This window comes from Camellia sinensis, chromosome 5 (genome assembly GCF_055761805.1).
Source record: "Camellia sinensis isolate YWXY chromosome 5, ASM5576180v1, whole genome shotgun sequence".
Lineage (NCBI taxonomy): Eukaryota > Viridiplantae > Streptophyta > Magnoliopsida > Ericales > Theaceae > Camellia > Camellia sinensis.
Genome location: NC_138965.1, coordinates 90,637,482 through 90,709,570, shown reverse-complemented (window position 1 = coordinate 90,709,570; position 72,089 = coordinate 90,637,482). Strand labels below are relative to the sequence as shown.

The 72,089-nt window shown below is 38.6% G+C and overlaps 1 long non-coding RNA gene across 1 annotated transcript; it reads left to right on the top strand.

Annotated features, from left to right (window-relative positions):
• The first annotated feature begins 16,959 nt into the window (after positions 1–16,959).
• Positions 16,960–71,031, top strand: LOC145790147 (uncharacterized). Its single transcript, XR_014328790.1, has 2 exons — positions 16,960–17,287; positions 69,962–71,031. It is a non-coding gene; the product is annotated as an uncharacterized LOC145790147 (long non-coding RNA).
• The last annotated feature ends 1,058 nt before the right edge of the window (positions 71,032–72,089 follow it).

Genomic DNA, 72,089 nt, shown 5'->3' with positions numbered 1-72,089 from the left:
GCAGAAAACAACCCTGTTTGGATATAATAAATTGTAGAAAATTATTTTGATAAGCAAATCAAGTGAAACCAATTGGGTTTGAAACTTAGGATATATTAGATCATATCTGGAGGTTATTGGAATTTTTCGAATAGCGTGGAGTGGGTTTTGTAATTTTCAAAGTTAGCGAATAGATTGGGAAAATTTGTTTAAAACTCTGTTTTATCTCAAAGTCACATTTAATTAAGTTTCAACCGGAACCATGTCTTGGGGGATTTTAAACCTTGAAGGACATGAACTTAGTAATATTTAAGAGTAACGGTGAGTTGGGTTGAGCCGTGTTAGTGCGCTTTAGTTTGAGGTTACTTAGTTCCTATTTTTTTTAGTATTTTTAAATTAGTTGTGACCTGTAGTTTTTATACTTGGTTCAGGGCACTAGTTGGACCTTTACACTCTATACGAGGATTATATTATTTCGTTTTCAGGTGAGTAGTTTCATGCTACGTATTTTTATAAATGTTCCCCTACCCTGAACTGTTGGAAAATTAAATTGTTGTTTCAAGACTAAACTGTTTTGATAAATTATTATATTATCAATTGAATCAAATTATTTCTGAAACATGTGTGAACTTGGCATACTGTAAACTATTTGTTTTGGTCTCATGTTTATAATGATGAACCACCATGTTTTGCGAAAACTGATGTGTATTGATTATTGGGACCATGTGTGTATTTAGTCCAGGGAAATTATTCCACTGTGTGTGGTGACTCTGGCCACTAGGGAACAGATCCGGGTTGGGCCGTGATGACTCTAGTGCTCAACGATTGTAAGGAAAAGACCTTTAAAAACAACTATGTGACCTTCAATCAGATCGTCTTTGAGAAAAGGCCCAGGTGCCACCCTGAGGATGACTCTTAGTTCGATATTGGATCCAACGGGGCTTATAGCCTTGAGAACTGTGTGGCAGATTATTTGTTTTTCTTGGTACCCAGAAAATTATTGGTGTTCATGTTATAATCTGTTTTAAGTGGAAAATGTCGTTTATCAGGTTCTTGCGAGACATGAGTATTTTAAGTGTTGAATTGTGGAACCTTCTTTTTGAAACAGATTGCATTTACCAAACTGTATGCCAATCTAGTTTCTGTGATATATATCTTATTTTGGAATTGAACCCTGTTTTCAAAACTGTATTTACTATCCATGCTGCTACTCACTGAGCTATCAGCTGACTTAGTTTTAATCACTTCCAGGTGTTAGAAGGACTTAGAGTGGACTCATGGCATAGCGGGGACTCGATTGCATAGACCTCTAGGACATTCATTTATTTTGTTTTAGATTGTTATGTCAAATTTGTGCATATTTCTTTTTATTTTTATTGAGATTCATTTAGGATTATTTTGATATGTGGGTTGTTTATATCCCATAAGTTTGGATGGTTTTGATTACGGTTGGTTTTTCCGTTTATACTTGTGGCATGTCACTGGATTGAGTTTGGTTATTTATTATTGGACTTTTGTATAGTTGCTCAATGTGATTATGGATTAGTGGTTAGGCTTACGTGTGCCTTGCCTGAGTCCCTGTGGGCCACGGCCGGTCATACCCGGATTTGGGGTGTGACAGGTTGAGCAATCAATTATAGCGCAATACTTCGCTAGCTAATCCATTCCCAATATAGCATCAAAACATGCAATGTCTAAAGGTGATAAATCCACATGCAAATTCATGTCTCCAATGATAATTTCACATGCAGGATACACAGATGTACAGATTATAGTTGCCCCTGCCGGAGAGGTGACAACTAAGACGTAATTCATTGGTTTCAAAGGCCTAGATAAATTTGGAGCAAAAGCATAGGACACGAAAGAATGTGTAGATCCCGAATCAATTAAGACATGAGCATTCTGAGAATAGATTGGAAGAATACCTGACACAACAGTCTCTATAGTCTGCACATCACCCGGCACCAATGCAAAAACCCGTCCTTGCTTTAAAGTTTCTTTGCATGTAGCTGCTTTCGAATTTACCCTTGGTGCTGACACTGATGCAGTTAAGTTAGCCCTAGACTAGCTTGGGCTTTGAGACACTAAAGGACAATCCTTAATCATATGGCTTGTTTTTCCACATCGGAAGCATGCTCCAGAAATCCTGCGACAAACTCCCTTATGTCTTTTCCCACACTCCGGGCAAATAGGTGTGTCATTCCCCTAACTTGAGCTAGTGAATGATCCTGTATTCTGTCTCTAGTTCGGTGGAGCAATGAAGTTGCTACAACCCTTCTTGAAATTAGATACCGGCCTCTTCCCTTTCCATTCAACCACTGGTGCCTTTGCTTGTCTTAGTACGGCTACATTCGCCTCGGCAATGATGGATCTATCTAAAACATCAACATATTTTTCTAATTTGAGTACATTAACTCAATCTAGAAGTTTAACATCCAAACTACCTTCAAACTTTCTAGCTTTCTTATACTCAGTGTCTACCATATGTGGCGCGTAGCGCGCAAGTTCAGTGAACTTAGCTTCATATTCCGCTACTACCATAGTACCTTGCTTCAGTTGCTCAAATTTTGTCACCTTGCGATCTCTCACACACTGTGGAAAATATTTTTCATAAAAAACTTCTTTAAACTCTACCCAGGCCATGGCAGTCTGCTAATTTCGAACAAGCATCCACCATCTTCTCACTTCTTCTTGTAGAGTGAAGGTTGCTAGAAAAACTTTTTGTTCTTCCGTACATGGGAATACCTCAAATAACTTCTCAATCTCCAAAATCCAAGCTTCAGCTTTTAGCGGTTCAAGGCCTCCCGAAAAGGTAGGCAGTTTCAGCTTATTGAACTTCTGTGTCAGGGTAATGATGTCATCGTTATTAGGTGGCTCCACTAAAGTTGGTGGCGAAGGTGGAGGTGGGAAGGGCTGTCTTTGTTGTTGTCTTAGTGCTTTTGTCAACAACTCCACCATTCGCTCTAATCGATCCATTCTTGCATTGGAAGACTCGGATGTCTCTACAAGTCTTGTGTTTTCCATCAGATATCCACATAAACAATGTGATAATAAACATAGGACATGGAAAGTTTATACATACATGATTACCACATAGACATAGCAGATACACCACACACACACGCATGCAGAAAATATGCCCTAATCTCTTTTCTAGGACATCCTATAGCTCATATGGATGCGTGTGTGCAGTACAACCCGTGCTCTGATACCACTCTGCCACAACCCAAACCTGCCCCTATAGGTTTAGTGTCGTAACCGGCCAGAAATCTACGATTACCGAAGGCTTGACTGAGCTAAGCAAACAAACGGGGCTAGGGGAAGCTAATATGCAAGAAAACAAAATGTCCCATGAGCTGTGAGTTTACATGAGATAAAAGACATTGCTATATATATATATATACATGTATACACGCAGAAGTACAGCACGCTATAACAAGTCTGTCTAAAAAAAAAGATCAAAAGGGAAAAGTTACTCCCATTGACAACAATTATAATGCCAGTTACAACCGACCAAAACGCATGAGTGAATTTCAAAAGGATAAATACTTGCCACATCAAAACTGAGGTAGATGGGAACCTCGCGGTGAGGCACGGTGGTTAGCTTGACAAAACCAGAGCAAGGCCGACGCCACTACGCCCTTTCCTGAGTTGGATCACCTACATGGTATACCAAAATGTGAGCTAGGGCCCAGTGAATAACAACTGAATAAAGAGATTTTGAATGATAATTATAGCATAAAATAGAACACAAACTAAACAGGTTTTTGAGAAGCATAACAATTTGCGTAGTACACTCATAAGCAGGAAAAACATACGGTCTAGAAGACCGAACAAACGATCATGGAGACCGGATAGGCGGCCAGGAAGACCGAACAGGCGGTCATAAAGACCGAAGATCAGACATGATAGCTATTACCATATTAAACAGGAGTTCCATGAAACGGAACTGACGGAACTGTACTCATATGAAGAGGTGCCAGAGTTGCCATAGTAAATAATGGAAACTGGGATAGAATTATCATTCATCCACATGAGAAATAAATCGGAATAACGCATAAGTTGAAGCAGAGAAAAGATAATTTAAATCAAATATATATTTACAGCAGTGTTACTCACAGTGGGTCTCGTGATGCAGGTGACTGGAAAGTTTGACCTACATAGACAAATACGAGCGTAGAACACTTAATTTTCCATACAACTAGCTAATTAGTTTCATCTCTTAAACGTTGGTTGGTCTGGAAGTCGTTCACCCCTGTTAAATGCTTTTGCAATACAAATGGACACCAATTACAGATGTAAATTATGTTGACGGAGGCTTAGGAGTGGCGTAATTAACATAGAAAATTGAAGCCGGGGTTGCGAAACTGCCGCACGTGCGAAGGTCCTTGGTCGCACGTGCTAAGTCTTTTTATTTCAGAATGCACCTTCCTCCCCCCTATTTTTTGCATGTGCGGGCCTACCCACCGCACGTGCACCGGTGCTCTCCCGCACGTGTGGGCTCCCTAGCCGCACGTACGGTTCTGGGTGTTCCAGAACCGAGTTTCTGCTCTGTTTTTGGGGTTCCAAATTCCTCAAACTCAAACCCAAAGTCAACCAAACTAAAGGCCAGTCAATTTGATGTATGGACAAAAACAACCAAGTTCAAAATAAGAATAGAACTCTAAAATCCAAACCAAATCCTACAATTTTATGAATTAGTTAAGGTTGGAGAGGAAATAAAGCTCATGCATATGGAAATTCTATGTTCAATAAAACCTCAACTTGGGCTCATGCAAAATCAAGCAGGTTAGCTTTAGTCAAGCCAAGATTTGTTAAATTCTTCTATTTAGGGTTTGGAATAAAACTTACATGACCCAAAACCTTCACTCTTCCCCTCAATTTCATGAGATCAAGATAAATCTAATTTTTATTCAAGAGATTATCAAGAAGTCTTACCTCAATAAGTCAATTTGGTGAAATAACCTCAATTTCCCCATTCTCTTTTCTTTCTCTTCTTTCCCTTGACCTTTAGAATTCTCTCTCACAGACTATATGTCTCTCTCCCTCTTTAATTGAGTTCAACCCATATATATATAATAAGAAATACATGTAGCTATATCTATTTTACTTCATTAATTCAATTAAATTAGAGATGCACCCATCAAATGTGAACTGAACCCTTCCTTTCTAACTATGGTTGTCACGCCCCAATTTTAGTTACTCGGAAACGTTACCAAAGCCTTAAAATTAGGTCCATATTTTTTTTTACATATACAAATATTTATTACACTTGAGTAATAGGAATACAATGATACATGTTCTCTCTCTCTCTCTCTCTCTCTCTCTCTCTCTCTCTCTCTCTCAATGAAAATTACAATGTCAACAATGCATACCAATCTCCTACTATGAAGCTACAAATGAATAATATACAAATACAGGATCCATCACATCTATAGTGAAATTACATATAAAAGACATATGGACTTCTTAACTCTTCAATCAAGAATCCAAACTTTCTTCCTGCAAAAAGGTAAAACAACAACGGGGTGAGCACTAATGCCCAGTAGGAATCTCATAGTTCTCAATCAATAACTAGCACACAGATAGAAATGATCATGCATGCAGGGTGATACCATATAGTAGAGTGACATTTTATAACTTCAAAATATCATAAGTAGAGTACCTTTTCTCAAAAACTATTTGAACACTTTTAAGAAAAACCTTCAGCCATTAAAATTCATTCCTTAACTTTAGAAAATCATAGATCCTCGTGAAACCAACATGTTTAAGAAACAACACCATTTAAAAATTATTAACCAATTCCCAAAATATTCCCCATTTTATTTCCATTTTTTTCCCTTATATTATTTCCAATCACTATAAATCTATAATGTCAAGATCCAATTTCCTTTATGTTCAAAAAGACAATCCTCATACACTCAATTCCAACTTGCCCAACAATTACCTCACATTAACGTTTGTATTACCAAATAGAATACAAGCATGACACAAGAATAACAATCCCCTTTTAATTCAATTCTTCTATTATCTACAAAACAAAACTCATAATCTTCCATTTTAATCACAAGCAATCTATTCAGTGTATCAACACCAATCCCTAATCCAATTACCATTTCATTTTCCGTTCTTTCAATTAATCTCATATCAAATACTGGATTTAATCACAAGTCATCTCCATGACTCACACGTTTTACCGGTCACAAGCCGGAAGGAATGCAGAACCTCACGCTTTACCGGTCACAAGCAGGAAGGAACACGGAACCTCACGCTTTACCGGTCACCAGCCGGAAGGAACGTGGAACCTCAACATACCACACGCATTACCGGGCGCTACTCCGGAAGGAAGGCAGAACCTATCTCAAGCGCCACGCTTTGCCGACTCAAATACGGCAGGAAAATGGACCCCAAGATAACATCACAATCCATCATTACAATTAGTGGACAATGCCAACACATCTTCCATTATTTCCGTAACACATTAATTCAATATACATCCACCATATACTAAAATTACATTCACATAACAAGTACAAATATGTTCCACGACCTTCTTCACTATCCATTAAATCATTCATTGTTTTGTCACACAAAAATATAACAACATCTCCATAGAGGCAAAGATTCATCTTTAACGTATTCACAATTCTTGGGTTCAAACTATTTCTTAACTTTTCCATATTATCATCAAGTCTTCAAATTCAATTCTTTTTAAAATACATTGGTTATCAATTACTACCCACAGTTATAAATTAAATCTCCAACATTTAATTTTCTTTGATATAACTCCTTCATATAACATCATCATATTTCACAATCTCCCATTTATCATTATTCGCACTCATTTTGACCCAACATAACTTAATTTCATAAATTTAATGTTGATGGAAGTATCCTCATTTTCCAAAATAATACTTTATAACTAGAGTTAAATATAAAGTTGGACTTTTAGTTTTGAGGTATAAAATCACTTTCTAATTATATAATAAAATTCTTAAATCTTCAGTTCATCATCTTATCACAAATTCCGTATCATCTTTCAACTCTCCCCCCCCCCCCCCGAGTACCAACACGACACCACCCAATACAACTCATCTCAAACTCAACATGACCCAACACAACACAACTCAAACTCAACACACCCAACACAACTCAACTCAACACAACACAATTCAACATGATGCAAACACAATTCATCATAGTCCAACACAATTCGACTCAACATTATTCAACACAACATAATTCGAGGTGAACTCTTAAACCATTATTTCATCATTTCACCCCAAGGCTCATGTCATCCATATCATTAACAAATCATTTCCCCAATCTTCATTTCACATTGTAGCATAATTTACAATATCCATAACAAAGGTTCAATCGCTAAATTTTAACATAATTTCCAAACACCTCCAAAATCTAATTAAACTTGTATATATATAATTCAGCCTACCAATTTCATGATTCTACTTTCAATTTGGGCAAAATCATTGTTTATCATCATGAATCAACTTAGGGTTTTCAAGAAAATCAATAATTTCAAGAAAAATTCAAACTTCTTAAACCACTACTCTTTATTCCAATCCTCCCATTGATTAAACACCTAAGGTTCATAATCCACCTTATTAACCCAACAATTGAACCCCAACACTTCAAACCCTAAACCCCCAAAATCATGATGTACACTATATGCTCAAAAAATGTGGGTTTTATATGTATATACTCAAAATACCACAAATCTATCTATTTATGGAAGTATTGAAGGAGAACTAGGACCCCTACCTCAAGAATCAAGCAAGGAGCAAAGCTTTGATGAGATTCCTTCACAAATCCGAATTCCCATCGGTAGAAAATGTTGAGCTTCAAGCCTTCTTCACTTTATGGCAAAAGATCTCGACCAATCTTAAGGGAAATGGAAGGTATTTGAGGTCAAAACCCTAGGGTTTTCGGACCTAGGGTGAGAGGGATGAAGAAAGAAAAGAAAAATGCAAAGAATGAGCTAAAAATCACGTTTTTAAGCTGCTAAATTTGCGCAGCCCTGCATGTGCGCCACTTTTTCCGCTCGTGCGGACCTGCTTCTAGCACAGATTCCAAAACTTCAAACGGGCATAACTCTCTCATCCGGATTCCATTCTAGGTCGTTCTTGTGTCCAAATCGAAACCCCGGAAATAAGCTTTCCAATGGTCCTAGCGTCACATTCAAATTCAAAGTGTGGAAAAAGAAAAAGGCAAAAGGGGTGACGGTTGTTCGAAAACTCAAACTCAAATTTGGAGCTTTTGATCTAATCTTATCTAAAGGCCTTGTTAAGGCTTCAATCAAGGTTTCAAACATCACCTAAGGGTCCTCAATTATAATATTTAAAGTTCACTTTCCAACCCATCAATATCAAGAGTCCGACAACCATACAAGTTTTAAGGTGACGGGCACCACTATACATCAATCCAATGTGAATTAAAATCTGAGTCATCACAATGGTGAATTGGGCTCTAATCACCTAGTCCACTAGTTAATTCATAACCTTATGATTTAACGAATCAGACAGGTCTTTTTCATAAAGAAGCGTATCTGTTAGCAAACATGATGCACACAAATAGATATATAGAGCGCAAATAAAGACATAATCAAGATTAATCATAAAAGTAACAAGTAGGTAAGAGGCAGTGTTAAAGTTAGTGACCCTTCGCTGAGTTCTAGTGACTCTCTAGTCAGTTACCCCCATATACGACCACTCTCTATCACCCTATCACCTTTAGTAATTCATCAAATATGTTTGCCTTTTTTTTTTCTTTTTGGTTTTCATTTTCAAAATATTGTGTACGAAATAATTTTAATTTTTTTTAGCTGAAAAATAAAGAGAAAATTAGTCTAAGGACCCTATCCCATTTTCAGTAATGGAAAAGGTCCATAATATTATTTTGTGATGTCTAAGGTCCCTCACCCTTGACGCCCATATATCACAGAGAAAATTTGATTCTCTCAAATCAAACCGGCCTCTCCCTCTCTTCCTCTCTCTCTACTCTTCTCTCCCCAACAAACCCCACATCTATCATTGCTATTGACAACTCTTTCCTACCACCGTATCTTCTCCGCCATCTTCTCCCGTATCTCCTCTTGCGGTTGTATCTACTCCATCATCTCCTATTTCTCTCTGTCATTGTCTTTGTCTTTCTCTCTCTCTCTCTCTATATATATATATATATATATACACATTGATAGATTTACAAACCTATTCTTTGTTTTATGCTTATGGTGTGAATATGTGATTATTGAACACAAGTCCAAGAAATCTTTCATGGTAGGTCTGATTAGGGTTTGTTTCATCTAGAATCTTTGATCATTTTCTGTGTATATACGTGTATATATATAAAATAAACAAATACATACAAACCATACACATGTAATACGAGTTTATTGAAGATTAAGGTTTTGTTTTCTGATATATATTCTATCTCTGTCTCTGTCTCTCTCTCTCTCTCTCTCTCTCTCTCTATTTTCCCCTTGTTTTGTTTTCTTCATTTTCTATCATATAGTTGATGCAAATATGTATCACTATATACTTCCTGTTACAATGGAACTATATTTGAGTTTTTGATTATCTTGATTGAGAACCTTCTTAGTTGATATTTGAGTCTTGGTTGAGGTGTTATCATAATGGTGAGATTGAATCAGAAACTCCAAATTCAAATAATTATTATTGAGTAGTTTTCACTCTTTCATCAATTTCCCTCTCCACACTTTGAATCTTGATGCGAGGCTTGTATTACTGGAAAACTTGCTTCCGGGGCTTGAATTTGGGCACAAGAACGGCCTAAACAAAGTCTGAACGAGAAAGTTATGCCTGTTTGAAGTTTGCGAATCTGTGTTGTGTGCATAGTTCACTTGAGGGTAACTTTCTTCGCTCGAGCGAGCCATAGACTCTTCCAGCTTTGTTTTTCAAAATTTTCTGAGATACTGGAAGCCTTGATTATTCGCTTGAGCACAACTTTCATCGCTCGAGTGAACTGTTCAGAATTATATTTTTAAAAGTCACTTTTTTGGTCAAATCTCTTCAGTTTTCACTCCATTTTCTCTCTTCTTTTGCCATTTTTGAGTTTTCAAACTTTTTAACCTCGATTTCATCTATTTCTACACATCTTTGACCCCTAGTTCCATATACCAAAATGTAAAGCTCAACAAGGGCTTGGATGTCGTCTGAGCGGATCATGTTTTCGTTGAAGTTGGATTTTTGAGCTTCTTCTCTACCTTGCTTGAGGTAGGGATTTCTTTACTCATTTTCAATACCTCATCTATAGACAGATATGTGGTAGATTTTATTACATAAAAATCATATCCATTATGGATTTCTTTGAAAGCCGTGAAAGGGGATCTAGGGTTTGTTATTTGTGAATGAGATTGTTAAATTGATTGTTGTTTGGGTTAATTGGAGAGTTGTCGAACATGTTTATGTTGAAAGGGAGAAAAAGCCCTAATTTAATATTTTGACTTGGTGAATTAAAAAGGGGTAAAGTTAAATAATGTTTGTAAATTGTTATTATGGTTTGTGTAAATGTGTTAATAGCTAAAAGGGAGAATTAACTATGACATTGGAATTATTTCAGATTGATCGTATTAAGTTTAGTTGGGTTGTGGCTTTTACATTTGTCACGACTCAAACCCGTCTTTATAGATTTAGCGTCGTAATCGGCCAGTAATCCTAAGATTACCTATGGCCTCTGAAACAGATTAACAAAATAAGGGGCTAGTGGAAGCAAATAAATAAATATAATCATCCAATGAGCTGTGTAGACTTATATGAAACAAAAAATTTTAAGCATTTACGTACATATATCATAACATCATCATTATGCCAACCAAATGCAGATACAACAAAAAGGGACTTAGCCCTGTATAGAAAATAAACAAAAGATATTAAGAGCTTAAAACTTGGTCACAAAACATCTTGGTCACATTGACTTTTAGGAACCTCCACGTGAGGCACGGTGGTTGGCTTGACAAAATAGAAGTTAGACAAAAGCCCTCAGGCCTGGTCCTGCACACACTCACCTATATATATATATATATATACAAATAGTAAGCTAAAGCACAATGAATAACATTAAGGTAAAGAGGTTAGTGAACGAATTCCGAACATTTCATAATCATGAAACAGATCATAACATAATCATTCTCGTATCTGAACATAATAATGGTACATCCAATAGAACATATCACATCGTCTTCTGACTAGAGTAATCAGTTCCTAATACCAATTAAACACATCACCACTTTGACAAGTGGCTAACGAGATCTCGTAATCACATACATGTCATGGACCTGCATTAACATGCCATCCCCCATGACTTGCGACTATCTATGGATGCCATAATACATAGTACATTCGTTCACGTAAACAAATATCATTTCAGAAATCATAACTTATCAAATCACATTTGGGACACAATTCATATAAACATATCTTTACAATAACGTTACTCACAGTGGGCTACCAAAAACGGTCAATCAATCTTCGAACATTGACCTACAAACACAAAAGTACATAACACATACGTATCTTATCATTACACATGCACTTGGCCATCACGGCTTCGCGACATTGGTTTCTTATTCAGTCCAATTCTCATATCGTAAACACGTGAATCACTTTCTCGAGTCTTGGATTGGTCTCATATTTTCTAATTCAATTACTCATGCTATTTCTTAACTTAATACTCTTTAATCACTCATAATTCATGCCTACATATGAGTAGAAAAGGATGGGGACAAAAATATTAACACAAAATGTCTTCGAAAAATATGTTGAATTTGGCCTGGCCGCTCGAGCGCACATTTGGTCGCTCGAGCGGACTGCTCTGCTTGCAAAAGTACTGGATGGTCTCAATCTACGCTTGAGCCACAACTTCTGCGCTCGAGCAATTCAACAAAATACAAAGGGTTCACTCGAGCCACTAAGTGGTCAGTTGAGCGGCCTATGATAGACTGCAAAACTACTGGATGCTCGAAATGTCTGGTCGAGCGGCAAATCCTTCGCTTGAGTGACTTGCAAAAATTCTGGATTTCCAAAATAGAGTCGTAGGCTCCAAACATGCAACTTCAAAGGTAAACTCATGCATGGTGTGTTCAAAAACTTAGAAAACTTATCCACACACATGAATACATGATCCTTTACAAACATTTAACTCAAAACTCATGGATTTAACCAAAATTGGGTTCAAAACTTCAATGCATGTAAGTTTCATAAACTCTTTTCAAAATATGATTTAAGAGGTAATATGTGATGATTCAAACATTCATGTGCCAATTATTCATAATTTCCACATGAATGATCAAAATCAAACTTGACATAGCAAAACCCAACATGTTTAGGCTTGCAAGTAGAATTCTCTTCTTAATTCTTTCCTAAGACTCCTCAAACATGGAATTTACTTACAAAACTTGATATAATATTCATGCATGTTAATTTCATGGTCTCAATTCAACATAATGATAAAGCTTATGATCAAAATGATGATGTAACACTCATACTTCAATGCATGTAAGAATTATCAGCAAATTCTTCATCTTCTTGACAAACTCATGTGAAATACATGCAAATGATTATGAAAACTCCATGAATGCATCTCTACAACCCACAATCTTCATGAATTATGGATTAGATGCTCACCAAAAGTTTTCAAATGCACAAGATTCTTGCCAAACTTGAGCTACTCTAGCAAAATCCTCAACTTCTAGCTTGAATCTACACTTTCCCTCTCTAAAATGTTGATTTAGATTTGGGAGCTCAAAGTGTTGAATAAATAAGCTCAAGTGAGCTTAATGTGTTATATATATATATTGCTATAATGCAGTAATACATTAATTAGAACATAAGACTTGCCAAATGCAACTTAATTAATCATAATGAATCAATTTTTAATAAAATTTGCCATAACATTCTAAAAATTCTAAATAACATATTGATGTAACCAATTTTAGTTTTGGATATCAATAAGGCTTCCAATTTTCAGATCAAAACAGAATTCTTGACAGATATTACTACGAGTAATAGATAGAAAGCCAAATAACATACAAAATACATAATAATGCATAATTTATTTTAATCTCTTCATTTGCATCCTTAATTACGGATTAGTACTTGATTACGGATCGGAGTGGTTACAATATCCATGGATTTGGTTTTGTGAAATGAAAAGAATAGATTGTGGATAAAGATTGGAGTATGTTAACTTGGAAAATAAGAGAATTGTTTTTTTGAAAAAAATAAGAAAATCATAACACTTTGTGAATTTTAGAAATGAACTTGAGGTTGGATTATAAATATTTTATTTTTCTATTGTTGTTGTTGGATTTAAAATCTCATGAGAGTTGGATTATTATAATACGTGTGTTAAGTACATATATTTAGAGGTTTTGTCTTTGGTCATCAATAGAGGATGACATTGTTGTGTTGAATAGTTTATGTGTATGCATTACACTTGTGTTAGTTGTACTTTTGACATATTGTGATGATTGGTAACATATGCTACCTTGAGAATGAGAGGAACCATTACCTTCTAGCTAGCGCCCACAGAATTGGTTGCGCTTAGATTGAGAGGTACCAGTACCTTCCAGCTAGTGCTTGGAGAACTTGGTAGAAATATCATTACCTTCCAGTCGGTATCTGGTAAATTAGCATTTCGTTATGGAAAGGTGTATCATTGGCTTACCATGCTTAAGGTAGGTAGAGCATAGCTTATTTATTATTATTGTCTCAGTGTTCCTGTGTATATCATGCGCTATGATGGTTATGGTTTAGAAAGGCTGAGTTGTCTCATATATTGAGTAAATAGTTGTTGGGTGCTTATTGTTTTTGTGTTAGATGTATATATGTATCTTTGAACGTGTTGGAAAAAGGACGTAGACCATGTATTGAGTTTGTAAATAACGTGAAGGAAATCAGAGATTTATGAACATGTTTCAAAGTCCTAAACAAATTAGTTCTGATGAGAAATTTTTGAAATGGGAAATGAAAAGAAAATGTTAACTGTTTGTATTGTTGAAGGAATTGAATAATTTTTGGAAAAGTACTTATGTAAACATTCTTTGGTTATAAACCGTAACATTATTTATATAGTATGAGACTAGCATTCACGATCATGGCTATCTGTAAGTTGTTGTTGTTTAGGATCATGTTGGGATCCTTATTGGACTTTATGTTCATCCCACGTTGCTAACCTTTTTTCAGGTGAACGTCGAAAAGTGTTTCAAGATTGAGGATCTTCTTTACCTGTTGGCCACGGGATTTTTTATTTGTTGGCGGAATGCCATTATTGTAAAAGGGTTGGACCCTTTCTTTTATATGTAATGATGTAAGCCTATGGGCAACTTATTCAATTGTATCTGATGTTGCATTCAATATATATTTGAATGAGAGAACCTTTACCTAATTGTCCTTATTAATGCATTGAAGTTTCGAACATTATCCCTAAAATTGTAATATAACAAAGGATTTGGTAATGCTATCTGTGAATTTAAAAGTGGGGCGTTACAAAATATGTGTTTCTTGAATATCCTTATGTTAATGTATGTACTTGAAACTCTATCTCATGAACAATGTGATTACAGTTTGTTTGACAATTTTGTATGGTATTGATGGGTCTTAAAGGATTTAGGGATGTTGAGTTCTTGAATTTCAGATTTAAAATTTTAGGGTTTGAGGAGTTGTATATGTATCATGTATATGGACAAATGCAAATCACAGTGAAGCTAGATGCTTTGTTCTTTGAACTCTTCATTACTGTTTTCTCGAAATTCAAAAAAAATCTCTAGACTGGAATCTAGAGAATTTCTTTGGCCTTCCCCTGAACAAATGCAAATCATAGTGAAGCCAGATGCTTTGTTTCTTGAACTTTTCATTATTGTTTCTTGAAATCTAGAGAAAATCCAAAGAAAATCTCTAGACTGGAATCGAGAGAATTTCTCTAGCCTTCTTATGGACAAATGCAAATCATAGTAAAGTCAGATGCTCTATTCCTTGAACTCTTCATTATTATTTCTTGAAATCCAGAGAAATTTTCTAGAAATCTAGAGAAAATCTCTAGATTGGAATCCAGAGAATGAAATTCTTAGAAAGTGCAGAGAAATTCTCTAGATATATGTATATTGGTTGTTGTTGTTGCTTATTTGGGTGATTGATTTGTGTATTGCACATCGTGATTAGGAAGACAAAGAAATTTTTTGGTTTGAACCCAAAGAAATTCTTGCAAAAACTAGAGAAATTTTCTGAAAATCCAGAGAAAATCTTTAGATTGGAATCCAGAGAATTTCTTTGGCCTTCCCAGAATTTCTTTGTCTAGAAAGGTTAGAGAAATTCTCTAGATCGATGTTGAGGGACCTCATACATTATGAAAATATTAAATGTCATTTATGCTATAAAATTATAATATTAGGGACCCTAGAAAAAAAATCTCCGAGATAGAAGAAGAAATTGTAAAATTAAAATCACATAACTTTGAAAAAGAGAAAAAAAAGAAAAAGAAAAAGAAAAAGAAAAAGAAAAAAGATTTTGATGTGGTTGAAGCAAAGAATCACTCAAATTAAAGTAAAACCATTGTTCACGCCAAACAAAGTGAAACAAAGCTTGAGATGCTTAATTTTTGAAGTCCTTGTATCTTAAGTAAAATTATTTATTGTAATTCTTAACATATTAATTCTTTTTAAATTAATTATATTTTAGAGCAATTCTTATTTATTATTTATTTTATATTTTTATTTAATTATATTAAATCAATCCTTAATTATATTTTAATTAACATATTAATTTAAATTTATGTTTGACGAAAATGTGGGTAAAATTATCTTTTTTTCATGTGAATTTCACTTAAAAAAAAATAATCTAACACACTCTAAAAAATTGTGTGTGATACCTCTTGCGTTAGTTTGAATGAAAAAACTACCGGAAACTTTTTAATCCAAAAACATATGGAGGCTTGCTAATTATAGATATCATTTAATTTTTTTAAGGGATTTTTAGTTTAAAATCCCCGATATTAGGATTTTGTAAAATAAAGAATATACAATATTTTCATAGTAGTTTGGTGTTCTTCAATATTTTTATAGAGAAATTTCTTTTTTCATAGAGAAATTTCAGTTCTTCAGAAATAAATATTTTTCTGTGATAAGTTAAAATTTATCTAATAATATTATTGAGGGACCTTAATTAACAATAAAAAGCATATGGATCTCTCATACTATCCAAAGTTAGAGATGACTGTTTAACTAATTTTTTTTAATATAATAAAATTAAAACTCAAATATTACACTAAATATTAAATTTCACTCTTTTCTTTCTCATCTTACATCTCTTAATTTTTATTAATTATAAATTATTATTCATAATATGTACTCTATTATTTATAAATTTTATTAATATTTTTATTTTTTAAATTATAATATCAACCGGCCCTTGTTCGCTCCCAATCCATCACGTGGCCATCCCTACTTGTAAGACATAGGTTGTGAAAAATCAAAGGTCTCGTTTAGGAAGATAACTATTTTAGTAAACTATTTTAATTTACTAAAATATTTGTGTTTGAGAAGAGGGTTGAATTTTTTTGTAATTGGATGTGATATTTGTAAGAGAAAAAATAAAAAGATTATAAATTTGATGTGATATTTTGTTTTATTGACTATTTTAATATATTTTATCTTTTGTAAATTTTAACAAAAAAAAAGCCTAAAATTGGCTTCCCAAACACCCCTAAAATGTACGACAGGAATTCCAAATCTGCATAAATAGGGATCTACTATCCCTTCTTTTGCCGTGAAAAAATTTACATCAAACCCAACCCAAACCCAACCCATATAAGCCAATAAATTAAAAAATATAATTTTTTAAAACATCTCAAACCAACCCTCAATTTTTCTGGCTGTTATTTATTTTTTTTTTTAATGATGAAACAACAGCTTACATAGGCCTACTCAAAAGGCTTCCATTCCATATGGTAGTAGTAGAGTTTATGGTTTGTGGAAGGAAGATCAGCTGCAAGGTGAAGAACTGAATATCCTTAACAAAGTTAACTCTACATGGCCACAATTCCAATTTTTGACGGTACCAACTACGAGTTTTGGAGTGTGAAGATGAAAACTCTGTTTTTATCTAAGGGTTTGCGGGTTACGCTACAGGATGGGTACAACCATGAGGCCAACGAACAGCAGGATGCTGAAGCTCTTTCTCACATCCAGCAAGGCGTCTCAGACCGGATCTTTCCAAGTATCAAGGATGCTACAAACGCCAAACAAGCTTGGGACATTCTCTCCCAATTGAATACTGAGGTCAGAACCAACGGGTTAAACTTCATTTACAATCATTTTTATTTTTTATTTTTGGGTTAAATTCATTTTACCTCATCAGAATTTCAGGCTCAACTTCTTTACCCCTTATGGCTCAAAAATAATCAGAGAGCGCATGTGATTTTGGACCACATATAAAATTATTACAATACCATGAAATTCTATATTTTTTTTTATTCTCTCTATCTCCTCTCTCATACACATAATTTATCAGGTTTAACATTAATTTAATTAGATCACAAATAATTATAAATTCTTAATTATTTATTTTAATTCTTAACATTTTTTTTTCTAATTTTAATTTAATTATATTTTATATCACAATTAATCCTAAATATTTAATTATTTATTCTAATTACTAAATTTTTAATCTAATTTTAATTTAATATTTTAAATCACAATTAATCTTAAATGCTTAATTATCTATTATAATTCCTAGCATGTTAATCTAATTTTAATTTAATTGTATTTTAGTTCAATTTTGAATTATTATTTATTTTATATTTTTATTTAATTATATTTTAAATCATTTCTTAATTTTATTTTATATTTTAGATCAACTTTTAATTATATTTTAATTTGATTTATTTTATTTTAATTAACATATTCATCTAATTTTACGCTTAGAAAAAGTATATAATTGTTTTTTTGTTATATTAATTTCACTTTAATTGTTCAAAAAATCAAATCCACTCTCAAAAGTAGTTTGTGAAATACACATTCTATTAATTTGGGTGGAAAAATTAACGGTAGCACTTTAATCTAAAATCATATGAGGATTTTCTAGCTATATTTGAACCATAGGGAGGTAAAGTGCTCTAACTCCCAACCACAAGGGGATAAAATAAATTTAACCCTTTATTTTTTTATTTTCTTAAAAAAATATAAGATTTTAATAGGTTAGTAAGTTACATCACAACGAATGGACAATAGTCGCTCCATCGACTCAAATCCTGAACATTTGACTTTCTCATTATTTTAAATTTTCAAGGGACAACTACATGGTCCACGATATAAATAAATTTTATGGTATTATGCATATAACAACCTTCATAATCCAAAATCTATAACTATCATGATTTTCATGTAAATAATTGTACTTACTTGAATCTATTGCTGCGGTGCTTACCTAAATCCATTGCTATGGAAAACTTTAGAGATTCAGTAGATGATTGAAAAAAACGCTAAGTTTTAGGTTTATGAATAAATCATTTATCTTTCTTAACCTTCTTTAAAATACATGAATTCAGAATTTTTTGATAGATACTCTGAATGTTATTGTTGGAAATAATGGTTTATAGGCTTATTTTGAGTTAACTTTGAGCTCAATTTTGAGTGGGTCCTAAACGTCTTTTGGGGTGGGTCTGAAAAGGTGATGCGCTCTTTGCCACATGGCAAGTCACACAGTAAAGACGGTTTATCAAAACTATTTATGAGTGAATGGGAAGTTGATGTCGTTTTTGGGTTCGTGGAATTGGACATTTAAGTTTTAAATGTGGGTTTCCTTGTGAGGCTTGTCTCACATTGAAACTTGAAAAGAACTTATGTGTGTATATAAGTTCTAGGTGTACAACCTTGGGTTGGGCCCTAAGGGGAACCCCAAGTTTGTAGAAGGGAGGAGTTATGGACAAAATGAACCTTAGCCCAAACCACCACACGCGCGCGCTGTCCGTCCGTCTGGTCGAGCCGTGCCGAGTGTGGGTTGTGGGTCGGTTCTTGTATTAATTTTTTAAAAAATTACTTACGAAAAAATTTAATTAAATTCAAATTTGAATTTAATTTTTGTCATAATTTCTTTCCTCATTCGGTCCATGTCTAACAGGTTCAAAAAGACCATAACAGATTCGATTTTGGGCAATTTCTGAACAAATAAATAACTGCAGCAGTTAATCTGTTGAAACAGTTTGTAGATCTGTTTGAATTCAAACATCATCTGTTCAAATTCAAAACTACACCTGTTCACTTCTTGTATGTACCTGTTCGGGATAGAATTTTTGCTAATAAATTCAGATCTGTTCTAGCAATCTTAGGATCCAAAAAAAAAAAAGTCAGAAAAATTCATTTTTTGCTGTCCATATTTCTTCTTTTGCATTTTATTCTTCATTCTAGTGTTAGAGAAAATTAAAGAGAGTATTAGAACACAAGGTTCTAGTTTGCCGGACAAATTTGTTTGGAGTGCTACTGTAGACGTCCCCGAACGCCCCGGGAGGGTGAGTCCCGTTCTGTTCATTTGTGGGTCACTACAGCTCGAACTCTCAAATTGTCACGGTTCTTAATCTGAACCAAAGAGTCCAAATCCGGCAAATCGTTTTGAGAAACAGATTTTTGAAAAGAAGTGCCAAACATGGACTGCTTTGCCAGATACAGAGTCGCCACCTAAATATTTTTTTATGGGGGAATTTAGGAAACCCTGACTCGGTGCCAAAGGCCACATGTCCGTCATCACCGGAGTTTCTCGGCTCGGGAGCTAGGGTACGATTGAGGAAGGTCAGCTATGAGCACCCCCTCTCGCCCGATCCGAAGATCGGCCTCTACTAACCGTGATATCCGTTTTTGAAAACATTATGTGTTCTTATTCCAATTGTTAACCTAGAATTACTATGTTATCCGCACAGCAAACAGGTATAGACTAGATTGCCTAATTTGGAAAGAAACATTGCATATCCGTTTGTCTTTAAAAAAAGTACTTTGGAATTTGCTACTCGCAAGTAGGCTAAAATACGGATTTCAATGAATTTTTCTAACCCAAACAATCCAACCTTCACCCACAGGCATTCAAACAATTTATAACACATAAGCATCTAGCCACATGGTAAGCATGCTATCAGGTTAACATTCACATGCATGCGAGATGCTAAAGCATAAATACTTACATCGTACTTCGTGCCAAAATAATAAACTAGTTAGCAAACATGCGTGATCCCAGTTCATGTCAAGTTGACTAATGCAGCACATGCAAGATGCAATTAGAGTAGGCTCGGCTAACCTAAACATGGCATGTGAAATGCAACCAATTAATGCACGTATTCAATTTGGGATTGAAATACAAATGCAGTTAGAATGATGTACCGAGCCCGGTGCATGCAAAACAAATGTATGGATGCACGCATGCATAGCATAAGGTATGCTAATTTAAACATGCCCTAATCTACCATCATAAGCAGGTAAATAAAAGGGAAGAAAGAAGTGGGGGTTGGAAGACTTTCACATACTCACCCACACTTATTACAGAATTGCCCTCACTCGGAGGGTCCAAATAAATATTACAGTCCGAATAAATAATACTAAATGAATTATTACAAAATTTCTAATCTAATTAACAAATTAAATGCAAAGAGAGGATGGCCGCAGCCCCCGCCTCGGGATGCGTGAATGATGCATGCTCGGATTTATCTTCCCCCGAAAGCCCGGAAACCCATACCATGCCACTGCTGCCTCTGTTAATGCTGCCCTGCTCCTTTGAAAATTGCCAAAGTCTCAGGGTATCTTCAATGCGAACTGCATAACACCACCGGCTAAGTGAAATGACCACCGGCCATAGGAAATTTCCATCGGCTGCTTTCAAGTCCATCGGCCTCATATCCTTTGCCAGTCGGCATTCTTCAGTGCCGGTCGGCAGAAACTTCCTGCAAAAGCTGGTTTTTGACAGCAACAAGGATAGACAATGCATGGCATAGAATTTCAAGCACATGTATGCGCGGGCACACTCCCTATCATGCAAGGGACTCAAGGGAGCATGACCCTCGACCCTCGGGCTATCAATTACGCATGATGGCCTAAGAGGCCAAGTTTTGCAACTTTGATATCAAATGAAATGCAAGCACAAAACACATCAAAGGGCCCCAACCCCTATCATGATTGATCAAGAGGCAAGGGATGCATGCTCAATGAAATGCAACCTAGGCATGGAGGCTAAGTATGCAACATGAATATGCAAATGAGCAATGTATACTAGGCGCGCAACCTAAACATGTAAGTAAACATGGCATGCAACAACATGTGATGATGGACCAAAACTAACATGGATAGCTCGCAAGCATGCCAAAATCGGTGGCCATTAGATGAAAATGAGACTCTCGAAACGCGTGCACGCATGCACGCAAACCGAGGACCGACCCTCAGGCACCGAAATGCCACTCTAATGAGACATGGCAAAGACATAGAATATGATATGAAAACATGCAAAAATCAGTAGCAAAATAAGGGGCAAAACAGCCCCGAAACAAGGCGAAATGACACCCGATGCATGGAATTTCTCCCGAAATGCAAAACTAGGTACATGAAATGGCTTACAGCTATACAAAGCATGCATAATTGGTACATGGAATGAAAAGACAGAATCAAGGCAGCCCCAAAATAAGCATTTTTACAGTTCAAAGCATGGCTAAACAGTAAGCACAAGTGGGACTAAATTATCATACAAAAATGGCTCCGCAAGGGAGGCAATGAAGCAAGTGGTAGATGCAAAGCCCAAACAGAAAAAGACTCTTCTACAAAACTGAAGAGGGACCAAAAATATGACTACTTACAGTTTATGGAAACCCCCAAAACAATATACAAGTATGCTCAAAATGCCATGCAAGGTAGGGCCCAAAAGAGGTCAAAACACAAAGTATACAAAACATTCATCAAAAAGCCAAAGACCCTTAATGAAACATGACAAGGGGGTCAAAATATGGCCACTTTCAGTTCGGACCAAGGTCCAAAAACAGAAGAAAAATAGGCTAAAAAAACATGCAAAATGAGGCAAAAACATGGATTTCAAAGCAAGTAGCACATGGGGTATCTAAACGGTGATGAGCCCTTCTTCAATGTTGAAGAAGGGCTCAAAATAAGCCTATCTACAGTTTACATCATGCTCCAAAACAGATCACACATAGGCCAAAAATAACATGCAAGATTAGAGCCTAAAGGAGAGATAAAGAAGGAAGTGCAAGATGGGGACCTCAAATGACAAAATTCCCTTAATGAATCATGAAATAGAGCTCAAATAAAGGGTACTTTCAGTTTTGGTCGGAGCTTAAAACAGTAAGCAAAATAGCTAGAAAAATGTTGCAAAATTAAGCTCAAAAAGGGGGAATTGATGTTTACCCTTGAAGACCAACCCTTGGTTGCTTCTTGGCTTGAGAAGTGATGCCTCCTAGCTGCTGGAAAGCTCCCCAAGCTGCTGGAAATGGAAGTGGTAGTGTAGTACTAGGTGGTGCAGTGCAAATAGGCCAAGAACAAGGGTCTTTGAACACTCTAACACACCCAAATGTAGAGAGAGAGGGAGATACAGAGAGAGAGGGTGATATATATGTTATATGTATGTATTAGGTCTAATTTTGCTGAACCAAAACAATGGAGAAGGAGGCTTTCTTATATAGGCAAAGGGAAGGGCTTGAAGCTTATAAGACAAGCTAAAAAGAAAGGGTCAAGGGGGGCAAAGGGGGCAAGGCTTATAGAGGAAGCTAAGACAGCTGGCCAAGCTTCTTGAGGAAGCCAAGACAAGGGGTCAAAGCTTCCTCAAGAAGCCTTGAGCAAAGGGTGCAAAAAGAGGGGTCCAAGGTGGTGCAAAAGGTGCAAAATAGCCACACACGTGCATGGGGAGCAGAGTCTGTGCATTCCAGCTGGCACAGCTGGCATCCATTCAATCTGTAGAATACTCCGGAAGGTCATCGGCTAGCAAACTTGGTCGGTCAGCCATCTTTTCTGGCCGGTCGGCAATCTATTTGGCCGGTCGGCCATCTATTTGGTCGGTCGGCCATCTATTTGGTCGGTCGGCCATTTGTTTTGGCCAGTCGGCATGAAAAATCTGCTCTGCAGGTCCAACTTCAAACGGGCATAACTTCTTCATATGAACTCCTTTTCAGGTCATTCAAAATTGAAGCCCCGGAAGTAAGCTTTCCAATGGCACCAGCCTTGCATCAAAAATCCAACTGTGCAAATGGTTATGCTTGTTTTAGTGAAGGCTGCTCAGTTTCGGTCCAACCGGGATGATGCCTAACTTCAACCAATCATATCTCCGCCCTCCGGTCTCGGATTTAAGAGATTCTTGAATGAAAAATGAAGCCCCAGAAGTCTTCTTTCCAACGGTGGTGGCCTCATACCTTAACTCAAAGTGTATAGACAAATTAGCTTGATTTAACGAGGACTGCTCATCGCTCTCTTAGCAATTCTTGCCTATCTTCTTCTCCAACTTGGCTTCTCCCCTCTTCTCCCCTTTTCTTCAACTTCAAACCCCTAAGCAAGGTGTTTTGAAAGATTTTTCAAAGATTTCATCTCTCTTTCATTCATTTCCACTTTGTCCTTACTCGGTTTATCGAAAAGCGCATTTTTTTGACAAAATGTGAGCCTCGGAACATCGTAGAAAATTTATTTCAAAAATGTTTTGAAAGAGAGGGTTTTAAGGTCTAAAAACCATTCAAAATAGCTTTGGTCCAAAATGGGGTGTGAAGTTGGGATTTGACCCTCTCATTGCCGAAGAAATTGGGTCTTTGCCCTGCACACCTTTTATCACCAAGTAAACCATCAGTAACGTCCAAGTCTTATGGGCTGTCAAAAATGGGGTGTCTACAGTTGCCCCTCTTTGATAGAACTCGGAAGTCATAAGAATGACAGGAGTGAATGTCAAAGCCCAGAGGCGACCTATTTTTGACGAGGCCGAAGACTTGGAAAAACAAAACAAAATACCGATAAATAAATGGTTGTGCCTGCAGGCTGCCTACGTATCCCTTTGCAAGGAATCAAACCAGCGTAGTTCAGGGGCAGGATGCAAATGATATGAAAGAAGACTTTGACAATTGGACTTATACGCTACGCGAAGCCGGTTTGTATTCAAAACAATGCAATGCACTAACAAGTACAAGTGAGGTGCGCAAGATAGCGCGATAGGATGGATGCAAAATGCAAGTAAGGTGCACAAAACAGTGCGATGCGCAAGAAAGCGCGAGTGATTTGAAATGCACAAGACAGTGCGAGTGAGGTGCGCAAAATAGCGCAAATGATAAACTACACAAAACAGTGCGATTGAGGTGCGCGAAATAGCGCGAATGTAAACTGCACAAAACAGTGCAATGCGCAAAATAGCGCGAATGATAAACTGCACAAAACAGTGCGATTGAGGTGGACAAAATAGCGCGAATGTAAACTGCACAAAACAGTGCAATGCGCAAAATAGCACGAATGATAAACTGCACAAAACAGTGCGATTGAGGTGCGTAAAATAGCGTGAATGTAAACTGCACAAAACAGTGCGATTGAGGTGCGCAAAATAGCGCGAATGTAGCTGCACAAAACAGTGCGATACGCTAAACAGCGCGATTGATTTTGAAATGCACAAGACAGTGCAATACGCTAAACATCGCGATTGATATGCAATGCACAAAATAGTGCGATACGCTAAACAGCGCGATTGATTTTGAAATGCACAAGACAGTGCGACACGCTAAACAGCGTGAGTGTTTTGAAATGCACAAAACAGTGCGATACGCTAAACAGCGCGATTGATTTTGAAATGCACAAGACAGTGCGATACGCTAAACAGCGCGATTGGTTTTGCAATGCACAAAATAGTGCGATACGCTAAACAGCGCGATTGATTTTGCAATGCACAAAATAGTGCGATACGCTAAACAGCGCGATTGATTTTGAAATGCACAAGACAGTGCGATACGCTAAACAGCGCGAGTGATCTTGAAATGCACAAGACAGTGCGATACGCTATACAGCGCGATTGATATGCAATGCACAAAATAGTGCGAGTGAGATACAACTACAAGATGCACAAAACAGTGCTAGTGAGATACAAAGTGTAAGTGCACAAGATAGTGCGAGTGAATGCATGTTCTATGCAAATGAGGTGCATTTTCTATGCAAGAAACAGGAGTATATTCTATGCAATATTGAAAGCAAATTCTATGCAGAATTGAAAGCAAGCATATTCTATACATGAATCATAACGATGCGCGGCACGCATGTCACAGAAGCGTATATGAAAGTGCACATTCTATGCAATGGAAGGGAATCAAACGTGTACTCTGGTGCCTCCGATTTACCTTTTGGAGGACTTTGTAACACACTCAGCTCAAAAAGGGCACACCCTGTTTATGTTGGCAAGAGATAACATCTGCTGCTGCTTTAATTGCCATTCTGACTTGAAGCAGGCTTACACTTGGGGTCGAGATAAACTCATACTCCAGAGAAATGGCGAGGTCTGGGAAGGTGCACCTGAAATGCAGTCTCGGATCTTGCCAAAGCTGGAACACCCTAAGATGCTCCAAATTTCCCCCTCTTTTTTTGTTTGCTTTGCAGTCTGGAACCTACATAGCTTCAGATAGGTCCTTGTTCTACTGTTCACACTTATCGGGGGTGGACCCTGCAGTTTTATGAAAGAACAAATACTGTTTTGCATAAATGTGGAGAATGACACAGCACTCTGAGCACAAGATGATTTTTTGGAGATTGAGAAATGAGTTCTTAACCAGGTATTGAGCCGACGACTGGCCACAGCCAAAACGACTCGACAAGGGAAAAACAAAGGTAAACAACCTAAACACATCGAGTAACACTCGAAGCGACTCAAAACAAGAATCGAGACAGACAAAATAAAACACAAGACTCAAATGTGCACATGGAGCCTGTTTCCCCAGGTATTGTTTCCTACCCTTTCTCATTTGTGATTCTCACATCGCTCGGCCCTCAGGCTCTATTTTTCTGAAAAAGCCCTTTTCCTCACTTTTTCTCTCAACGCACATCTCTCTATTCTTTAATCTCTCATTTTTCATCCTTCCCCTGGGTGGTTGATGGATAAGCTGGAAATTGTGGGCTCTTGCCCCTGGTATTCTACCAGATTCTCAATCTTGTTCACAACAGTGAACTTTCTCCCACAGAGGGGTTGCGATGCGGCTGGATGTGCAGCAGATCTGCAATCGACATTGGTTGACGATGTTCTTACTGGGGAGTTTGGACGTGATTAGATCTGTCCAAACAAAGGAGTGGAATATCTTAATTCATTCCAATTCGTGCTTCGCACTTGGCTTGATACCTCGTTGCGTGGAGGATGTGAGAGCCTTCTGCCCTTTTGCGGTCAGCTTTAGTGGTGCCCTTTTCTGGCAGGTAGAGTGCCCTTTCTGGCAGATGCATTGACAATGGGAGAAAGATAGGAAGCCTGACTCAACTGTGCCCCTAGTTCATTATTTTGACCATTTTTGTTTTTGCTTTCTACTGAAACAATTTTGACCAATATGAAAGTTAGATTAACATGCTTGTTCGATTTTTGATTTGAAAATCATGTAGGTTAGGTTATGAGCACTGAAAATTTTCCCTTTTTGGGTCCAAGAAATGGTCAAGTTTTGGAAAAGATGGAATAATTTTCAAGAGATCAGTCAACCTCAATAAAAATTCTCAAAAATTATTTTAGCAAACGGCCAATGCTCAACAAGCACGGAACCTACTCTTGAGATGCGCAACTTCAGATCCGAAGGAAAATTGCCCCTTTCTTGGAAAGAGCTGCACGGCAACGGAAAGTTGCCCCTTGTTTGAATGGCACCGCGGCACACTGTATGGCAACGGAAAGTTGCCCCTTGTTTGGATAGCATCGCAGCGCATTGCAATCAGTCCTTAGGGTAACGATGACAACCAAACTCTCGGATACAGAGAAGGCAAAGATGATCAAAACCATTACATGGACACAGTTGATTTTGAAGTGTTTTACGGCTGGACTTCGGAATGAAGTTGCCTACGTATCCCAAAGATGAGAATCAAGCCTTACGTAGTTCGGGGTTAAGGTACACTCGGGCATTAACCTCTCCTTTTTAGGCTCTAACTTTTGCCAAGGCCGCCCTTTGCGGGTTTTCAACCTTACGAGCTATGTTCTTCAATTCTTTTCATTTCTTTTCTTCTTTTTTCTTTTTCATCTTTTTTTCTTTTCTTTTATTTTCTTCTTTTCTTTTTTTTTTCTTCTTTATTTTTATTTTTTTGTATTTTTCATTTTTTTCTTTTTTTTTCTTCTTTTTCTTGCTCTAACTTTTTCCTGGGTCGCCCTTCCAGGTTTTCGGCCCAGCGAGCCTCTCAAGGGTAAAAGTGTAGCTTTGTCCATGTTGAATGGTTTGAGATCCTGAAGTCATATGAATCCAGGAGGACGGCTGTTGTTCGCTGACGATGCAGGAGTCCATCCAATGGAGGCTGAATTTGCCCCTAGTGTCGTGGATCGGAACTCAGTTTTTCTTCAGCAATACTTTATTCTTTCCTCCATCTGGGATTTGGCATTCTTGCCGATCTTCATTGATTTGCGGAAGGATCCATCTTCGGCTCTTCGAGCACAATCTGGCATCTTTTGCCCCTAGTTCGAGGGGTGCTTTTGATCTAGTTTTGCAAGCTTCTTTTGATGACATCTGATCTTCTTGATCTGACTTCCCTACCCCTAATTCATGGGCTGCTTCAAATCAGGCCACATAGGCTTCACATTGTGGTTGATCCTTGAACCTTCTGAATCCAAGTTCAAGGTTTGAAAATGAGGGGTCGAGTCTCGAGGCTGAGAGCAATCCTAGGCTGCACAATCTCAAGAGTGATTCCACACAAGTCTTCGTAGGATCGCGCAAAACATTTTTTTTTTTTTAAATCTTTTAGGAGGGCGACTAGTCGCTCGCGCTGAAGACAGTGTGGGACCAATCTGGATCAAGCCAGGATCCTTCTCAGTACTCACATTAAGAAGCATGATCTCGATCATTAAAGGCTTAGCATGCCTCTCTTTCTCTCAAATGATCAAATTTTGCAAAACCCAAGGAATTCCTTCCTCTTCGTTTTCACCGCAATGTTCAAAAAGTTTTGAAAAACTTAGGTCAATGCAATGATTTTGGGGTGCAGAAGAGTAGGCAAAAAGTACTACCGTTTCATTCAAACTTTCTGGCACAACTGGCACAAGGCAGAAGCAAGCACAAAAGCATGAAAAACCATTGCTGTTTCATTCATAACTATTGGTGTAACTGGCTCCATGGCAGAAACAGACTCAAAAGAAAGCGAAAAGACAGACACAAAACAAAATAGTGATGCCCGAGGTAACACCCTTGGAATCATCTGACTCTAACAAAACAGGACTGACTCGATACAACAAGACAGACCTGACCGACTTAGTACAAAAAGACTGACCATATACAAAACAACAAAACTGACCCAATACCCAAGTCAGAAAGTACAAAAACTAGTGTTCGCACATTGCTCAAAACTGTGCGTGTCAAACGTCATATCTGAAGTAAACTGAGCGCCGCCCACAGGTGGTTCATCCCCCGATCGCACCGCATTATCCCCCGGGTTCACTGATCCAATGACGATAGACTTTGCTGAGTTGGTGCGATGATGACCTTATTGTCAATCAGATCTTGTATTTCGTGGCGAAGACAGAGACAACCATCAGTGACATGGCCGACTTGCTGATGAAAGGCACAGTACTTGGTCGGATCATGGGAGTGAGGAAGTCTATCTAGCAGTGGTCGCGGCTCCAAGGGTTTCAAATCCCCCTCTCTAATCAAGATCCTAAAGGCCGCTGATAGAGACATGTACAGTGGTGCGAACACCCTCTGGCCTCGAGGTAGGTGTTTTGAGGTTTGTGGAGTTTTGCTGGATGCACCAGCAAAGGAATTGGCAGGCGTTGACTGGGTTTACTGATCGTTTCCGAGCACGAGATTAGGGCTGAAAGGAATATTCCTCGTACAAAGGCCCTTCTCCTGGCTTGCCCCTTGATTCAGACTACTCTCATTCTGAGTGGCGAAAGTGTCATCCACAGTTTTTGTAACAACTGCGAGGACTTGCTCTTTGTTCAGTCCCTCAGCTTTCAAAGCCTCAATATCCCACCGAAGGTGTTCATGGGGACCATGGCCTGCCCCTACCTTGTTCTTACTAGTCGCTTCCACTTTGCCAAGGGATTGGCCTTCTTCAAATTCAACCCGTCCCAAGGTTGGGGAGCTTTTAGATATGAACTCCCTGGTACATGATGTGGTTGATGATGAGGCCAAAACCCCAAAGGCTAGATCCGACACAGTTCTCTGAAGATCTTCGATCATTCTCATCAGCTCAGAAGTAGTGGGTTCATGGGTTTGAGATGATTGGGGTTCAGATGCACCCATCATGCATAAGTCCATGCTTTCTGGGATAAACACCTCTGGCTTGGGTAGATGGGCCGGGGTGATGTATACGCTGGGGTCGTAAGGGACGGCCAGTGTGTGGATCAGATTGAGATGTGGATGAGGTACTTGGTCATTGGGGGCTGAAGGTGGAGCTATCGTCCGGTTGTCGATGAGATTTTGGACCTCATGACGAAGGCGGTAGCAACGGTCGGTGCCATGACTGCACTGCTGATGGTACATACAGTACTTGGAGGGATTATGTCTGGCTGGAAGTGGATCAGGCAGAGGTTGAGGATCGAGGGGTTTGAGATGCCCTCTTTCCATCAAGGCTTTTAGTGCGCTAGTCAAGCTCATATAGAGGGGAGTGAAAGTTCTGCCCTGAGCTCGGGCTGGGCCGGCTGTTTGTAGGCTTGGTTTGGCAAAAGGGTTGGCTGTGGCGACTACATTGATCTCGGTGGGTTTGGGAATGACGCTACTACCAGCATTGGTACTCCCTGCAAAAACCTTCCTCGTCGGTTCACTTGTTCTGGGAATGATCCCACTGTTGAACGCATTCTCGATCTGAACCCCCAGATCATGCAAACCTTTGAAAGTGAATAGCGGAGCGACTATCAACTTTTGCAACATATCATGCTCGAGGTTTCGCACCATCATCTGTACTTGATCCCTCTCAGAAGGGCGGCGATCTATCATCTGTGCTGCCTTTGCTCTCCACCTCGCAACAAATTCTACAAAAGGCTCTGTTGGGTTCTGGCGGGTTGCTTCAAGCTCTTGCATGGTCATTTCAACTTGGGTATTGTAAGAATACTGATCAACAAAGGCCTCAGCCAATTCTTCCCAGTTTTGCTTCACTTTATCTTCCAACTTAGCGTACCAAGTGGCTGCTACACCCGACAGGGTTCTTCCATACAGGGGGAGAGTTTCTGTGGCTTGGTCAGACCCATCGGCTTCAGGACATCCAAGAAAAGTCGGATATGTACCATTGGATCTCCAGACCCGTCGAAACGGTCAATATATGGCATTTTGAATCTGTCTGGGAGCTGAACGGCAGCCTCGGTGTGCCCATCCTCAATGTCGGGAATGGAGTTAAGGCCCTGTGCTTTTTTGAATTGCTTCTCAAGGTTCGCAATCTTCACTGCAGTCGGATTGAGCTCATTAACATCAAGGGGATAAAGTCTCTCATTAGGCTGCACCAGGGGTCTGAGCACCTGAGCTTGAGTCAACCTTTCTCGAGGATTCGGACACTGCAAATCTTCAACTGGCGGAAGTGGGTCAAAGTTTGGCTGGGGTCCCAAAGCTGGATGTGAGGCAGATGCCCCAGATGGACGCTGCATTTCAACACTGGTCTCAGCTTGCATGGCAGTTCCCTGATTTAACGCTGCTATCACGGCCACAAATTCTTCCGAACCCTGGGCCATCGTGGTCTGCTGAGTCTGAACAAAGGTGATGTGACTGGTGACTGACGAATCAGATGAACCGGTGAGCCCTAACTGGCCTTTCTTTGCCTTGCCTCAGCGAAAGAACACTGGTTGCCCTTGAATTGAATTTCTGACCTAACAAAGTCTATCAACACTAGCCCAATGTACCCTGGGGATATCGGAGCCTTCTGAAGCTATAGTTCCAGGACTACCTAGCAAGAGAGAAAACAGACAACATCTCAGCACAATTTCACTGGAACGGATTTGAGCATACTAGGATGACTGTACTCAATACTGATCACTGTTTCCCAAATATCTTCCTGTAAACTGATACCCTCGGGTAAAACTGATTCCCCAAATACTGATGCTGATGCCTAGAGGCCTGATACCCAGACTTGCAAACTGGTATATGCGTCTCTGTAGAGATACACTCTAAAAGCACATAGCAAGTAAGAGAGAGCCAAAACACCCCTATGTTGGGGTAGGGTTTCCCTGTCCTATTTTGTCAGGAGCTATGGTTTCACTACGCACGCAGTGGTTTCAAACAACTTAGCATCGGGTAAGCAACCTGCCCTAGTTTGGAATGGTCACTATGGTTTCCGAATATGCACTAGGTCAAATGGTCAAAAAGGGTGCCCCGGTGAAATCGGGGTTTGTGTTCCCATACTGTCAGAGCCCATAACCGATCAGCCTTATGGTCATGCCTTGACAAGACAAGCCTCCGGCAAACCGTTCAGGAATGGCAGATGGCAAACACTGTGTTCCTAGGCGCACCAATGCACATGCAATGCAAAGAAACACATAAATGAAATCAAAACAGGATATCACGAGTTCGAGTCAAGCTCTCTAAAATCCCCAGCGAAGTCGCCAGAAACTGTAGACGTCCCCGAATGCCCCGGGAGGGTGAGTCCCGTTCTGTTCATTTGTGGGGTCACTACAGCTCGGACTCTCAAATTGTCACGGTTCTTAATCTGAACCAAAGAGTCCAAATCCGGCAAATCGTTTTGAGAAACAGATTTTTGAAAAGAAGTGCCAAACATGGACTGCTTTGCCAGATACAGAGTCGCCACCTAAATATTTTTTTATGGGGGAATTTAGGAAACCCTGACTCGGTGCCAAAGGCCACATGTCCGTCATCACCGGAGTTTCTCGGCTCGGGAGCTAGGGTACGATTGGGGAAGGTCAGCTATGAGCACCCCCTCTTGCCCGATCCGAAGATCGGCCTCTACTAACCGTGATATCCGTTTTTGAAAACATTATGTGTTCTTATTCCAATTGTTAACCTAGAATTACTATGTTATGTGCACAGCAAACAAGTATAGACTAGATTGCCTAATTTGGAAAGAAACATTGCATATCTGTTTGTCTTTAAAAAAAGTACTTTGGAATTTGCTACTCGCAAGTAGGCTAAAATACGGATTTCAATGAATTTTTCCAACCCAAACAATCCAACCTTCACCCACAGGCATTCAAACAATTTATAACACATAAGCATCTAGCCACATGGTAAGCATGCTATCAGGTTAACATTCACACGCATGCGAGATGCTAAAGCATAAATACTTACATCGTACTCCGTGCCAAAATAATAAACTAGTTAGCAAACATGCGTGATCCTAGTTCATGTCAAGTTGACTAATGCAGCACATGCAAGATGCAATTAGAGTAGGCTCGGCTAACCTAAACATGGCATGTGAAATGCAACCAATTAATGCACGTATTCAATTTGGGATTGAAATACAAATGCAGTTAGAATGATGTACCGAGCCTGGTGCATGCAAAACAAATGTATGGATGCACGAATGCATAGCATAAGGTATGCTAATTTAAACATGCCCTAATCTACCATCATAAGCAGGTAAATAAAAGGGAAGAAAGAAGTGGGGGTTGGAAGACTTTCACACACTCACCCACACTTATTACAGAATTGCCCTCACTCGGAGGGTCCAAATAAATATTACAGTCCGAATAAATAATACTAAATGAATTATTACAAAATTTCTAATCTAATTAACAAATTAAATGCAAAGAGAGGATGGCCGCAGCCCTCGCCTCGGGATGCGTAAATGATGCATGCTCGGATTTATCTTCCCCTGAAAGCCCGGAAACCCATACCATGCCACTGCTGCCTCTGTTAATGCTGCCCTGCTCCTCTGAAAATTGCCAAAGTCTCAGGGTATCTTCAATGAGAACTGCATAACACCACCGGCTAAGTGAAATGACCACCGGCCATCGGAAATTTCCATCGGCTGCTTTCAAGTCCATCGGCCTCATATCCTTTGCCGGTCGGCATTCTTCAGTGCCGGTCGGCAGAAACTTCCTGCAGAAGCTGGTTTTTGACAACAACAAGGACAGACAGTGCACGGCATAGAATTTCAAGCACATGTATGCGCGGGCACACTCCCTATCATGCAAGGGAATCAAGGGAGCATGACCCTCGACCCTCGGGCCATCAATTACGCATGATGGCCTAAGAGGCCAAGTTTTGCAACTTTGATATCAAATGAAATGCAAGCACAAAACACATCAAAGGGCCCCAGCCCCTATCATGATTGATCAAGAGGCAAGGGATGCATGCTCAATGAAATGCAACCTAGGCATGGAGGCTAAGTATGCAACATGAACATGCAAATGAGCAATGTATACTAGGCGCGCAACCTAAACATGTAAGTAAACATGGCATGCAACAACATGCGATGATGGACCAAAACTAACATGGATAGCTCGCAAGCATGCCAAAATCGGTGGCCATTAGATGAAAATGAGACTCTCGAAACGCGTGCACGCATGCACGCAAACCGAGGACCGACCCTCAGGCACCGAAATGCCACTCTAATGAGACATGGCAAAGACATAGAATATGATATGCAAACATGCAAAAATCAGTAGCAAAATAAGGGGCAAAACAGCCCCAAAACAAGGCGAAATGACACCCGATGCATGGAATTTCTCCCGAAATGCAAAATAGGTACATGAAATGGCTTACAGCTATACAAACCATGCATAATTGGTACATGGAATGAAAAGACAGAAGTAAGGAAGCCCCAAAATAAGCATTTTTATAGTTCAAAGCATGGCTAAACAGTAAGCACAAGTGGGACTAAATTATCATACAAAAATGGCTCCGCAAGGGAGGCAATGAAGCAAGTGGTAGATGCAAAGCCCAAACAGAAAAAGACTCTTCTACAACACTGAAGAGGAACCAAAAATATGACTACTTACAGTTTATGGAAACCCCCAAAACAATATAGAAGTATGCTCAAAATGCCATGCAAGGTAGGGCCCAAAAGAGGTCAAAACACAAAGTATACAAAAAATTCATCAAAAAGCCAAAGACCCTTAATGAAACATGACAAGGGGGTCAAAATATGGCCACTTTCAGTTCGGACCAAGGTCCAAAAACAGAAGAAAAATAGGCTAAAAAAACATGCAAAATGAGGCAAAAACATGGATTTCAAAGCAAGTAGCACATGGGGTATCTAAACGGTGATGAGCCCTTCTTCAATGTTGAAGAAGGGCTCAAAATAAGCCTATCTACAGTTTACATCATACTCCAAAACAGATCACACATAGGCCAAAAATAACATGCAAGATTAGGGCCTAAAGGAGAGATAAAGAAGGAAGTGCAAGGTGGGGACCTCAAATGACAAAATTCCCTTAATGAATCATGAAATAGAGCTCAAATAAAGGGTACTTTCAGTTTTGGTCGGAGCTCAAAACAGTAAGCAAAATAGCTAGAAAAATGTTGCAAAATTAAGCTCAAAAAGGGGGAATTGATGTTTACCCTTGAAGACCAACCCTTGGTTGCTTCTTGGCTTGAGAAGTGATGCCTCCTAGTTGCTGGAAAGCTCCCCAAGCTGCTGGAAATGGAAGTGGTAGTGTAGTGGTAGGTGGTGTAGTGCAAATAGGCCAAGAACAAGGGTCTTTGAACACTCTAACACACCCAAATGTAGAGAGAGAGGGACATATAGAGAGAGAGGGTGATATATATGTTATATGTATGTATTAGGTCTAATTTTGCTGAACCAAAATAATGGAGAAGGAGGCTTTCTTATATAGGCAAAGGGAAGGGCTTGAAGCTTATAAGACAAGCTAAAAAGAAAGGGTCAAGGGGGGCAAAGGGGGCAAGGCTTATAGAGGAAGCTAAGACAGCTGGCCAAGCTTATTGAGGAAGCCAAGACAAGGGGTCAAAGCTTCCTCAAGAAGCCTTGAGCAAAGGGTGCAAAAAGAGGGGCCAAAGGTGGTGCAAAGGGTGCAAAACAGCCACACACGTGCATGGGGAGCAGAGTCTGTGCATTCCAGCTGGCACAGCTGGCATCCATTCAATCTGTAGAATACTCTGGAAGGTCATCGGCTAGCAAACTTGGTCGGTCAGCCATCTTTTCTGGCCGGTCGGCAATCTATTTGGCCGGTCGGCCATCTATTTGGTCGGTCGGCCATTTGTTTTGGCCGGTCGGCAGGAAAAATCTGCTCTGCAGGTCCAACTTCAAACGGGCATAACTTCTTCATATGAACTCCTTTTCTGGTCATTCTTGTGTCAAACTTGAAGCCCCAGAAGTAAGCTTTCCAATGGCACCAGCCTTGCATCAAAAATCCAACTGTTCAAAAGGTTATGCTTGTTTTAGTGAAGGCTGCTCAGTTTCGGTCCAACCGGGATGATGCCCAACTTCAACCAATCATATCTCCGCCCTCCGGTCTCGGATTTAAGAGATTCTTGAATGAAAAATGAAGCCCCGGAAGTCTTCTTTCCAACGGTGGTGGCCTCATACCTTAACTCAAAGTGTATAGACAAATTAGCTTGATTTACCGAGGACTGCTCGTCCCTCTCTTAGCAATTCTTGCCTATCTTCTTCTCCAACTTGGCTTCTCCCCTCTTCTCCCCTTTTCTTCAACTTCAAACCCCTAAGCAAGGTGTTTTGAAAGATTTTTCAAAGATTTCATCTCTCTTTCATTCATTTCCACTTTGTCCTTACTCGGTTTATTGAAAAGTGCATTTTTTTGACAAAATGTGAGCCTCGGAACATCGTAGAAACTTTATTTCAAAAATGTTTTGAAAGAGAGGGTTTTAAGGTCTAAAAACCATTCAAAATAGCTTTGATCCAAAATGGGGTGTGAAGTTGGGATTTGACCCTCTCATTGCCGAAGAAATTGGGTCTTTGCCCTGCACACCTTTTATCACCAAGTAAACCATCAGTAACGTCCAAGTCTTATGGGCTGTCAAAAATGGGGTGTCTACAGTTACTACAAATTTGTGAAGATCATTTTATCTTGGAAGATAGACGCCACATAACTGTAAGCATCGTAGCGAGGCAAATCTGTCTTAAGGACAGAGTGTCACACACTCGACTTGGTCTTTTATTTTTCATTCGGTTCGATAAAATAAATTCTGTAAGGTATTTATTTTATTTTGTTTGATTTAGTTTCAATTTATTTTATTTACATAGAAGATTGTTCCAACAATCTTAAGACAGATTCGAATTATTCTGTTTACAAAATTTTTCATTTATTTCCTTTCTTCTTTCTTCTTCTTACATAAATTATTTTCTGTGATTTTACAAAATAATATTCTGGTTTGCAAAACAAGTAGTAGTAATATACTGTTTGACAGTTAGTAGTAATATATTGTCTATTTTCTTTGACAACTAGTAGTAATATATTGGTGTCATTAACATTTCAGAATATTTATTTGTGATTTGTCAGAAATTAATTTTGGTTTTCTTAATTTATTTCCGAGTGCTCATTAATTAAAAAAAATTCTATTTTAGTGTTTTTTTAATTATTGAAGTGCTACAGAAATTTAATTTTCTGTGTGGAATTTATTTGGTTAAATAAAATTTTATTTTATTTCCAACTTAATTGAAAAATAAAAGTTACATTCTTGTTTCTTTTTTTTTTACAGAATTTAATTCTGTGAATTTGGTTTAATTTTCTGTGTAGTATAAATTCTAATTATAATTTTGTTTTATAATTTAGAACTACTGAAACTAATGCCCAAACAAGTACTAGTGTAGTGGTTGCAATTGCGCCAACCCCCTCTCCTATTGTGACAATGTCGGTAAATCATGGTGAGAAGCCAGAGAAGTTCTCTAGAACTAATTTTAAAAGATGGCAACAGAAAATATTGTTCTATCTTACAACTCTGAACCTGGCTCGTTTTTTCCGTGAGGATGCTCCTATTTTGAAAGAGGGTGAAACCGAGCGGCAAGTGGTTGATGCGGTTGATGCTTGGAAACATGCTGATTTCCTTTGCCAGAGCTACATCTTGAACGGACTTGACAACACATTATACAACCTCTACAGTCCTATCAAGACAACAAAGGAACTTTGGGAGTCTTTGGAGAAAAAATACAAAACGGAAGATGCCGACTCAAAGAAATTTGTGGTTGGCAAATTCTTGGACTTTGTGATGGTTGAATTCTAAGACTGTGATCAGCCAAGTTCAAGATCTTCAAGTCATTCTGCATGACATTCACGCAGAAGGCATGTCTCTCAGTGAATCCTTCCAAGTTGCAGCCTTAATTGAGAAATTACCACAAGGTTGGAAGGCTTTCAAGAACTACCTCAAACACAAGCGCAAAGAAATGTCTTTAGAAGAATTACTTGTGCGTTTGAGGATTGAGGAGGACAACCACAATTCAGAGAAGCAGACTGGTAAGCATCCTATGGAGTCTATGGCAAATGTGGTGGAACATGCTCCAAAAGCAAAGAAACGAAAGTTTTCTGGAGAAAGTTCATTACAAGGCTCTAAAAAAGGGGAAATTAAAAAGTACAAGTTTAATGGCAAGTGTTACATCTGTGACAAAGAGGGACATCGGGCCAAAGATTGCCGTAACAAAGGCCAAAGCAAAAGCAAAAGAAGAACAAGCAAGAAGCCTGCTCAAGCCTATATGACCGAAGTGGATAATATTTCTAATAGTGTAGATGACATCAATCTTTCTACAGTTGCTTCTGAGGCAAACCTTGTCGGAAATCCTAAAGAATGGTGGGTGGACACTGGTGGTACTCGCCGCATCTGTGCCGACAAAAAGATGTTCACATCTTATTCTACAGTGGACAATGGCGAACAACTTTTTATGGACAACTCCTCAACTTCTAAAGTTGAAGGACAAGGGAAGATTGTTCTCAAGATAACATCTGGAAAGGAACTCACTCTCAACAAAGTACTATATGTACCGGACATTCGCAAGAATCTTGTTTCCAGATCTTTGTTGAGTAAGAATGGGTTTAGGCTAGTGTTTGAGAGTGATAAATTTGTACTTACTAAGAATGGAATGTATGTAGGAAAAGGTTGTATGTCTGATGGCCCTTTTAAAGATGAATGTAATGACCGTTGTACCTTCAGTTATTAATAAAAATACATCTTTTTCTTATTTGCTTGAGTTTTCAAATTTATGGCATGGTAGATTAGGACATGTTAATTATAGATCTTTGCGAAGATTAAATGTTTACCTAAATTTGACATTGATTCAAATCATAAATATGAAATTTGCGTTGAGGCAAAATTATCCAAAACTCATTTTCATTCAATTGAAAGAAGTTCGGAACCACTTGAATTAATTCATAGTGACATTTGTGATTTTAAATCAATTCAAACAGGAGGTGGGAAAAAGATATTTTTTCACTTTTATAGATGACTATACTAGATATAGTTATGTTTATTTAATTCGAACCAAGGATGAAGCTTTGAGAACTTTCATTCAATATAAGAATGAAGTTGAAAATCAACTTGGTAAGAAAATAAAAAAACTAAGAAGTGATAGATGTAGTGAATATGAATCACCTTTTGGTGAGTTTTGTAAAGAACATGGAATAATTCATCAAACCACCGCTCCTTACTCACTTCAACAAAATGGAATTGCTGAAAGGAAAAATAGGACTTTAAAAGAAATGATGAATGCCATGTTAATAGGTTCTGGATTGCCTCAGAACTTGTGGGGGGAAGCAATACTTTCTACAAATTATATTTTAAATAAAGTACCCTGAAAGAAAGTGAATCAAACACCTTATGAAATGTGGCATGGGAGAGTATCATCCTACAAATACTTAAAAGTGTGGGGGTGTTTGGCTAAAGTGACTATTCCTAGTCATAAAAAGACTAAGATAGGTCCCAAAAACATTGATTGCATTTTCATTGGTTATACCAAAAATAGTAGCGCATATCGGTTTTTGATTCATAAATCAGAACATTTCAAAATGCACGTAAATACTATTATTGAATCTCGGAATGCATCTTTCTTTGAACATGTATTCCAAATAAGACTGGCTAATAGACTAGTAACAATAAAAGATCTCATGATACTATTACTAGTCAGGATCAATAACATGATCAAGAGCAAGAGCAAGAGATAGATCAAGTTGATGAAGAGGAACCTAGGCGTAGTAAACGTGCTAGAACCTCAAAATCTTTTGGTCCAGATTTTCTAACATTTTTGTTAGAAAAAGAGCCTTTAACTTTTAAAGAAGCTATGTCCCGTCCTGAAACTCCTTTATGGAAAGAAGCTGTCAATAGTGAAGTTGAATCTATCTTGCAAAATCACACTTGGAAATTGGTGGATTTGCCACCAGGTTGTAAACCTTTTGGGTACAAGTGGATTTTCAAAAGAAAAATGAAAGTGGATGGATCAATTGACAAATACAAGGCAAGACTTATGGTCAAAGGTTTTAGACAAAAAGAAGGTCTTGATTACTTTGACACATACTCACCGGTTACTAGAATAACATCCATTAGAATGCTAATTTTTATTGCGTCTTTATACAATCTAGAAATTCATCAAATGGATGTAAAAATCGCTTTCTTAAATGGTGAGTTAGATGAAGAAATTTACATGGAACAACCAGAAGGTTTTTCTATTCCAGGAAAAGAAAAGAAAGTGTGTAAATTGGTTAAATCATTATATGGTTTAAAACAGGCACCAAAGCAATGACATGAGAAATTTGACAAGGTAATGATGTCAAATGGATTTAAAATTAATGAGTGTGACAAATGTGTTTATATTAAAAACACAGACAAATGTTATGTTATAGTATGTCTTTATGTGGATGATATGCTCATCATAGGTAGTAATAATGATATGATTAAAACTACCAAGAAAATGTTGAATAAACATTTTGACATGAAGAACATGGGCATTGCTGATGTAATTCTTGGTATGAAAATTACCAAAACATCAGAAGGATATACTTTGTCACAATCTCATTACATTGAGAAAATACTTGATAAATTCAGCAAAGATGATGATCATCTTGCTAGAATACCTGTAGATGTTAATTTGTTTCTATCTAAGAATGTACAGGAAAGTATTTCTCAATTAGAGTATGCCCAAATTATTTAAAGCTTAATGTACTTGATGAACTGCACTTGCCCAGATATAGCTTATGCAACAAGTAAATTAAGTAGATATATGAGTAATCCAGGAGTAGAACACTGGAAAGCTATTATAAGGGTTCTTAGATATCTCCGATTTACTCGTAACATTGGGCTTAATTATATTAGATATCCAGCAGTATTTGAAGGATACTGTGATGCAAATTAGATATCAGATACTAGAGACTCAAAGTCCACTAGTGGGTATGTCTTTACTCTGGGTGGCGCGGCTGTATCTTGGAAATCTTCCAAACAGACTTGCATAGCTAGGTCTACTATGGAATCAGAATTCATAGCTTTAGATTAAGATGAGGAAGAGACAGAATGGCTTCGCCACTTCCTTGAAGATATTTCAATGTGGCCAAAACCGATGCCTGCTATATGCATACATTGCGATAGTCAATCAGCAATAAGTAGAGCACAGAGTCATATGTATAACGGTAAGCCACGACACATTCGTCATCAACATAACACCGTGAGACAACTACTTTCTAATGGAATTATTTCCATTGAATATGTGAAGTCTAAAGACAACATAGCAGATCCACTAACCAAAGGGTTAGCAAGAGAGTTAGTTGAGAGTTAGTTGGGACTTAAGCCTATTAAATAAGAGTTACCACAACGGCAACCCAACCTAGTTGACTGGAGATCCCAAGATCTAAGTTCAAAGGGACAACCGAGTTGTGTATGATTCCGAAGGATCACTAGGGAGTCAAACTTCTACCCATTTCTATGATGAAATAGTGATGTCTGCAGCGTTTTAGGTTAAGTAATGCTTTTAATGATTCTTATATCTAGGTGAACCTAGTGGAGTATGGCAGTATACTCTTCATAAGAATCACCTATGTGAGTGTGAACTGGGCCGGTTCTATGAGATTTGTGAAGGGTTACAATTCTCTAGAGCACTCATGAAAGACCAGGTTGTTTAGGGCCAAAATGAACACAATAGTGAGAACTAAACTGTGTCTGGGGATATAGTGTGTGAGTTCTATTGTCTTGATTTACACAAACGGCTAAATAGTTTAAGACATCATGTTCATTGGTTAGCTAGTAAATCCGATAGTGTCTCAGAAGGGAAGGTTTAATGCCAAAAGCTACCTATCATTTGCAGAATATTTCCAATTTCCGTACTCTCTGTAATTAGATCATGTTATTGCATTTTCTCTCTGTCAAATTCCATTTATGTTGGGGATTGTTGGAAATAATGGTTTATAGGCTTATTTTGGGGTAACTTTGAGCCCAATTTTGAGTGGGCCCTAAACATCTTTTGGGGTGGGTCCGAAAAGGTGACGTGTTCCTTGTCGTATGGCAAGTCATACGGTGAAGACGGTTCGTCAAAACCATTTATGAGTGAATAGGAAGTTGACGTCGTTTTCGGGTTCGTGGAATTGGACATTTAAGTTTTAAATGTGGGTTTCCTTGTGAGGCTTGTCCCACATTGAAACTTGAAGAGAACTTATGTGTGTATATAAGTTCTAGGTGTACAACCTTGGGTTGGGCCCCAAGGGGCACTCCAAGTTTGTAAAAAGGAAGAGTTATGGACAAAATGAACCTTAGCCCAAAACCACCACACACGCGCGTATGAGCCGCCGCCGTCCGTCCGTTCGGCCGAGCCGTGTTGGGCGCGGGTGTAGGGTGTGGGTCGGGTCGGTTCTTGTATTAATTTTTTGGACAAAATTTTTTCAAAAATTACTTGCGAGAAAATTTAATTAAATTCAAGTTTGAATTTAATTTCTGTCCTAATTTCTTTCCTCATTCGGTCCATGTCCAACAGCTTCAAAAAGACCATAACAGATTCGGTTTTGGACAGTTTCTGAATAGATAAATAACTACAGTAGTTAATCTGTTGAAACAGTTTGCAGATGTGTTTGAACTCAAACAGCACATGTTCAAATTAAAAACTACACCTGTTCACTTCTTGTATGTACCTGTTCGGGACAAAATTTTTGCCTATAAATTCAGATCTGTTCCAGCAGTCTTGGGATCCAAAAAAAAAAAATTTTGTCAGAAAAATTCATTTTTTGCAGTCCATATTTCTCCTTTGCATTTTATTCTTCATTCTAGTGTTAGAGAAAATTAAAGAGAGTATTAGAACACAAGGTTCTAGTTCGTCGGACAAATTTGCTTGGAGTGCTATTACAAATTTGTGAAGATCATTTTATCCTGGGAGATAGACGCCACATAACTGTAAGCACCGTAGCGGGGCAAATATGTCTTAAGGACATAATGTCACACACTCGACTTGGTCTTTTATTTTTTATTCGGTTCGATAAAATAAATTCTATAAGTTATTTATTTTATTTTGTTTGATTTAGTTTCAATTTATTTTATTTATATAGAAGATTGTTCCAACAGTTATTTTATAGGCAAAGCAATGACCCATTTCCTTGTTCAAATATAACTCTACTTGCGCATCAAAAAACTTGGAAACCACTCTTCTTATTGACCTATAAAACTTGTGACTAAGAATATGGAACATAAATCCTATTAAATCTATAAATAATTTTGCCATATCATGTGAGTCACTATAATGACTAAATAATTAAATTTAGTCTTACACACCAGGTCACTCCTAGCATTCACCATTTATTTGTGTTTATAAATGGGAAATTTTACTTTATCACATTGTGATTTGACCTGCGTTGGGATTCCTCGTTTCTCTTTAGGAAATAACCATGTAGTCATATTTGTTAATCAGTGTATACTATTAACCGCATTAACGATTTAATAAAAAATATTAAAATGCCTCCCAAAGAACTGAGGCAAACAGGGACAAACCATTTGATAGTGGCTACAAGAAAGTATAATTTTCTGAAAAATGTTTTTAAAAAACCAAAAACAAGCAAAATTAAATCTACGATTAATATTGCCATATCATGTGAGTCACTATAATGACTAAATAATTAAATTTAGTCTTACACACTACTCCTAGCATTTACCTTTTATTTGTGTTTATAATTGGGAAATTTTACTTTATCACATTGTGATTTGACCTATGTTGGGTTTCCTCGTTTCTCTTTAGGAAATAACCATGTAGCCATATTTGTGAATCAAAGTATACTATTAGCCCCGTTAACGATTTAATGAAAAATATTAAAATGCCTCTATATGTAAGTAATCTAGGTGTGCAAAATACAACAGATATTTTCATTATTTATATAGCGATTCCGGGTTTTACCCCTTGTTGTGTAGTGATCCGGACTTGGTTCTGTGGATGTTAGCAATTGTTTATATCTTGTTTACATCCTTTCATACCTTGCATTTGAGTTATAGGATGTGTTGGGCGTGTTCTGAACAGGTAGGTTGAGTTTTAGTCTCAAGTGTAGTTGCCTAGGTTTTTGGTGTTACGCTCGAGCGGATCATTCTGCGCTCGAGCGGAGTTTGGTTTTTGATTGACCACTCGAGCGGGCCTTATTGTGGTCGAGCGGGATTTACACACTCCCAGTATCTCGTGTCCCTGCAAAACTTCTACAAGTATGTTTTTCACGCTCGAGCGGGCTTCCTACGCTCGAGCGGGTCGCACTCGAGCGGGTATGTTGGCGCTCGAGCGGGTAGTGCTTTGTCTGTGAAAGTTCTGGGAGGGAGAAATCTATGCTCGAGCGGACTGGTTTTCGCGCTCGAGCGGATGTATTTTATTCTTGCGTCTTGGAGCTCGAGCGGTCCTTCTTGCGCTCGAGCGTGTCCAGATTGTTGTGCTTGATGCTCGAGCGTTCTATTATCCGCTCGAGCGAGAGTGTCGTATATCAATGGGCAGCTGGGTAATTTTGAATCACTTTTTACATTTCCTTTCTCTCTCTTACTTTTCCAAATTGTTTTTGAGAGCCTCTCTCTCTAGGGTCTTCTTTCTCTCTAGGGTTTGATCTAGTTAGAGTGTCTCCCTATCCTTCGACCTTTGTAAAAAGTGTATTGATCGTTGAGGGCTACGTTTTGATCCGAGAATCTTGGTGTTTGGAGCATTTTCATTTTCTTCATCTCCTCCGATTGAGCTCTAACTTCGAGGTAGGGATATCCTACTCCTCCTTATGAGCTTTGTCTTTAAATTTTAGCATTTTGATATGTTGGGGATTGTTGGGTAATTTTGAGAAAATTTGGGTCTTTGTGTAATTTTACAAAAGATGGGGTGTTATTTATATAAGCCTATATGCATGTTTAGCATGGAGAAATGAGATAAATGTTGGGTTATTGATAAAAATGGAACCTTAGGGTTGTTTTGTTAATTAAGGGAGATGCCCTAATTACATTGATGAATTAATTTGTGAAATTTGTTTTGAGAAATGAGAAGTTGAATTGAGAATGTACGGTCTTGCTGAAGATGAAGCAGCTCTCTGACCTCCTCCCCTCTGTGGGCAAACCAAAGCCTTGTGGCCCAGCTGACCACACTTGTAACAGGTGAAATCTCCTTGATTGCCTCTTCCCGAGCCTGCACTCGGCACTAGAAAGGTCGACCTAGCAACACCCCCCTAAGATTGCTGAGGGTTAGCACCCCTCTGTCTCCTGTCATCACCCTGACCATCCTGGCTCCTCTTGGAGCCTCTCTGTCCCTCCTCATCTTGCATCATGATCTCTATATGGGCTGTAGCATCAACCAAGCGCCCATAGTCTCAGATCATAGAACCCCCAACTCTCATCTTGAGGCCGCGCCTCAACCTCTTCTCAAACTCTATACAGTGGCGTTCCTCGGACGCCACAAGTTCAGGTGCGAACCTGGACAAGCTAGTAAAAGCAGCCTCATACTCGGCCACTGAAGAACTCAACTGCAAAAGCTGGCAGAGGTCTCTCAGCTTCTCCCTGACTGCTGGAGATAGGTACTTCTCCTGAAAGGCCTCCACAAAAGCCTCCCCCGTGCCAGCAATACGGCCCCTCATGTATTTCCACCACTGACCCGCACCCCCTTTAAGCTGGAAGGATGCCAAGGTCACTTTCAACGCCCCGTCCTCGATGCCAAGCATCTCGAACGTCTTACTCATCTGCTCCAACCACTTATCAGCCTTAAGTGGCTCCTTTGGATCCCCAATAAACTCGTTCGGGTTAGACCAGAAGAACTCCCTCTTCAAGAAGGAAGGCCCTGCCTCAACAACCTAGGCCTGCACTAGAGCCTGAACTGGATTCTTAGCTCTAAGAATACCCATAGACTCCCTCAAAGCATTGGCTATCACTCGGGCTAAAGCGCCCATAACCTCCTGACCTACTGGCTCGGCCACATTGGCCTGGCCAACCCCCTCCTGCTGTGCCGGAATATCATCCGGTAAAGGCATCTCCTACCTACCACGTCTGCCACGTCTACCACCTCTTCCTCGTCCTGACATCCTAATAAAGGTAACTGTAGACACCCCATTTTTGACCGTCCTCAAGACTTGGACGTCACTGTTTGAACACTCGGTGATTATCCATGTTTGTGTTCGTTTGGAGTTCCCGGAGGTCTCAGCTCGCGCGCCCTGCGTCAGGATCTCCGAACTTGACCATTTAGTGTCTGGTTTCACACCAAACACTTGTGTTTTGCCTTGGAGGGGCAGGGAATGCCTTGTGAGGCATCCCCATACACCACCGGCAGTGGCTAGAGGCCACTGGCTGGTTTTTGCTGCCATCGGCACTATTTGTTGCCGGTCGGCACATTTTATTGCCGGTCGGCATAGTGTGTTGCCGGTCGGCACTCTTTTTTGTCGAAATGACATTTTTGGGCAGCCGACCACTGTTCATCTACTTTATGGAGATATTTTGTGCCAGCTGTGATAGCTGGCACCAACTCTGTCCCCCTCCATACACGTGTATGGAGGGATCTCCCTCTAAGCAAGCTTGTTGTATAAGCTTTGCAAGAGGGAGTCTTATAAGAGGAAGGCTCTCCTCTTTGATCTAGGTTAGAAAGTTGGAAGAAAAAACCAGAGCTTAGAGATATAGATACATCCTATCTCTATATCTCCCTCTCTCTCCTCCTTTGTGTGTGATTTTTGGCCCAAAAGTGTGTTTTTACCTTACTTTTGCACCATTACACACACTATTACACCTAGCTCCGAGATTGAGGGACTTGGGGGGTTGATTCTTGAGTTTTTGGACTGATTTTGATCAAAAGAAGAGGGCTGGACCATTTGTTCTTCAAAGGTTCTTCAAGGGTGAGCATCTTGCTTTATATTCCCCAAACTTGCAATAGTCTTTTACCTATCTTGCTTGTTGATTTAGCTTTTGTGTATAACATAAAAAAGGCTTATATTTTCATGCTTTAGAACTTTCATTAAGGTTGTTTTGTGTTTTGAGTGCAAACTCACCCTATTAGGCCTTGTTTGGCCCCTTTTGTTGCCTTTTTGGTAAGGCTTTGTTTACATCAGTGTTTTGATCTCTTCACCACTGAAAACCAGTGTATTTTTAGTAGTAAGGAAGATGGTTTGAAGTCTTGCATAGGGGAGGGACACCCCTCTCCCTTCATTGTCTTGTTTCCTTGAGTTTTGGCCCAAAAGGGTAACATGCATGCTTGCTTGTTCTTTTGCCTTATTTCAGAACTTTTTGGGTGTTTTTGGGTCATATGGGATCTCTGTTTTTGGCCGGATCTATGGCCCTTTGCATGCTTAGTATACTTGCTTCATACTCCCTCATTTGGCCTAGAATCGTGTCTTGTGTTTGGGCCTTAATTCTTGCATGTGTTGGCTTGGTTCCATGAAGACGTTGGCTTTATTTTATCATGTTTAAAGTCTGTTGGCCCTTCATTTCAGTCATGCTTACATGGTTTAATGTCATCCCTTTGTGTTTTGGCTTGTAAGCCTTGAGCATTTCGACCTCTAACATGTATGTCTTGAACCGTCTTCATGATTTTGGCATCATTTAGGACCTTATTTCAGCCCAAGAATTATGTTTGTATGTGTGCATGTATGGTCTCTTTCATGCCTTGATGGTGCGCTCTTTTATGCCTACACATGAGCCTTGGTGCATATGCCTTTTTGGAGCTACTTTAGTTGCCATATTAATGAGGTTTTTGGAGTCCATTTTTGCATGTGAAAATTCTGTTTTTACTTGTCTTGATCATGCCATGAGTGGTCATGTTGATGGGAGTAAAATGCCTCTTTTTGTGCCTTAACCTTAGGACCTTTGGTTTGCTTGTTGGCATGAGCATTGGTCCACTTTTTGGACACTTTTTGCCACTGTTTTGAGGTGGGTGAAGGTCTGCCCCTTTACCATTTAAGGCCCTCTTGCATGCTTGTCTCATGTTTGTTGCATAATTGTTTCATTAATGTGTAGTCCCATGCTAACTTTATGGCAAATTGGTCCATGTTTGCATCATATTTGCACCTTGCATGCTTAGCATTGCATATTTGTCATGATAATTCCATAACATTTGCCATGACTTGAATAATTGGTATCATGTTGCATTTGAACCTTATTTGCATAGCATGCATTGCATTGCTTGGTTTGGGGTGTCAAACCAAGTGTGAGTGTTAAGGAGTGTTCATACTACAAGTGATGAAACACGCCTTAACTCTCGGTCGCCGGGGCCTTTGACTTCGACATGATAAGGCTTTGGATCTCATTTGTATGTTGCATGCATCTTTACATTCAGTGGCAAATTTGATCCCTTGGGCTATCATGCACCATTGGTGGCTCGAGGATCGAGGGTCATGCTTCTTTGAGTTCAAAGCATGATGGGAAGCATGACCATGCTCACATATGCCTGAAACCCCATGCCATGCACTGTCTGTTCTCTGTTTGCTGTCAAAACTGTCTTCTGCAGGAAGTTTCTGCCGACCGGTAGAATTCAGTGCCGGCCGGCAATCTTTGAATGGCCGATAAATCAAAACAGTGCCGATGGAAATCCTGGACTGCTGGTGGGAATTCTGTTAAGCCGGTGGTACTCTGCAACATTCAAGGAACCTGTCCTAGGGTTTTGGCGATTTTCAGAAAGACAGGGCAGTGTAAACAGAGGTGGCAAAGATATGGTACGGGTTTTTCAGGCGAGCCGGTTTCCGAGCACGCATCATTCGCGCATCCCGAGCCAGAGGCTGCGGCCACCCTCTTCTTTCTTTTGCATTCTTTCTTTTAATTAATTAGAAATTTTGTAATAATTTTATTTGTTTATTATTTGGGACTGTAATATTTATTTGGACCCTCCGAGTGAGGGCAATTGTGTAATAAGTGTGTGTGAGTGTGTGTATGTCTTCCAACCCCACGTCTTTCTTCCCTTTTACTTACCCGCTTATGATGGTAGACTAGGGCATATTTAATTTAGCATACCTTATGCTATACATGCGTGCATCCATGCATTTGTATTGCATGCATTGGGCTCGGTACATCATGCTAACTGTATTTGTATTTCAGTTCCAAATTGAATACGTGCATCAAATTGATCGCATTTCATATGCCATGCTTAGGTTAGCCGAGCCTATCTAATTGCATCCTGTATGTGTTGCGTTAGGCAATTTGACATGAACTAGGACATGCATGTTTGCTAACTAGTTTATTGTTTTGGCACGGAGTACGATGTAAGTATTTTTGCTTTAGCATCCCGCATGCGTGTGAGTGTTGCCATGACAGTATGCTTGCCATGTGGCTAAATGCTTATCTGATAAACTGATTGAATGCCTGTGGGTGAAGGTTGGATTGTTTGAGTTGGAAGAACTCATTGAAATCCGTGTTTTAGTCTACTTGCGAGTAGCAAATTCCAAAGCACTTTTCAAAACAAACGGATATGCAATGCTTATTTCCAAATTAGGAAATCTAGTCTATACTTGTTTGTTGCGCGCATAACATAGTAATTCTAGGCTAATAAATGGAATAAGAACACATAACGTTTTCAAAAACGGATATCATGGTTAGCAGAGGCCGGTCTTCGGACCGGGCGAAAGGGGGTGCTCATAGCTGACCTTCCCCGATCGTACCCAAGCTCCCGAGCCGAGACAATTCCGGTGATGACGGACATGTGGCCTTCGGCACCGAGTCAGGGTTTCCTAAATACCCCCATTTTAAAATATTTAGGTGGCGACTCTGTATCTGGCAAAACAGTCCATGTTTGGCACTTCTTTCAAAATCTGTTTTCTCAAAACGATTTACCGGATTTGGACTCTTTGGTTCAAGATTAAGAACCGCGACACAAAATCGAGTCCGAACTGTAGCGAAGGACTCACGCGGGCGCGTCTACAGTAACGAAGAACATTAGCACATTCATAAGTGTGCCAAAACTAAACACTCGTGTCCTAATACATGGACAACTGTAATTCACTCCACGTAAGCACATAAACACATAAGCACTTACGAATTTCATTTCCGGATAATGATAGTCCCAGGCGTTACTAGAGTTCCGGTTAGAAACAGCATTGATCAAGTGCTTTTCCAACAAGACTCACAGAAACCCAAGGATCCAATCAACATCCTAGAAACTAAATCCCATACCCATGTAGTCACATAAACATGTTATCAAATAAACACATAATGTCACACATAAGTCTCTAACAAGCGAGACAAACCCATTGTGATACTAATCACTTCCCACGTGCCCAAGGTATTCGAACCCGGTACGCTCTGATACCAAGTTGTAACGCCCTCAAAAATAAACTCATAAATCATCCAACAATAGCATGCTTAAACATAAGTGAATAAAGCATAAATATATTCCATCAGAGTAATCTTTACAAAAGGTATTACATGTTGACATCAAAAGTAAATGCCCTATGGGCTTACAACTTTCCAAGTCAACACTCGGTTACAAAAAGGAGTACTAACTCTATACACAGAAAGCCCTTGGCTTGATATACAGGTAATACAATCAAAAACACAAAACAACCCAACAGTCTCAAGCCTTCCAAGCTATGTCCTTGGAGGTGGCATGCTACCTGTACTTCAAAATGATGTCCCATATAGGGTGAGCCATAGCCCAGTAGAAATATACTAAATCAACTATAAACAATGACTAAAATAATAACATTCAATAGATGGTCCACACTTGTACTCCAACATATGTCGTATTACAGTTTCACGACAATCATGCCCATGGCACACTTCAGTTTCCATTTCTTATTCAACTTCGAGTTTGGAAACAAGGCTTAGAACCTAGCCAGATAAGTTAATGAGATTAAGACTCATCTTTAAAACACTTTCGAAATTCATGATGGATACACATTTTGGTGCTGTATCAATAACACATAGAAACATTTCTATACTTCACAATTGATAACGATATACATTTTAGTGCTATATCAAATCACTTCAAACACTTCCGTAATCCACACTTGATACACATTGTAGTGCTGTATCAATGTCACACAAAATCCGATTTAGAGGTCCATCCCCTATCTTCCCCTAAACCGTGGAGTACATCCCCTATCTCCTCCCACACACAATGTATATAAACCTAGACCATATACACAATCAATCAATACATAAAGTTAATGTATTATTCCAACCGCTATACTCGATAGCATAATCAATCGATTAGTTTTAGTTTACATAATCATCATGCATTGTCTACAACAATCAAGACTATCCTCCACCGATAGTCCAAAGCAATTATTTCTAAACAGAAAATAAATGCGCCAAATGGATAAAATATCAACATTTTAACTAGGTGAGTGATAAATGATCCAACTACACCCTTTAATCCCATACATTCCCAATTTCAACATTCTCAATTCAACTTCTCATTTCTCAAAACAAATTTCACAAATTAATTCATCATTGTAATTAGGGCATTTCCCTTAATTAACAAAACAACCCTAAGGTTCCATTTCTATCAATAACCCAACATTTATTTCATTTCCCCATGCTAAACATGCATATAGGTTTATATAAGTAAAACCCCTTCTTTGGTAAAATTACATAAAGGCCCCAAACTTTCTCAAAATTGCCCAACAACCCCCAACATATCAAAATTCTAAAATTTAAAGACAAAGCTCATAAAGAGGAGTAGGATATCCCTACCTCGAAGTTAGAGCTCAATAGGAGAAGATGAAAAAAATGAAAATGCTCCAAACACCAAGATTCTCGGATCAAAACGTAGCCCTCAACAATCAATACACTTTTTACAAAGGCCGAAGGATAGGGAGACACTCTAATTAGATCAAACCCTAGAGAGAACGAAGATCCTAGAGAGAGAGGCTTTCAAAAACGATTTTGGGAAAGTAAAAGAGAGAAAGGAAAGGTAAAAAGTGATTCAAAATTACCCAGCTGCCAACTGATATACGACACTCCCGCTCGAGCGGAGAATAGAACGCTCGAGCGTCAAGCACCAAAATCTGGACACGCTCGAGCACAAGAAGGCCCGCTCGAGCTCCAAGACACAAGGATAAAGTACATCCGCTCGAGTGCGAAAACCAGTTCGCTCGAGCGTAGATTCCCCCTTCCCAGAACTTTCACAGACAAAGCACTACCCACTCGAGCGCCAACATACTCGCTCAAGCTCGACCCGCTCGAGCGTAGGAAACCCGCTCGAGCGTGAAAAACACACCTGCAGAAGTTTTGCAGGGACACGAGATACTGGGAGTGTGTAAATCCTGCTCGAGCGCAAGAAGGCCCACTCGAGCGGACAACCAGAAACCAAACTTCCGCTCGAGCGCAGAATGATCCGCTCAAGCGTAACACCAAAAACCTAGGCAACTACACTTGAGACCAAAACTCAATCTACCTATTCAGAACACGCCCAATACATCCTATAACTCAAATACAAAGTACGAAAGGATGTAAAAAAGATATAAACAACTGCTACCATTCACAGAATCAAGTCTGGATCACTATACAACAAGGGGTAAAACCCGGAATCGCTATAAAACTCATAATAAGGACCAATTAACTAATTATGGAACAGGGTTATCACAGTCTTCCCCCCTTTAGGAAGTTTGGTCCTCCAAACTTATTTCACCTTTAGTCGAAAACAATTCAGAACGCTTTTCATTCAACGGTTCCAATCTTTTTTGATAGTCATTTACTGCTTAGTCTCAAAATCAAGCAACACTCTGTTCTCTATCAGTCAGAGACTTACCTTTCCCGCCATACAAGGCTTGTATGGTGCCATACCGAAACTAGAGGGTGAGCCGTTGTTGTAAGCAAAGTTTGCTAACGATGGATAGATATTTCCAATTCCCCGAAAGTCCAAAGTACACATTTGGAGCATTCCTCCCAGAGTCTAGATCGTTCTTTCTGATTATACATCAATTAGCGGATGGAAGGTAGCGCTGACTCACAATCCAGTTCTCATCGCCTCTTGAAGGCTTGTCAGAATTCAAGCACATTTTAGGATCCCTGTCCAAACAATAGATACTAAGGTCCTATGCAAACAAGCAATCTTGTCGATGTAAACAGTTGCTAGTCTATAAGCATCACATGAAGATTTTACAGGGAGGATATGAACAAACTTAGTAATCCTATATACAATAACCCAAACGGGACTTATACCCTGGGTGTCCAAGGCAGCCCCACAATAAAATTCGTAGTCACATATCCCTATTTCCATTCCGAAATAGAGAGAGGTCGAAGTAGTTCCGCCAATATCTGATATTCGACTTTGACTTGTTAGCACCGAAAATATTTAGACACAATTTCACCAATTGCCCTCTTCAAGGTAGGTTACCAACATATTTATTTCAGATGCTAGCTAACTTTATCACATAAGTTCGGTCTATGCCCTTGTCACAAAAGTTCAATTCTTTCTTCAATAATTTCACAATTCACAATCCGATTCGGTATTTAGTTCAGTGACTCATCACAGTTATCCAAGGTTAACCAAAAGTCTTTAGGAATATGAAGTGGATCTAGATACGGATTTTCGAATCAACAAAGGTAGCATCGAAGCAATCAATTTCTAACACAATACACGTGTCCTCAATTCATTCAACAGCTTATGGTTTACAATTCAGTCCACATTCAATCCCTTGTTCTATCGAGTCTGTCCATATTATCTGATAATCGTCAAAAGCATAAGACAATGCATATACAAATCCCCATGATGTCAAGGACAATATCAAAGGACTCAATCACATTTTAAGCACAATTTACACATCCCAAGAGTCCCAATTACAGAATATAATGGCACTGAGCAGTTATTTACATAGAGCGTACTGAATTCACACACTTTCGGATAATCAGGGTTTTTTCCAAAGCTCCTTTGATGCTAATAACATCCACATAATACCAAAGGATGACATTCCAGACAAAACAAACGAATAATCATCTCGGAATCCAAGCACACCCATTCACGACCGTCGGTGGCCGACTCGAGATCGATTAAACAAATCCACCCGTACAAAACCGTCGGTGGCAAAAGAGATGACTCAACAAAGGTGCTACATAGGCTTAACGTCCCCTAGAACGAAAGGACGCCCCAAGAATGTCATCAAAACAAACATAATACCACTCATCATAACCTGATTTCCCAAAATCCGATAACACTGAAGTAACTACCCTCCCATACAAAAAATTTTATGATCAGTCAAGGATAAATGTTCAGTACCATTTACAATCAAATCAATCTGTTGTCATCGGTTTCCATAACGTCAAATGAGCAAGAACATGATAGCACACAAGCATTGTTTTATAAAACTCCCAATTACAGGATTTGCTCAACCCCGTTCACTTGTAACACGTATGTCTCCAACAACTATAGGTCGGTTCTTCATAGTGTTCATGGTTAGATCGGTCTGTTGATAGCCCACAAAAGGTCTTTCAAGTAAGTCAAGTACTCCAAACGGATTCAAGTTTTGGGTCTATTAGTTTTTCTGCCAAGAATAATCTGGTCATTTATTTATACACGATTCTTAATCCCCTTTTTACAAAATCTGATTAGATAGAGAGTCTTATCGATCAATCCAAGCAAAGGTCTTGCCAAATTAAGTCAAACAAGGCCCCATCAAATTATATCCAATGAGGGTCCTACCGGGCCAAATCAGACAAAGGTTCTATCGTATCAAATCAGATAGAAATTTTCTCAAATAGAGTACATTTGGTTTTGTAAGGCATATTTCGTTTGCTTAGGTACATGGTTGATAGTTTCACAACTGTTCTAAGTTCATCAGTCCTCAAAGTCATATCGGAGTCATTCATCACAACTGTTCATATCAAAGTATTTCAAGTCATGTACAATATAACACTGTCCACATAAGTTCAGGTGTAGTTACATATGCATGCAGTTGTTCATATCAGGAGGTATGTATCATAATCAATATAGCAGTTCTCAAATAAGTCTTAGATGCAAGCACATGGTACACAGTAACACATTAAACAAAGTTCTTCGATTACACATAATATAGGATTTGTCACGCAGAGATTCCAAATCAGTCACAAAACATAGGTTGACGATTCAAGCTTAATATAGTCACATAGTCCAATCATTTTTCTACCAATCCGAATACATGATCTCGCAATTTATAGAGTTCATTATTTGGGGTGCTCAACCCGGTCACACAATCACGGAGTCATAATTCCAGTGGTTCAGTCTTTAAAGACAGTAATATAATAAATTACCACAAGCATGGGTCCAGATGTACATGTGCATGTACAAAGTCAATCGATATCCCAATACATTCAATGAATACGGTCTCGATCTTGTGGGTCTAACCAATCTAGATACACATGCAGCAGATACGAAAAAAAAAAAATGCTGATCCGAATCAATTAATATCCCAAGCAATTATGTGCACATGTACTAATTCAGAATCAATCATCACATAAGCATACGTTTATAAACAATATAGATACTTGGGATAACAGTCGCAGTATTCTGAGTGCTTTCTGGAATGAGTGTAATTACTCTATCCTGATTAGCAATTCCTACCATTGGTATGAATCTAGCTGAGGCAGAAGATTTATCCATATTTTGCCCAGTTCAGGGATAGTTCCTTACCATATGGTCCATTTTACCACACCTATAACGAGCCCAGAAGTTCGATAACAAACCCCTCGGCGTTTCTTCCACTGATGGTGGCAAAGGTTCTCACCGTAGTGGCAACTGACGTTGTTGTCTCAAAATCTCTGTCATTTCTTGTACTATGCTTTCCAGTCTATCAAATCGGCTATAGAAGAGTCTGCCAACTCGTATGTCCTTACTTTATCTGTGTTCTACACAAATTCTTATTAAGACTTGCCAAATACCAGGATGCCCAATACAAAGATAAACACCGATACACATGCATACATTCGCACATAGGCACATTGTTATTTTCTCATTTTATGTATTGACAAGACACAATTAATCACATACGTAACAGATGATTGCACACTTATCAGACAACTCATACTGAACATTTACTAAGTAGTTATATACTCAAATCATGTTCACATTTCACATAGACACCCATTTGCAGAGTCGAACGTACATAGGCAACTTTTCATGATTCATATGTTCATGTATGTGCATTATAACAAAACAAACTCGTTGTACACGTTAGTGCAACAATTCATATCTCATATAATCACATGTTTTCAACGTTTGATTAAACTTGCATTATGCTTTATACAAAAGATTCACAGGTATGCATATACAAAGGAGCATACGTATTCAAATATTTTGCAATGCAAGCAATTCGCAAACTTATAGCACATAATCATTCATATCAAAACAGTTAGGCATATTCTCGATGCTTCCAAATTCATACTTATCATATGAATGCATCCTAGATCTTCTCTAGATGCTTATTGCTCTTTTGGACAAGTGTGTGAGTTATTAACTCGTGCTCTGATACCACTCTATCACGACCCGAACTCGCCCCTATGGGTTAAGGCCATAACTGGCCAGTAATCACGAGATTACCTACGGCCTTAGACCAAATAAGACAAAACTTATCAGAGTAAAGGGGCCAAACGGAAGCAAATTTAAAACTTTGTCCATAAAGTCGTGCTTATATGCACATCATAACATTCCATACATACATATGTTAATAACTCGCAACAGAAAGTATAGTAACATAAAGTTCTATACGGACAGGATCATTCAAATCTAAGTCAGCCAAAACAAAGCTATGTACAGACGTACACCAAAGTCCTCGCCAACATGACAAGATAACATAGAATGATAGAAGGGCGAAGACGTGTCTCGTGCGTTAGACGCAAGGGCTGACTCTTCAAAACCTTAGTTGTTCCATACAGACTTCACTGGGGCTAGGTTTGGACTTCTCTTGGCTCACCTACAAACACATGAATGAGAGTGAGCGAAAGCCCAGTGAATAATATCAAATAAAGAATATACATTAGAACAATATACATCAAACGGCCTTGGGCCCAATTTATATTTTTACTAATACATACATACATAGACATATGTAAGTTAAGTAACTGCGGTTCCAAACACATCATACGGCCTTGGGCCCAATTCATTAGTGTCAAACTGTTATTCGCGTCAACTGGCCTTTGGCCTTCTCAAACTTCCATATCAAACTGGCCTTTAGGCCTTTCAAACTTTCATTTCAAACTGGCCTTTAGGCCTTTCAAACTTTCAATCATGTCAATCTGCCCTCTGGCCCATTCATGCATGTCAAACTGGCCTCTGGCCCATTCATGCATGTCAAACTGGCCTCTGGCCCATTCATGCGTTTCAAACTGGCCTCTGGCCCATTCATGCATGTCAAACTGGCCTCTAGCCCATTCATGCATGTCAAACTTTCATTTGTGTCCAAACGGCCTTTGGCCTAACCATTTATGTCAATCAGCCTTCGGCCTAATCATTCATATCAATCGGCCTTCGGCCCAATCATTTATTCTTGTCAAAACGGCCTTCGGCCCATTCATTCATGTCAAAATGACCTTTGGCCTATTCATTCATGTAAAAACGGCCTTCGGCCCATTCATTCATGTCAAAACGGCCTTTGGCCCATTCATTCATGTCAAAATGGCCTCCGGCCCATTCATTCATTCTTATCAAAACGGCCTCTGGCCCATTCATTTAGTATAACAACCATTGTCCACCAAACGAATCAATGAACATATAAAACTTACATAGAAGTAAGCAATTTGGACAACAACGTATTTCAAATATCAGACATTACTCACAGTGATGGGCTCGTGGATTTGCCCTGGAGCTTGACCCTACACATCATATAACACATATGGGTCACAAATGATTCAATCCGTTCTTTAATTCGCATATTCCTCTTTAGGCTTCATTGTTATCTCTTTAACTCAATTACAATGCTCAATGCATGCCTAAGAGTGCTTGCAAGTGAAAGAGAATGGAAAACGAAACACAGAACGATCACACAAAATTTTCAGAAACAGGGTCCCCGCTCGAGCGTGGACTTCCCTGCACGAGCGGACCCATGAGGTCTACAAAAGTACTGGTTATGTCATTTTTACGCTCGAGTGTGGAACTTGGACGCTCGAGCGGAAGTTCAATGTACATACCTCCCCACTCGAGCGTGGACTTCCCTGCTTGAGCAGACATCATGGTCTGCAGAAAATACTGGGAGCACGAAATTCACGCTCGAGCGGCGGTTTCCCCGCTCGAGCGGACATCAAATTTTTGGGTTTTCTAGAATGTGTTCTTGAGCTCAAATTCGGCATTCCAACCACATTCCTTGCATATTATGGCTCCAATTTCACATATACTTGTATTAACATGGTACCAACACTAAAACACATCAACATGGAGCTCAATTTCATGACTCAAACACATGCATGGTTCATTTTCCACCAAACTCATTACCAATATAACAATTTCATGCATTCAACACTTCACCCTTGTAATTTGCATATGCATGTGGTATATTATTCTCATTCTCAACTTGTATGATGAAGAGGTGGTCAAGAACATAATCTTCAACTAAAAACTCACATAGATCATGCATTTGGTGCTCAAATACGTAAACTCAAAGCAACTACATACATGCGTGCAACATTGACCTTCAATTCAACATGATCAACTCAATTTCATTTCAATTCTTGTTCTTGACCATTAATCAACTTTGAACACACAAGATTACAGATTACACTCATGAATTCAAGAATCAATTGCTTACCTAAAGGCTCAATTTTTCCAATAAATAGCAAATTCTTGAATAATCTTCAAGATCACCAAGCTGTGAGCTAAATTGCACAGTTCTCTCCATTTCTCTCTCTCTACAGCCGACTTTCCCACCCTCACTTGGAGCCAAAATCAGCCAAATGATAAGAAGGAGGGATTTTGAGTGTATAGTGCCTTTTTACAACACTCTCTACTAATTTCATTATAATAATAATAACAATTGGGCACTAATTCATTAATCTAATCAACTTAATCTGGTCTGAATTAATTTTTCAATTAAACTTCACCGTGGGCTCTAAAAATTATGCCAATCACAATGGCGTAATCAATTTCGGATTATGTGGCCGATAAGGCCTTCAATTTAATTCCCAAAGAAGATAAGCAAATAGATATTCCTACGGTGAACAGATAGAAATTCAAAATCACACATTTTCACATAATGGCACACAAAATCATATTAGACATATAATCAAACTCATAATAAGGACCAATTAGCTAATTACGGAACAAGGTTATCACAGATGTGGTCGATGATAACGCCAAGATCCCAAAGACTAAATCTGCCACAATTCTCTGAAGATCCTCAATCATGCTAAAAAGCTCAGAAGTAGTGGGCTCGGCCATTAGTGGCCGCAGTGTATTTGACAGGGTTTGAGATGATTGAGGTTTAAGGACATCCATCATACACAAGTTCGTGCTTGTTGGAATGAACATCTTAGACTTGGGTAAATGGGCCGGGGTGATGTATATGCTGGGGTTATAAGTGGATATCAGTGTATGGATTAGGTTAAGGTGTGGAGGTACTAGGTCAGTGGTGGCCTGTGGTCTTTTTGTTGAGCTATGATCTCTTCGTCAATAAGATCCTGAATCTTATAACGTAGGCGGATGCAATGGTTTATAGCATGATAATGTTATTGATGATATGCATAGTGTTTAGCGGGGTCATATCTTGGTGGAAGAGGATTTGGAAGGGGTCGGGGTTCTAGGAGCTCTAGGTGCCTTTTTTCTAGTAGAATTTTTCAAGGCTTGAAAAAGATCCTTGTAAAGAGGATGGAAATTTCGAGCTGGGGCCAAGTTGAAGTGGTTGGTCTTTGGCTATTATCAGGAAAAGGGTTTTTGATGGGAGTGATGATAGTGTTTACTTCTGAGTATTTCGCAACTGTGCTACCACTGGTAGTAGCATTGCAATTGCAAATAACATTCTTCCTCATAAGCTCATTGCCTTCCACAATGATCCCTTGTCTGATGGCATACTTGATTTCAACCCCAATTTCATGGAGGTCCTTAAAGTTGAATAGTAGGAGGACTATCATTTTCTGCAATAGCCTTTCATGGAAGTTTCTAACAATTATATGAACTTGCTCTTTCTATGGAGATCTATTTGCCATCATAGACGCCTTTGCCCTCCATCTCGTAAGAAACTCTAAAAAGCCTTCCTTTGGTTCCTGACGCGTTGCCTCATGATCATGAGTTGTGATCTCAATTTGCGTGTTGTAGAAATATTAGGCAATGAAAGATTCAGCCAACTCCTCCCAGCTCTACTTCAAAAAGTCCTCCAATTTAGCATACCAGATAGCAATTATACCAGACATGGTTTGGCCAAATAGCGACAACTTTTAAAGTTTGGTCAAACCCATTGGTCATAGAATATCAAAGAAAAGATGCAGATGCACTATTGGATCTCTAGAGCCATCGAAGCGGTCAATCTACGGCATTTTGAACCATTCAGGCAAAGTAACAGCAGATTTAGTGTACCCGTCCTCAATATCTGGAATAGAGTTAACCCCCTGTGGCTTTTTGAATAGTTTTTCAAGTTTGTTAACTTTGAGCAGGGTTTGGTCGAACTCGAACTCGAACTCAAAAGGTGCCTTAATCTGGTGAACTGGAACTTTAGATATTTGAACCAGGATTGGATCTGACTAGATGGGAAGAACAGGAATCTCCTTGGCCGGTGGATCCTGAGCCATAGTATGGGTAGTAACACCAGGCATAGGGGTAGCCATGTTAGGTGTATGCGAAGCAGACACCGTAGTCGGCTGCTGCTGTTGTTGTTGCAACCTATTTGTGACCTCGACTTGATGGGCCATGTCATGCTGAAGCAAGTCAACTGACTGTTACAGACGAATTAGTAATTCCTCCAGATCTGATGATGGATACTACGCCATTCCAAAAGTAGGTGATTGTGCTTGGGGTGAGCCGATTACAGGTGATTGGAGGGGTGATTGCCCAAACAACAGAACTGGTGAACCGCGTTTGACCTTCCTTTGCCCTGTAACTAGTCATAGTGAAGCCAACACTAGTTGCCCCTGAAAATAAATCTTTGACCTGACAAAGTCTATCGACATGAGTCCTAAGTACCTGGGGGATATTAGAGCCTTTTGAAGCCATGGTTCCAGGACTACCTAGCAAAAGAGAAAACAGATAGCACCTCAGCCAAATTTTCAACAGATGGATATGATCCCAGCTGAATGACTGTACTCTCCACTAAAGTCTTCCCCACAAAGTGATATCAACTGTACCACTGATATGGAGCCCCCTGTATAGTTTCACTGTAAAGCATATAACAGGTAAAGAGAGCCAAAACACCTCGATGAGGGAGTTGGGTTACCCTGTTCTAACTTCGGTATGATCTAGGGCTTCACTACTTCAAGCAAGTAGTTTCACAAAATCCTGCATACGAATGAGCATCCTGTCGTATATTGGATAAACACAATTAATTATTACAACACAATTGAATAAACTAGACTAATTAATTATTACAAGTCCAAATAAAAGAAAAGCAACTAATTAATTACAACATACTAATATTAAAGCACTGATTTAATGGACTTGAACGGGAGGTGAGGAGGCACATGCGCACAACCGAGAACATCCTCTCGAAAATCTCTCTATTTGCTGCTAGAATTTGAACTGTTTGCAGTCATAAAACTATTCTGTTTGGGTCTCAGGTTTTGCTGTAAAAAATGCCACTGCTTGTACAAAATAGGTGGCCGACTGGCCTTGAGAAGTGATCGCCCGTACAAAATGATGGTCGGCTAGCCACTACTTCTAGGGAATACCCTGCTGCCACAGAGCTGAAATAGAGCAAAAACAGAGTGTTTTCAAGAGATGTTTATCCTCTTTGCCCTTCCCTATCATGGATATGATCAAGGGATGAGTAGATTCGATTCTCAAATCATCAATTGTCGCAAATTTGTTACGTGATGATCTTGAAACGATAGGACAAGAGCTCAATAACGTGAAACAAAAGACAAACAGCACATCCTCCCTATCATGGAGTTACCTCAAGGGAAAGGGTAGATTTGCTTCATGAGTCATCAAATATCACAACAATAGTATGTGATGATTTAAGACGCAACAGGTTCAGTATAACGTCCAACTGAACCTAACCAAATTTTATTACCTTTTTTACCTCTGTTTTATTAGACTTTTTTTTACATTACCTTTCCATTTCTTATCTTTTCTTTATTTTTTTTTCCAAAGGTGATGATTATGTAAACTAAATCCAAAGCAATAAAGAATAGCAAGCATGACTTAACCTTAGAAATGAGCTCTTCAAGCCCTTTTTATATGAGGGGAAATTACAAAAGAAGGATCAAACTCATTTACAAGCGATAATGAATTCTAAGTCAAACCTAAAATAAGTGATAATGATTAGTCAAACTCAAAGAGAGCGATACTGACTAATCAAAACCAAAATGAGCGATAATGACTCCAAATCCAAACTTAATAATAAGCTATAATGACACTTTCCTTTGTGATTTGCAAGGCTCTAACTAGAAAGTTAGTTCCTTGGAAGTAATGCACCATCAAACGAGAGATCACACTTAGAATAAGAGAGATGTAATGCCCTGGTAATGAACCTTCGAAGAGATTAAACCATTTAGCATGAAATATCTCTTCCTTATGCTTGGAGTAATAATCTTTCATTGAGTACAGCTCTTAATCAAAGAAACAAAGAAAGTAGGGAGATTGTAGAGTGCTAATGGAAAGTGGATGATTACAATGGCTATAAAAGATATATATTTAAAAAAAAAGAGTGAAAGAAAGGTTATCAACTCAAATAGATTAAAAGCCATATCCATGAGAACTTATAACTTCACATCTATAGTACTTAAAGCATAATTTAACACAAAAAAAAGCTCTGAAACAGCACAAAAATAGTGCTAAAAATTCAATTTTTGAGGTGAAAAAATGAGCAAAAATGGGCCAAAGCCAAGGAGTTTCAACCAACAAGCCTAAGGAAGGGTAGCTAACCCCTCCTATTTTTTGTTACTCAAATCACATATTTTAGGCTTCAAAACACTCGAAAAAATAGTATGAAAAAACAAAGAAAAGAGAAAGAAAAGATGGTACAAAAGCTCAAGATATACCTCTTAAAGAGAGGATGCTCATCTAGTTCAGAAACCACAAGTTGAACACTCTCAAGAGCTAAAATTGTGTTAAAGAATCTCAGCAAAAATGCCTAAAGTTTAGGAGGTGTATGTATGGTGTATGTATACTGTAAGAGAGAATGGAATAGTGTTTGATAAGTTATAGCTTTTGGCAAAAATTTTCTAATCCCAAACCATGAGGAGAGGTCATGTATTTATAGAAAAACACCATCTTACGTTGGAAAATATATGTAATGAGACTGCTGGTGCAAGGCATGGGCATGGGGACAACTAGCTGTCTCAAAATATCTGCTATCACTAAACATGGCTTTTGGAAATATCTGTTTGACAAGTTATGGCTTTTGGCAAAAATGCTCTAACCCCAAACCACGGGAGGAGTCACGTATTTATAGAAAAACACCTTCTCACGTCGAAAATATCTGTAATGAGACAGCTGGTTCAAGGCATGGGCATAAGAATAGCTGGCTGTCTCAAAATATCTATTGTCGTTGAACATCGCTGCCAGGCCATGAAAGGGGACTGCCGGCTAATCAAAAATGGCCTTCTGACCACTTGTTGGCCAGCTCTTCTCTAAGTGGTTAGGCTAGAAAAAATTGGGTTTTGGTCCAAAAGGGGTGCAAGGTGTAGGTTTTGAAACTCAAAACCAAAGCCTTTTTGCTAAAGAATTTGAACGATTGCACAGTGTAACATTTCATCGTCGAGTGTTCAGCGTGAGGCGCCCAAGTCTTAAGGGCGGTCAAAATGGGATGTCTACAGATACCTTCCATTTGATTGTGATTCGATGCTATTTGTTTGCATATTTATGGGCTCATGGATAGTTTGAAGATTTATCTGACTTGGTTACTTGAAATTTGTCATAAATGAGAGAGGTTGGTTTTGATGAAAAGGGAATGGTGCCGAGTATTTGTGTATAAATTTGTCCTAAGTTTTAATTCGTTTGATCAAGTTGATGTTTGTAGGTATCGTCTCTGTAAACACTCACGAGACTTCACTCGTCCAATTGGGTAACCTTGTGGTTTAAATGGCTTGATGCATATGCTAAATGCAATCGTGATCCCTACGAAAGTGGGTTAGATAAATTTTACTTTATTTGGCTTTACTAGAGTACTAGTAAAGTGTAAGTTGGACGGTGTGATTTTAGCTGAAATGTTACACTGTGAGGCTCCCTATCTTATTTTTTAGCCTTTTAGCTTATGATATTTGATACAATAAGGTTTTTTTCATCCTTTTCAAGTTAATATCACTCTGAAGACAAAAGGATTCCAAAAAGAGGCAAAAAGAGCGAAAACTCTATGACTGAGTGAACCGTATGAGCAAAATTCACAAATCCACATGAGCGGATTTCCCTGCCAAAATTTCCCTCTAATTGAATTTGTACCAGTGAAATTCCCAATTCGCACGAGTAGATCTGCCTTGATATTTGTGCACGTGTTTTTGACTCAGAATTGACTGGAGGCTATAAAAAGAGATTTTGGGGACCTATTTTGGGATCTGAAACCCTAAAGAAGATGGCTAGAAGGTAGAGAAGAAGAGTAAATCATCAATCCATGGCTTTCTCTTCAAAATTTGAAGTGTTCAACCTCTTCATGAGTGGCTAAGCTTTCTTCTGAGGATTGAGATGAAACTCTAATCAAGTATCATGTAATTTTGTATTTTAATTCTAGTTTTTCTTTGGAATTGGATAATCATTGTATGATCATTTTTAGATCTTCTATTCAAATAATCTTTTCATTTGATTTATGTATTCGATTTCTCTGATTGAGAATGCATGATCATACAACTGTTTTACTTTCTTGTATATGCAAATCATGAGACGAGTCATGCTTAGGGGAGACATATCGTGCTACAACCTTAGTTTAGTGTAGACGATTCATACCAATTGAAGATGATTCGTGCCTACATTTTGCATATACTCATTTTCTTGACAATGATATTGGGGCTTGTAGTCATGACACATCATTATTATCCGGGCCATTGATTTACTAGAATTGGATATTTTAATTACATGATATGATATTAGTAGTGGATTCGAAATCCTAAGTCTCTCTCCATATTCAGATTACTCTATTTATTTGCGCAATTATTTTAGTTTTCATTTGAATTCTCATTAGTGTTGATTGGTGTGGTATTGTGATGGTAGGGTAGAATTGAACAAAAAACGTTGATTTGGATAATCGTCCTTTGAGTAGTCATCACTCCTTTACTATTTTCTCTCTCCACACTTTGAATTTTCATGTGAGACTAGAACCACTAAAAAGCCTTCTTTCGGAGCGTCGATTTAGACATAAGAATGACCTAAAACGAAGTACGGACAATAGAGTTATGCCTGTTCTAAATTTGCGTACCTGAGTTATGGGAATAGTCTGCTTGAGCTCAAGTTTGACCAGTCAAGCGGTCTGCAGACTCTTGCACCTTTGAAATCTAAATTGAAGAAAGATCCTGCAAGCATTGATTCACCGCTCGAGCGGTATGCTCGTTGAAAGTAGATATACTGCAAGCCTTTATTCACCGCTCGCAGTTTGTTCAAAATTAGCACATTGAAATCACCTTTTTGGTCAGATTTCTTATCACTTTTCACTCTCTCTCCTCTCTTTTTCCTCTATTTTGGAACCACCAAGCTCTTTAAGCTTGGATTCCGTCTTTTTTTTTTTGCCCATAAAATCTACCCTAGTTCTTGATGCAAAAGCATAAAATGTGTCAAGATTGACATTTTGAGCCGATTGGATCAAGTTTTCGTCACCGTCAAAGTTTGGGACTTCACCCACTCACTCTTAGGTAGGAGTTCTCTTAACCCTCTATATCTATGATTTGTTATGATTGTGTGAACATTTTTGTAACTGTGAGTTGTAAAAGTTAGAGATTTTTGAATATATGAGTATTGTTGTATAAAAAAAAGGTTTTACACAATGTTTTGAAATGATTTGTGAAAATCTTGAAAGTGAAATGGTGTCTTGTTGATTGAAAAGAGATGACGTTAAAAATTTGGAAAAATTCCCAATTTTCTTGAAAAACCCTAGGTTGAAGATTTTATTAAAAGATGATTTTGAAATCAATTGATGTTTTATAAGTGAAATTGAAACCTATATTGTGTTGGAAAGTCAAGGAAATCTTGAAATGGAATACCTTATGAAATTATGTGAACAATGTTGATGAGTATGGGAAATTGTGAGAATTAGAAGATTGAGATGTGTTGTTAGTCTTGAGAAATATTTGATAATAATGAAACGTGGATGATGATGATGATTAGTTATGATATAACATTGTGTCAATACTTATTTAATGTTTTATTAGAAATAATGTCTTTTGGTTATCAATAAAGAATGATGAGAAATTGTAGCAAAATGGAGGTGACACTTGGGCAATTATAGTTATTATACATTCATGCATTGCGTTGTAATCTCATGGTTTTGGGACTAGTGTTAAGTTATTTAAAAATGTGTGTGGTTTTGAGAAAACATCATGTATGGGTTAAGGTGCCCAATTGTCCTTTCGTGCTTGGAGGTCGCAAAATGTGGGAAAGTAATCGAAATATTGTTGAGGTGCTCAATTACCATTTCGTACTTGATGTCGGTTAATGTGGGGGATTTTGTTGAATATGTTATTGAGGTGTCCAATTCCCTTTCTGTGCTTAAGACCGATAAATGTGGGAAAGTTGTTGGAAATATTATTGGGTGTCTAATTACCCCTCTCTACGTGATATCGATAAATGTGGAAATGAATTTGGAAATGCAATAGGTCCCAATTTCTTTTTGTACTCAGTAGCCGATAAATGTAGGAATATCTTTAAAAAACGTGTGGTGAGCTTTGGTGCAAAAAGATTTTAAAAAATGATTGAAAAAAAAAATGCTAGTGTTAAGTTGAACATAGGTTACATTCGTATGTTGGACACTAGTTTCTTTGGAAGAAGTTATAGTTCTTGTTCACGACATGTACATTACATTGTATGATCATAATCATAAGAAACATATATGTATATTGTGTTAAGATTGTTCTTATTGGGTGTCAAAGCTCACTCATTTTATGGACAGGATATACAAAATTCCAAATTATGATGATGTGCCTCTAACCCGTTAAGAAGCAAATTGAGATACTGGAGGAGGAAGAATGGATGAATTTCCAAAAACATGGCAATTCCTCTTTTATATGGATAGTTGAACAGTTAATGCATTGTGGAGTATACTGCTTTCATTTGGTGGAGCCATGGCCTTCCTAACAGCAAATTAAATGTCGCAGGTATATCCAGGACATGAAATTCGGCTTCGTGCTCAGACGGGCCCACTATTAGCTGCACCTTGATTGTTCCCATGACCTCTCGGCTTGTATTATCATAAGCTCGAATCAGTTGAGTAGTGGGTGTGAAATCCACTAGTTTTAGCCCTATGGCATAGGCAGTACGTGAAGGACAAACATTGATAGCTGATCTAGTGTCAACCAAACAACTGAGATCCATTTATTTCGATATTCCAAAGACACATATAAAATCTTGTGTCCTAATCCCTCAGGTGGTAATTGTTTGTCGAGAAAGGTCATTGTGGGGACTGTTTGCTTCGGGGTAATCAACACCACAAGTTGTTCTAGAGTAGTGTCAATTGACAATTTAGCATTGCCTAATGATGTTCTGTAGATGCCATAAGAAGCCCCCAAATAGAAATGTTTGCCTAGATCTTTTTCAATTGTCTAAGAACCAGATCTTCTTCCACCTCTTTCTCCTTTTCCTTTTCTTTCTCGGTATCTTTTTTATATGATTCACTAGGTGTGAGGACTTGAAGTAACGCTCACTCCTAATTAAGTGATCAATTTCCTTAGAATACTAGGTATCATTAGGAACATTGGTACTCTAATCTTCGTTAGTATAGGGAAAGTTCAAATCATCATCCTCCAAACACTCTCCTTCATTTATCAATAGACAGTTATCTGGCCCTGAATGGATCATCCCCGCATGATGCTCATAGAGTGATTCTGATTGAATATCCATGCATATCTCCACTCTGCTAGCTATTCCTTTTTTCTTCTTTCTTTTGGCGTCTTCTTTCTTATTGTCCTCTTTGGTATCCACTTTCTGTTCCATTGTCATTGTTTCTGTCCCGATTCCTTTAGCCGCCTCTATTTTGGAATCTTCACCACTCGTCCATCCATGGCTTCTTTTTAAATTGCTTGGATGCCACCAGTCAATTTGTATATTCCCCAGAGCTAGCTCTTCAAAGAAGTGGAGATTGTGCAAGTCTACATCTAGATCAGCCAAGTTATCCATCCCTTGTTTAGGTATATCCTTCCATATGACATTAAGGGAAAATGAGTTGGGTAAAACAATGTTAGGCTTTAGTTGACCAGTGGGTACGATATACTTACTAGGATCGTGTTCTTCCTCTAGTTGTTTTCCAATCTCAATCATAGGCACTTCAGTTGTTTCTTTTTTGGTTTCTACCACTACCACCATAAGGTTTTCAGGTTTTGGCTAGGTTGGAGATGCATCTATCATGCACAGATCAGTGCTCTCAGGAATGTGTACCTCAGGTTTGGGTAGATAGGAAGGTATGATATATATGCTGGGGTTAAAGGTGGGTAATAGTGTATGGATGAGGTTGAGATGAGGGAGTGGTTGGATTTTGTCATGGGGTGGTAGTAGGTTAGTAGTGACATTAGGTTTTGGCGATTGTAGGGAAGCTATGACTTTATTGTCAATGAGATCTTGAATCTCATAACATAGATGAAAACAACAGTCAGTATCATGTCTGGGTTGTTAGTGGAAGGCACAGTGTTTGGCAAGGTCATGTTTGGCTAGGAGAGGATTGGAAAGAGGTCGAGGGTAAGTTTGAAATACCCTCTTTCTGTCACGACCTGCATAGCGTTAGTGAGGGACATATAAAGAGGGGTAAATGTTCTAGTTGAGGTTCCTGTTGAGTTTGCTATTTCTAGACTGGCATTGGCAAAAGGATCAGCCATTTTGGTGGTGGCAGTAATCGAGTTGACTTTAGAGGGCTTCATAGCCCTGCTACAACTAGTAGTAGCATTGGAACTGCGACTGGAAGTTTTTCGTACAGGTTCTTTATCATCAACAAAGATTCCCTACTTGACTGCATCTTCTATCTAGACCCCCATTTCATGTAGTTTTTTGAAAGTGAATAGTAGAAGGAATATCATCTTTTGCAACATCTTGCCATGCAAATTTTTTACCACAATATAATGATTTTGGTTTAGACCTGACCCATTTTCTTGCTTTTGAATTTGAGAACCTATGTACTTAACTGTTGTTCATTTCATTTCCATCTTCTTGCTTGTTGAGTTTGGCTATTGGGAGTTTTAATTGCATTTGAAATAGGTTAGGAAGTTAATTTTTCAATGAGTTGTTGCCCAGATTTTTGCCTGTTCGCTTGAGCGGTCTTTTACAGTCTGTAAAATTACTTGATGTGTGATATTTTCACTTGAGTGATACTTCTTGCGCTCGAGCGGTCTGCCTTGTTTGGTCTAAACTTCTGGGAGCTTGTATTCTTCACTCGAGCGATGGTTTCATCGCTCAAGCGGTCTGTTCGAATTCAGCATCTATAAAAGTCATTTTTTGTCACATTTGAATCATTTTTCTCTCTTCATTCTCTCTCATTCTGCCATTTTTTAGGCTAAAAGCTCTTCATCCCTTGATTTCATCTACTTCTACCCATCTTTGATCCATAGTTCTTTAGATCAAAATGTAAAGCTCAGCGAGGGCTTTCTTTTAATTTGAGCGGATCGTTGTTTCGTCACTGGTGATTTTTGGGTCATCTTCTCTTTGCTTCAAGAGGTAAGGATTTCTTTACTCTTTTTCAATACTTCATTTATAGATAGATATGTGGTAGTTTTTATTGCATAAGAACCATATTTATTATGAATCTTTGAAAAGCATGAAAGAAGGATCTAGCATTTAATATTTGGGGTTTAAATTGTTAGTTTTACGTGTTTATGTTAAGAAATGGGGAAAAAACCTAATTTAATATTATTACCTTAATAAATAGAAAAAGGGGTAAAGTTGAATTTGGTTATGTTTTGGTTTGATATGGCTTGTGTAATTGTGTTAATGGAATTTGGACTAATTGGGATTGATTATGTTGAGTGGGGCTGGGTTGTGGCTTTGACATCATGGATGCGGTTTTAACGAAATGTAGAAAATGGGCTTTTAGAAAATGATTGAAGTATTGTGATTTGGAAAATACGAAAATTGGTCTTGGAAAGAAAATGAAATCATAACCCTTTGTTAATTAAGAATGAACTTGAGGTTTGATTTTGAAACCTTTAAATATTATTATTGTTGTTTGACTTAAGGTCTCGTGAAAATTGGATTATTGTATTACGTGTATTCAATACATATGTTTAGAGGTTTTCTCCTTGGTCATCGATGAAGGATGACATTGTGATGTTGAATAGTTTATGTGTATGTAGTACATTCGAGTTATTTATGCTCATGTATATTGTGATGGTTGGGCATATGTAGGCACTGAGAATAAGAGGTACATTACCTTCCAGCTAGTGCTTGGAGAATTGGCTGCGCTTAGAATGAGAGGTACCAGTACCTTTCAGCTAGCTCCTGGAGTACTTGACAGGGGTACCATTACCTTCTAGCGGGTGTCTAGTAAATTGGCAGAGGTCCCATTCCCTTCCAACTGGTGACTAGTAAATTGGCTTGTATTATGGAAAGGTGTATCCTTGGCTTACCGTGCTTAAGGCAAGTAGAGCAAAGTTATGTTTATCATTATTGTCCCAGTGTATCTATATAGATCATATGTTATGATGGTTATGGTTCAAGAAGACTGAGTAATATATTGAGTATGCAGTTGTTGGGTGTTTGTTATTTTCATTTTTTGTATTGGTTGTTATGTATACATGTGAGTATCAAATAAATTGTCGAAAGTATCTTTTTGACTTTGGACTTAAGGCCTAGAAAATGTGATGAATGTGTTGGAAATGGACATAGGTTATGTATTGAGTTTGTAAGTACAGGGAGGAAATCGGAACTTTTGTTAATGTATTTCAAAAACAAAACGGTTATTATGTGATATTGTTGAAATAGAAAGCAAGAAGGATATGTAAACTATCTATATTGTTGAACGAATTGGATGATTTTGGGAAAAGTACTTATGTAAATATACTTTAGTACAAACCATCACATTATGTACATAGTATGAGTTGAAACATTCATGATCATAACTATCTGTAAGTTGTTATTGTTTAGGATCATGTTGGGATCCCTAGTGGACTTCATGTTTATCCACGTTGCTAATCCTTTTTTAGGTGAATGACGAGAAGTATTTTCAAGATCGATGATCTTCTTTATCTGTTGGCCACGGGGCCTTATATCTATTGGTGGGATGTCGTTGTTGTAAAAGGGTTGAACCCTTTATCTTTTATGTAATGATGTAAGTCTGCGGGCAATTTATTTAATTTTGTCACATGTTACATTCATTACGTATACGAATGAGAGAATCTTTATTTATTTATCTTTACTGATGTATTAGAACATCTGTTCGTTATCTCTACAATTATATTATAATAATAGTTTATGGCAATGCTATTTGTGAAATAAAAAGTGGAGCGTTACAACTTGGTATTAGAGCAAGCTGGGTTTGAATACTTTGAGCTCGTAGGAAGTGGTTTTCATTACAATGGGTTTGCTACATGTAGTGAGGATGTTGCATATAGTTAGGATAAGTATTAGGACTTTATATGTTGCAGTTATGTGAGCATGTGATTAAGTTTCTTGGATAGTACTTGTAGCCAGTGAACTTGGTTTGAGGTCTTGGATAGTACGTGGTTTCTAATTGAAATTCCTCAAAAGTTCCAGGACGAGTGGTTGTCTTTGTGGACTTGATTCGATTATGTGATTAAGTGTTCAATTGTTTATGTGTAATAGAATTGGGTGTGTTGGGGTTTAAGTGTGTCCTGTAGCTAAGCGGTGGCGAATATGTGCCTTGGGCAAGGCCGTTTTGTTGCTCACTAAGTTGGGCTTGTTTTGATTTTATGGGATGTCTACACGAAGGAATAAAAAACGAATTGAAAATAAGAGTGCCAGTAAAGGCACAACGGTTCCTTTAGCACATGTTGTTACAGCATTGGCTGTTAGCGAGGAAGTCACACGCGAGATTGTAAAAGCGGTGCAAGATGCTCTAGATCATAATGATGGTGACAACGGGCGTACCCTTTAGCTTACTAAGGACTTTCTTCGCATTAATCCACTAGAGTTTCTTGGGGAGGCTAAGCTGCTAGAGGCGGAAGATTGGTTGGAACAGACAACCAAGACTCTTGACATGCTCAGAGTCGAAAACGAAGGGCTGAGGAATTCTTTGGCGAGTTTCCAATTGAGGAGAGATGCGGGTATTGGTGGAAGTATGCTAAGAACACTGAAGGAAACATGTTGCGTTCATAGAGGCCTTTTTGGCCAAGTACTTCATTCCTTTTGCTCAGGAAAGGTTGAGGGAACATTTTATTGAGTTGTGCCAGGATACTACTCCTTTGGCACAATTTGAGATGCAGTTTACTAGTTTGGCAAGGTTCGCTCCAGAGTTGGTGGCAATGGGGGAGCGTCGTTTTTATAAGTTTGGAAAACGGTTGCGTGATGATATCCA